The sequence below is a fragment of the Symphalangus syndactylus genome, chromosome 12 (genome assembly GCF_028878055.3).
Source record: "Symphalangus syndactylus isolate Jambi chromosome 12, NHGRI_mSymSyn1-v2.1_pri, whole genome shotgun sequence".
Taxonomy (NCBI): Eukaryota; Metazoa; Chordata; class Mammalia; order Primates; family Hylobatidae; genus Symphalangus; species Symphalangus syndactylus.
In genome coordinates, this window is record NC_072441.2 from 69086019 (window position 1) to 69146966 (window position 60948).

Consider the following 60948-nt stretch of genomic DNA (forward strand, 5'->3'; position numbering starts at 1 on the left):
CAGACAAACAATATCCAAGAGATAAAAGTGGAGCTATCCTGATTGAAGCCCAAGGCCCATGGTCTTTTGCCTCCCCTGAGGAACTGAGGACGAAGGGCAAAAACCATCCACCCAGGGCACTTGGCCGCTGGGCTGGAGAACAGCAAAACAAAAGTTAGAACTCAAGTCTCTACCTTAGCCCAGTGCCTAGGCAAAGAGATTGACTATAGGTTGTTCTCAGAACACTTGTGGGACAGGCTTCTCTGGTCAATGAGATTTATACAGCATCACGGGACATCTGTGAATTTCCTGTAGACAGATAGATCTACACCTCCTCCTACATGTTTCTTGTGTATGTTTCACTTTGTTATACACTGGATCTTCACACCTAGAGCCAGTCCCACTGGAGATATGAAATAAGCAGCTTACTACATGATGTGACTGTGTGACAACACAGTCATCATCTGACTCCAAATCCCTCCCCCAGCAGTCCGCCAAGATGCCTGACACTTTACCATTGGAGTCTCTAAGGTATTGCCTCCAAAAGGATCCCTTCAAAATTTAAATACGTTTCATTGATTGCAAGGCTCACACTGTATCATTTCTAAACATCTTTAAAATCAGGGCCTAACGAATCTCTGGATTCTTGCAGTTATAATTTTTTAATGGTACATAAATGAATGTAGCATCTTGCAATCAATGTCATTTTAGACTTGAAGAAATATGGTATGTGACTTGGGTGGATGAGAAATAAATTAACCTATTAGCACCTTTGAAGGCCGAAGCAGATCAGAGTCCTCAAAGAATGGAGATAGGAGTGTGTGTGTGCATGTGTGAGGGTGCATGTGTGCAAGGTAGAGTCTCCACACTAGGAAGGATCTGAGCAGAAAAGAACAAGCATGACAGGGAAGGGAGGGAGACGTGGGAAAGTTTTCTTGGGCTGTGTGGAGTTTATATTCTGACATAGAAATTGAATAAATTAAGATCCTCATTTGGAGACATGGGAAAAGGTTTTTTGGATTGTGTAAAGTTTATATTCTGACATAAGAATTTGAATAAATTAAGATCCTCATTTGTTCTTGGCAGCAAATGAGATTCCAAAATGATTGCTGGAGTTATGTTACAATGACATCCTTATTTCAGAATCTATAATCAAGCAAATCAAGTTAATCAAGTAAATATAAAATATATAGTTTTAAATGTAACTCATTCATTCTACCAAATGGACATACTCATCATTTCTCTGTACTGGCTAAAGATCACATGGTAGCTAACATGAGCCTTCAGGAGTAACAGCTGGTCAACTAGACTTTTGTTTGTCCTTCCAGTCCATTTGGCTAAATGAACTATTAATTCATTTCACCAGCATCTTCTGCCTTAATCAAAGGTCAGCAGCCCAAAGGTATTTGCCAATCCTAGGATGACATTTAAGATCTAAAAAATAAAATTATACTTTTGAAATACAGACATGCATTCATTAACTAATAATTATGATGAAGACAAGAGTTTATTATTTAAACAATTTTGTTTGAGAACAGAAGGAGAAACCAAAATTGCAATCCAGGGACTTGTTATTTCGTCTTCCCTGCTGCAAAAATTAGCTATCACTTGGTGTCCAGCCAAGGCCATGAAGTCCCACTTTGCTTGTCTTTCATTATAAATTTGGAGATGTGCTCCTCTGGAAAACAAATTGGCACTAACATATAATAAAATTCTCTGCAAAAGGACAACAGACCTTTACAAATCACACAGAGGAAAAACAAGTTTTCTGCTAAAAAATTCATCATGTCACCTCCTGCAATTCACCAATATGGGTGCAAGTGGTTGGAATATTTTTATGTTTGGCAGAAAAGATAAAGGTCTAAAGAAGAAATATCACTGATGGCTTAACTGAACAGAACATAATGAACTGAAAATCTCTCAATTTTAGCAGCACCCTCTTCAGCCCTTAGAGCACTCCCAGTAGTGGTGCAAACCCTGTACTTAGGTTATCTTGCAGAAGCTACTGGCATTTAGCAATGTGCTAGCTGATCTGAGGGAAGGTACAGGGAGATATAGAGAAGCAGAAGTTGACCACTGAATGCAGCCCTAAGTGAGTAAATGGACTGAGAGAGCTAAAAATCTTGCAAACAGGTACCATTTGTAAAATCAGTTCCCCTTGTTTCAAACTCATTAATGGTGAATTCCTGTATGCTGAGTTTCTGCAGAACATAGCCCATCTGGTTAGAAAAATGCCTACACCATAATTCAGCAGACATTTTCTGAAAACGTACCATGTGCAAAGCATTGAATGGGGCACCATGGAGGACACATATTGGTATTGTAGAGCATACCTGCCCCCAGGGAGCTCACCGTCCATGGGAGAGACAGAAATATCCACAATAGGAAGATGAGCACAGCGACAGTACTGTCACCCAGTCACAAAGGATAATGGGTGTGATGGGAGTCACAGAAGAGGGATAGATGCATCCTGATGCTGGATGGTGGGAGGAATGGAGATGGTGTTCGGTCCACATCTTAACAGAAGAGTAGAATTTTAACAGGCAATGATAAAGAAAGTTCATTTAGGGCAGAAAACATGGTATGAACAAAAGAGATGATTGCAGGAAAATGCAGGAGTGTTTAGAGCAAGGGTGAGTTACTTGGGGTGACAGCAGTGGATAAGAAAGAGGCTGGATTGTGCTGGTTTGCCCAAATGTTGTCTGGCAGGACTGAGGAAACTGGGAGGCTGTGGAGCAGGGGGGTATCCTATCAGGTCACACCATATGTCTTTGCCACCAATCCACCCTTCACGGGCTCAGAAGAGGGAGGAGTAAATGCCTATGATAGCCTGATTTTCTAGCAATTACAGGAATCACTGCCCTGCACATGGTCTGACCTCATGCCTTAGCCTTCATCTACAGAAACCGAGGCTTTATTGTAGTCTAGCAGCCACTGCAACAAGCCCACTTGGAATCAAGACACCCCCAGGGATACCAGCCAAAAGGAGCAATGAGGGCAGAGCCCAGCCAACTGAGTGATGCTCATCCACCCCTCAACCTGGAGTTGAATTCACAGAGGTAAGCCCCACACTACAGTTAGAACATTTTCAACACCCGAAAAAGAAATCCTATTCCTCTTAGCCCCTCGGTTCTATCTACCACCTCCTCAAACCTAGGCAACCACTAATCTACTTTCTGTCTACAAAAATCTATAGAGATTTGTCTATTCTGAGCATCCCATGTAAGTGGGATCGTGAAATAACACCTTTTGCATCTGGTTTGTTTCACTTAACAGAATGCTTTCAAGGTTTATCCATGCTGCAGCATCTATCAGTATTTTATTCCTTTTTTATGGCCAAATAATATTTCGCTATGGATACATTACATTTTATTAATCCATTCATCAGTTGATGGATATTTGGGTTGTTTTGCTTTTTGGCCATTATGAATAATTCTGCTATGAACAGTTGTGTATAAGGTTTGTGTGGACATATATTTTTAATTATCTTGGGTGCATATATATGAAAGTGGAATTGCTGGGTCTTTTCTTCTCCATTCCCATTTCTTCTAGCACTTAACATGCATATCTATTAAATGAATAAATATCTGTTGAATGAATGAATAAAAGGCATCTCATCGTTTTAGAAGATTTTTTGGCAGTTAACTACAAAACACACCAACATTAACAACTACAATTGGCAGTTAAACCTTGTCACACTTCACTTTGTGGCTTATTTAGGTTGAGGTAAGCCAGGGACTCCTCTCACCTGCCTGATCCTTCTTGTGAAGCTGAGGAAGCTGGGACAGGTGAGCAGAGTGAGCGTGGACCTCCCCAAATCACCCAGGAAGACAGAGGCTTGTCCCAACTCTGGCAGGTTCTCAGAGCAGCGAAGGCCCCAGAATCTGGCTGACTCACTCCAGAAGAGGGAGGTGCCAGGAGCCCAGTCAGCCGCAACGGGGCTTCACAAGGATGGCACCTCCATGCTGGGCTGTGGGATGAGGACAAGAAGGGACAGGGGCTGCATTCCCACTGACCCACCAATCTAAAGATGCTCAGGGCCTGGTGTGTGTGTATGTGGGGAGGTAGGGGTGGTGGCCTGGGGCACATGCACCTGTATGCACTTAGTATTCCTATGAATATGCTGCTGCCCACAACCCACGGCATATTATCAGTAATAAAGGGCCACATGGAGACTTGGAATTCTTATTCAGACAGTAGATGCCACGGTAAGGCCTCAGCCATACCTCGTGCACCCTCCACACTCCTGCCCAGCCTGCACCGGGCTGCTCAGCAGGACAGCACAAGCACCGGGCAAACTGCTTTGGCAGCTGTAACCCAGATTTATTCAGGGCAATGGGCGGCTAGGCAGGTTCCCTCCCAGCTGGTGCTGGGTAGCGCTGTGCCCTTCCACGGGCATCCCTATGGCATGCCAGGCTGGGTCAGGCTCCTCACAGATGGTCTGGCAACACGTGCTCTGACCCAGCACACAGCTTCTGGGATTCATTGGTCCAAGCAGAGCTACAACAAGCGGCTTGGATTTCTAGGGAAGGAGCAGAAGGAAACCCTCCTGCCACCCAGGCAGGGCTCTGCCGCCCCCTTTCCTCCCCCTATTGACTTTCCGTCTGCCCTTTGAGGCCCAGCTGCCCACACACAGCTCCTGCCTCTTGTCATTGTGGGGCCCACATGGACACCCCCTCCTTCCTGTGCTCTCTCATAGTTTGATGGGCTATTTTCTCTCCAGCAAGACTAAAATCCTTAAGGCAAATAATAGTTCTCCTTCCATAACAGCTTTTTTGAGACCTTCAGAACAGAGCCCCCAGTTCAGAAACCAGCAAAAACATTTTCTCAGCCTCATCAAGCCACTTTCATGTCTGATAGTCATACCCATTGACCTGGCCCTTACTCAGTGCCTCGATCGTTCATTTAGCATGTAGCCAATATTTCATGCCTAAATAATATTTCAGTCACTTTTTAAAATGTCAAAAGGAGCACTTGTTCAACGTAGAAAATACAAAAGCATTAAAAAAAAAAAAAACACTACCCATCGCCCCACAGGCAGAAGCAACTCCTATAAAATGTTGGTGTGTATGCTCCTGTTATTTTTCTATTTGTGTTTATTTATTACTTTTTCAAAATTGTGATTCAAATGTGCGTGTTGCTTTACAACAAACATTATGAATATATCATACTGCTATTTGATTGGATTTTTTTGCAATTTTAATGGCTATGTAATATTCTATCACATGGATGACATGTGTTTTACTTAATCAGTGTTTAATTGTCCTTATATTGATTGCTTTCCATTTCAAAATTTATAAATAATGCCATGATGAATAATCTTATACAGAAATAATTTTGCACACTTCTGAATATTCTTTTAGGATATTATGGGATCAAAAATTATAAACTTCTTTAAATTTTTTTTTATTTCCTTTAAAAGAGAGACAGGGTCTCATTATGTTACCCAGGCTGGTCTCAATCTCCTGGCCTCAAGCGATCCTCCCACCTCAGCCTCCCAAAGTTCTAGGACTATAGGCGTGAGCCACTGTACCTGGCCAAATATTTTTAAAGCTTCTTAAACTCATTGCCTAAATGCCCCTCAGATGAGTTATAGCAATCTACACTCTTACTGAATTTGCCTACAACAATTTGTAATAAGCATCTTCTGATTGGAATCCTCAAAATTAGGAGAGGACAAGGGCTAAGCAGGCCCAGTGGTATCAAAAGGTGGAGTAAGAAAAAGTAATACCCAGGCACAATGCTATGCAGAATGGAGAGCCATGTGTTCATAAAAATACCTATATTTGTCAAGAAAATGTTACACCATCCCACACACTCCCTACTCCCAGTGTCCTCTGCTGTAAGAGGCAGGCAAATATATAACACATTTTAGAAAGTGTTCCTTCCAAAGCCAGCACAAAAGCAAGCGTCCTTTCAGTGGCAGAGCGAGGAGGAATCTTGGTGTCAGGAATCCTGAGTCTCAAGGCCCAGCTGGTCTGCCATTCCCACAGAAACATACCCATTGGGTGGCTTCAGCCTGACCCTCAGTTTCCCCATCCAAAAGTTACAAAGACTATGAGAAGCTACACAGTGGGATTACGTGAGCATCAAACATGATCAAGTATGCCAAAATACTTTGTAAACAGTCAAACGCTGACCTTATTGCTAAGACTGGATGCTTGAAGGGGTAAGCACTGTTCACTTGAGAGAAAGATGTTCTTCCCAGGAGACACTGGAAGGACAGAGAGCTGCTGCAGTATTCCCACAGCACCTAAGAATACAGGAGCTGCTGTCAGCGACTCTTTTCCACATTGCAGAGACTGAATGAGAACTAGTTTCTGTAAGTCACAGGAGGAGAAAGCAAAGACCTTTGCCTATTTAAATTCCGGCCCACAAGGTTCTGCTCTAGACATGGCCAATTCAAGGCTTTTCTTCGTCCTTCATGTCATGGGGATTCAACTGCTCTACATTTGCAGGGAGCGTAATTGGCTCCGTTGCTCGAGGATCGGCTCCTACCATTTTCCTTTACATTCGTGGCAGGCCACAGAGGAAAAGCTGGAAATAATAATGTTCCAAGGTGAAATGAGGTGATGTGCTGGAAATCGCTTGGAAGTGTATAAAATACTAGGCAAAGGTAAGGTCTAATTGTCACCCCTGCTGGTGGAAGCACTAGCTATGCAGGAGATCCTGTGTAGCACAGTCAGGTGAATTCCAGTGTCAGATCCACGTCATGCTGAGTCCTGGCTCTGTCCCCTACAAAGTGCACGACATTGGGCACATTATTTTGCCCACAAACCCTTGTTTCCTCCTCTTTCCAGCACCTTCAGCTCCCTGAACTTGCCTTTGTTCATGTGTTTGCTGACTGCCTTCTTCCACAGAAGCAAGCTCCAGGAGGCAGGAAGATTTTCAGCCTTGCTGACTGGAAGATCCTAAGACAAGGAAGAGCACCTGCCTCCAAAATTAGTTGTCAAACAAATGAGTGCCTCTGGCACTCCCTTAGGACACTGTCTCCAGGAATTCTGTTTTGTCACTCCAACCACTTCAAGGACTCAGCTTGATGTCTGGAATAAGGGTGACAAGTTAGGGTTGTCGGTGGGTGACAAGAGGATGGGCAAGGAGGGGGTGCCACTGGAAAAATAATTAACCTACATGAGCTCAACAGCAACTTCCTTTAGGAAACTTGACCCATTCCTTTTTTCAAAAAATATAGCCACTAAAGGGATTGTGATTTTAGCATGGAATCTCTGTGGGCAATAATCATTCCTAAAAGGGAGTGTTAATTTTAGATTGAAAAACACTTCTTGCTTTTGAAGAACATATACTCAGTAAACATAATGTTTCCACTCAAAAAAAAAAAAAGATGAATAGACTGACTCCAAACCAGAAAAGCTTAATTCTTCAAGTGTATATGGCCCCATACAGGCCAAAGCAGTCTTTCTGCCAAGACAGCACTTCCCACTTCATGCCTCCCTCACTCTCTGCACCTCTGGAGAAAAGGCAGCCAGCTGCGGCGGGCAGGGTGCAAGGAAGCCAGCCTCTCCTAATAGAAATGGTGGGGCTACAAGCACTGAATCAGACCTGGGCTCTGCATCCGGGCCAGGACCTTACGCTCACCAGCAGCTGTCAGGCGTAGGGACCCGCTCAGGACCAGTTCTGCTCTGCATCTACATTTCTAGCAACATATGTTGAGTGAATGATGGAGGAGAAGTCAGCTTGAATTAATGAGTGAATGAATGAATGGATGCGTGTTGAGGATGTGTGTGATGTGCCAAGTACTGTAGCAGGCACTGTCACCTACTTCTTCATCATCTGCTCAGCAACTCTGTAAAGTGGATCGTCATGCCTATTCAAGGTCAGAGAACTCAGGCAGTTTGCCAAAGAACTAACCCAGTACTCAACCCATGGTTTGGACCTACCAGATAGCTGATAAAAGCTCAATTTTGGGCTTACTATGTGAGGAGTTCATAAGTACTTTAATCTCTTTTTCTTTCCCTTCCTTCCTTCCTTCCTTGTTTCCTTCCTTCCTTCCATCCTCTTTCTCTCTTTCTTTTTTCTTTCCTTCCTTCCTTCCTTCTTTCTTTCTCCTTCCTTCCTTCCTTCCTTCCTTCCTTCCTTCCTTCCTTCCTTCCTTCTTCCTCTTTCTTTTGAGATGGAGTCTTGCTCTGTCACCCAGGCTGGAGTGCACTGGTGTGATCATGGCTCACTGCAGCCTCGATCTTCCAGGCTCAGGCAGTCCTTCCACCTCAGCCTCCCAAGTAGCTAGAACTATAGGCGTGGTGTACACCACCACTCCCAACTAATTTGTTTTTTTGTAGAGACGGGGGTCTCACCATGCTGCCCAGCCTGGTCTCAAACTCCTGGGCTCAAGCAATCCTCCCACCCAGCCTCCCTGCTGGGATTACAGGCATGACCCACTGCACACAGCCTAATTTTTTTTTTTTTTTAAAAAAGGTGGTAGGAAAGGAAGAGTTTCAGCACTATTATCCGAACCTAGAGAGGGTCTCTTGGCACTGCGCATATGCTATGGGATCTACAGTGAAAAAACTTGAGAGAGATAGTTACTATATTAAACAAAAGAGTTGGGATCCAGAAGATCTTGAAGGTTTGAAGGAGGAGCTGGAATTAAAGTAATGCCCTACCCTCAATTTTTTCAATTACGAAAATCAAGCCAATTCACTTAAAGTCCTGTCAGAGTCATTAACCTAACTTTATATGGAGGGAGGAGGAGAGCTTGCAAGAATCAGTAGTGATTCTTGTCATTAATTGGCTATGTCATAGCACTTACCCTGTGGTAGCCTAATTATTAGAGGGAGGGGGCAGGGGCAGGAAAGGATTGGGTACAAGATGAAGATTAATGTAGCTGTAGGGCAGTCCTCAAGGCCAGTAGACCAAACTACAGCACTTGGTAGGTGCCTGAGGAAATTACAGGAGTTACATGGTCATTGCAGGTTCTATCTCGTTGTTCCCATCTTATAAAGATGTAGTGAGGATTAGGTGAAATAATATATTAAGAACTTAATGATGCCTGGTATATAATAAATACTTAACAAATATTAGTCATCGCTGTTTTTTCCAAGTCTTCCATGTTATAAATTTCTATGATGTATATTTTTATTTACATGAAGTATTTTCCTCTTCAGGTTTATTTTCTTTAGCTAAATTTTCAAAAGTGAGATACCTGAATGAAAGGGTACAAGCACCCTTAGATCTCATGATAGTTCACACATATTACCAAATTACTTTCCTAAATCATTATAATGATATATGCCATGACCAGCCACAAGGGAACCATCACTAGCACTGGTTTTTTTTTTTTTTTTTTTCTTTTTTGAGATAGAGTCTTGCTCTGTCGCCCAGGCTGGAGTGCAATGACTGCAACCCTCCACCCCCCGGGGTTCAAGCAATTCTCCTGCCTCAGTGCCCCGAGTAGCTGGGATTACAGGTGCACGCCACCACGCCCAGCAAATTTTTATATTTTTAGTAAAGACAGGGTTTCGCCATGTTAGCCAGGCTAGTCTCGAACTCCTGACCTCAGGTGATCCACCGAACTCAGCCTCCCAAAGTGCTAGGATTACAGGCATGAGCCATCATGCCCGGCCACACTGGGTATTATTATTAATTTTTATTTATAATAATTGGATTGATTTTTAGGGTTGATCCTTCTACAAATACCTATCCAGAGAAGCAGTGGGCTGGGTTTAGCTGGATACAGGGTAGGGCCAACCAACCCAACTAGAATGAAACCAAAGGCAGGAAAGGGCCTCTCAGGTCAGGGAAGACTGATAAGAAAACTAGCAAGGATATGACCATTCTCAGGTGCTCACAGCAGGAAGGAGTGGAGCCATAAGATGCACATTGACTCCCCATCAGGAATGCTGCAGATAAACCCAGATAGGATGAGAGACTTCTGAGGCCTGAATAGTTTGTTCAAGGAAGAAAGAAAGGACCAGTGGCAGGCAGGAAAAGCTCACAGAAGCCCAGGCCGTCTTGCCTGGCAGGAGAGGTGATAAAAGGAAGGGTCCCCAAATTATACCTTTCTGCAGAGGAATAAGAAGAAGAAACCTGTTGGGAAATTCAGGGACACGATACCTTATAAGGACTCCTGGTCACGAGAACTTGGTACTTTTCTGTTGTCTAAGCCACTCAGTTTGTGGAATTTTGGTAGGCAGCCCCAGCAGACAATGCAAAGGTCCTCCGGATCTAGCCTCCCTTCATTCCTCTCCTCAGCTCTCAGTATCGCCCCTTATTCACTCTCCCAGCACAGCCAACCTCCTCCTATTGCATGGAGACAGTAGGCACACCTCCACTTTGGGCACTTTGCAGGGCTGTTCCCTCTGCCTGGAACTTCCTTCTCCCCAAATCTGCCTGACTCCCTCCTACACCTCCTTCAGATCTTTACATCAATGTCACCTTCTTAATAAGGCTTTTCTTGACCACTTTGTTAAACATTGGACCTTCCCCTACTCCCACCTTCTGGTTCCTCTTACCCTGCTCTGTTCTTTTTCCTGACAGCCCCAGCCCCTCTGACATACTATACTATTATACTCTCCTTGTTTATCATGTTTATTGTTTCTTGTCTGTCTCCCTCATTGGAAGTTGCATGACATGATGCCAGGAATTTTTGTCTGTTTTGATCACTGATTCCTCTCAAGTGTCTTGCACAGTGTTTGACACGTAAAAGGCACTCAACTGATGAACAAATGAATGGTCTTGAGTGGCTGATGTGTGTGTGAGGTGCATGTGTGTGCGTATGTGTGTGTCTGTGTGTGTGTGTGATGTCAGTGCTTACTCTATATCTACCCCATGCTAAGCACTGCTTGAATGCCCATGGAAACCTCTTAACAACCCTATCGGGTAATAATGATTATCTTCATCGTACATAAACAAGGAAACCAAGATTCACAGAGACTAAGAATCTTGCCTATGCTTCTTCTGTAAGTCAGCACATCAGAGTCCATATTCACACTCCAGGCTTTCCGATCCCAACGCCACACTGGCTTCTTGCTGGGCATTGGCAAGGGCTCTTCAGGAGAACGCCCCATGTCCCGTTTCCTAGGGATCAGGGTAGTAGCCCAGGGCAGCGGCAGCCCAAGGCAAGTGTTTCTAGAGTGGCCCTGAGCCACAGCTGGCCACCACCCAGCTGGTGATGGCTCAGGCTTCCAGGCTTGGCTCACTGATGATCAGCAGGGTCCAGATCACCCTGGATCTGCCACTCACACGTGTGTCTGGGAGGGTTAGAGAAAGGGAAGATAAGAGAGGGCAGTAAATGAGGGCAGGGAGCAGCAGGCTATTGAAATTCTAGACTCACTAGGAGCCAAGTGGGCCGGGAGGCTGGTATTACTGGCTGTGCTCAGCGGGCACCCAGTGGGCAGAAATCCCATTGCCCAGTTCTCCTGGGGCGAGGGTTGAAGGGCAGACTGTAACTCTGTAGTTGTATTGTGATGGCGAAGGAGGAAACAAGAGCAGCTGATCCGGCCTGGATCAGGAGTGCCCACGTGCAAACAGACAGGCCTTTGTGTCCTGGGCCCAGACAACAGGCTGCATTCTTCCCCCACCTCGGTGACGTCCTTCACGAACATGTCCTCAGAGTGCGTTTTCAAAGGATTAATCAGCTAAGGATCAGATGACATGGCATTCCCTCTGTTACCCACTCTTTGCCGTAGCTTTGCCTTCACTTGTCTCTGAGCACAGAGTGGGGGGCCAGCCCCAGTCCTGCCCTTGGGGTGCTTACAGTGGGCCCCAGGTAGCTGCAGGCCTCAGAGATCTCAGCTGTCAGAATCTCAGAACATAGGTGCTGAAAGGGCCCAAGAGCAAGTCTGGCCCCCGCTTTTTATTGGAGAGGTGACGAAGTAAGCGATAGGGCCATCACTGGGACCCAGGGGTCCTGCCCCTGACAGCAGTGTCATCTGGTAGGAGCGTTAAGCTGCCCCAGAGTCTGGCAGTTACATCAGCCCCCACCAAAGGACCTAGATAACCTCCTGGAGAAGCCTGAGGGAGATGGGTTCTTGATGAAGGTAGACTTAATTCTCACTAGGCTTAATTCTGACTGGTTTCCAAAGCAAATGGCTTTCCTTGCCCAAGCCAAATGCAGGAGACAGGAAGCACCCAAGGATGTTTATTCCTGTCCTGCTTAACCACACTGTGGGACCTCTGAATGATCAGTTACCTTGTGAAATGCTTCTTTCTCTAGATGGACAAAAACATCCCTTGGATACTAAAACGGCCATCTTCCCTGGCTTTTTGAGATCATGCTCTCAGAAATTAGAAGACTTGGGTTCTGCTTCCAGGTATGGCAATTTCATACTACAAGATCATAGAAGAGAAGCTCTCCTAACCCCTAATAACCACTGATCTGTTCTCCATCTCCACAGTTTTATTTTTTTTCAAGAATGTCCCATAAATGGAATAATTCAGTATGTAATCTTTTTTTACCTTCAACTTTTAATTTTGAGATAAATGTAGGTTATGCAGTGGTAAAGAATAATACAGAGATTCTATGTGCACCTTACCCAATTTCCCTTAATGATAATATCTTGCAAAACTATAAGGTCGAGATACAGAATATTTCCAACAGCACAAGGATTCCTCATTGTCCTTTTATTCCCACACTCACTTCCTTTCCACCCCCACCGACTCCTTAATCCCTGGCAATCACTAATCTATTCTCCATTTCTAAAGTTTTGTCATTTCAAGAATGCCATATTTAAGGAATCATACTGTATGTAACCTTTTGTGATAGGATTTTTTCACTCAGCATAATTCTCTGGAAATGTATCTAGATTATTGTCTGTATTATCGGTCATTCCTTTTTCCTGCTAAGTATTATTGTACAGTGTGGATGTACCACAGTTTGTTTAACCATTCACCCATTGAAGGATATCTGGGTTGTTTCCAGGTTTTGGCTACTATGAATAAAGCTATTATAAACATTAGTCTACAGGATTTTGTATGAACATTTGTCTTCATTTCTCTGGGATAATTGCCCAGGAGTGTAATTGCTGGGTCATACGGTAGTTACATGTTTAGTTTTTAAAGAAACTGACAAATCATTTTCAGATTGGCTGTAACATTTTTTACTTTCCTGCCAGCAATATGTGAGTAGTCCAGTTTCTCTACATCATCAGCATTTAATGTTATCATGATTTGTTTTTAGCCATTCTGATAGGTGTGTGGTGATAAAATTGTGATCTTAATTTTATTTTCCCTAATGGCTGATGATGTTGGACAACTTTTGATGTGCTATTTACCATTTGTATATCTTCTTCAGTGAAATGTCTATTTATGTCTTTTGCCCATGATCTAATTGGATTATTTGCTTTTTTACTGTTGAGTTTTGAGAGTTCTTTATATATTCTAGATACTAATCCTTTGCTGCATATGTGATTTGCAAATATTTTCCTCCATTCTGTAGCTTGTCTTTTCATAGTTTTAACAGGAGTTTTATAGAACAAAAATTTTAAATTTTCATTAAGTCCAATTTATCATTTTTTCTTTCATGATTATGTTTTTGGTATTAAGTCTGAAAACTCTTTGCCTAGCTGTAGACCTTGAAGATTTTCTCCTAGTTTTGGGGTAAAAGTTTTATATTTTTGTGTTTTACATTTAAGTCCACGATCTATTTTGAGTTAACTTTTGCTTAAGGGTGTGAGATTTAGGCCAATATTGGTTATTTAGTTGGTTGGTTGGTTGATTGATTGATTATAGGTGCCTATAGGTGTCCATTGGTGCCAGCATCATTTGTTGAAAGGCCTTCCTTTCTCTATGCAGTTGCTCTTGACTCTTGTTAAAGTCAGTTGGGCATAAAATATCCAGAATAGGCACATTTATTGAGGCAGAAAATAGACTAGTGGTTGGTCTAGAGCTATAGGGGGAGTTGCAGAAAAGTATGGGTCACTGATAAAGGGTACAAAGTTCTTTGGGGGGTAATAAAAGTGGTCTAATATCGATTGTGGTGATGGTAGCATGACTCTGTGAATATATTAAAAACCACTGGGTTTTACATTTTAAGTAGGTGAGTTGTATGGTGTGTGAACTATATCCCAGTAAAGCTGTGACCAAAAGAAATCAGTTTGGCATATTTGTGTGGGTCTATTTCTGGGTTCTGTATTCCATTCAATTGGTCTATGTGTCTATTACTTTGCCAATACCACAAAGACTTGATCACTGTAGCAGTACAGTAAGTCTTAAAATGTGGCAGATGGTTTCCTTTCACTTTATTTATTTTTTCCAAAATATTTTAGCTAGTCTAGTTCCTTTGCCTTTTCACATAGATCTTAGAATGATTCTATCCATATCTGCAAAAATCTTATCAGGGTTTTGATAGGTACTGCCGGTCCTCTGTATCAATTGGTTTCACATCTGTAGATTCAACCAACCAAGGATCAAAATTTTTTTTAAAAAAATAAAAAATAATGAAACAATAAAAAATACAAATAAAAACAATACAACATATCAACTATTTACATACATTTAATTGTATTAGGTATTATAAGTAATCTAAAGATGATTTAAAGTATATAGGAGGCTATGCTTAGGTTTTATGCAAATACTATGCTTTTTTATTAAGGGAATTGAGCATCCAAGGATTCTGGTATGGAGGAGGGTGTCCTGGAGCCAATTCCCTGAAAATATTGAGAGATGATTATATTGCAATAAGTGTATATCAATTTGGGAGAAATTGACATCTTTGTTAAATTTTCCAATTCATGTTGTGCAGGAGATGGGTTTTATGAATATATATATATAGGAAATATATATATATTAGAAATATATATATAGGAAATATATATATATTAGAAATATATATATAGGAAATATATATATATTAGAAATATATATATAGGAAATATATATATATAGGAAATATATATATATTAGAAATATATATATAGGAAATATATATATTAGATATATATATAGGAAATATATATATATTAGATATATATATAGGAAATATATATATATTAGAAATATATATATATTAGATATATATATAGGAAATATATATATATTAGAAATATATATATAGGAAATATATATATATTAGAAATATATATATAGGAAATATATATATATTAGAAATATATATATAGGAAATATATATATATTAGAAATATATATAGAAATATATATATATTAGAAATATATATAGAAATATATATATATTAGAAATATATATAGAAATATATATATATTAGAAATATATATAGAAATATATATATATTAGAAATATATATAGAAATATATATATATTAGAAATATATATAGAAATATATATATATTAGAAATATATATAGGAAATATATATATTAGAAATATATATATAGGAAATATATATATTAGAAATATATATATAGGAAATATATATATTAGAAATATATATATAGGAAATATATATACTAGAAATATATATATAGGAAATATATATACTAGAAATATATATAGGAAATATATATATTAGAAATATATATAGGAAATATATATATTAGAAATATATATATAGGAAATATATATATATTAGAAATATATATATAGGAAATATATATATATTAGAAATATATATATAGGAAATATATATATTAGAAATATATATATAGGAAATATATATATTAGAAATATATATATAGGAAATATATATATATTAGAAATCTATATAGGAAATATATATATTAGAAATCTATATAGGAAATATATATATTAGAAATCTATATAGGAAATATATATATATTAGAAATATATATATTAGAAATATATAGGAAATATATATATTAGAAATATATATAGGAAATATATATATTAGAAATATATATATAGGAAATATATATATATTAGAAATATATATATATAGGAAATATATATATATTAGAAATATATATATATAGGAAATATATATATATTAGAAATATATATATATAGGAAATATATATATATTAGAAATATATATATATAGGAAATATATATATATTAGAAATATATATATATAGGAAATATATATATATTAGAAATATATATAGGAAATATATATATATTAGAAATATATATAGGAAATATATATATATTAGAAATATATATAGGAAATATATATATATTAGAAATATATATAGGAAATATATATATATTAGAAATATATAGGAAATATATATATATTAGAAATATATAGGAAATATATATATATTAGAAATCTATATAGGAAATATATATATATTAGAAATCTATATATAGGAAATATATATATTAGAAATCTATATATAGGAAATATATATATTAGAAATCTATATATAGGAAATATATATATTAGAAATCTATATATAGGAAATATATATATTAGAAATATATATAGGAAATATATATATTAGAAATATATATATAGGAAATATATATATTAGAAATATATATATAGGAAATATATATATTAGAAATATATATATAGGAAATATATATATTAGAAATATATATAGGAAATATATATATTAGAAATATATATATAGGAAATATATATATATTAGAAATATATATATAGGAAATATATATATATTAGAAATATATATATAGGAAATATATATATATTAGAAATATATATATAGGAAATATATATATATTAGAAATATATATATAGGAAATACATACACACACACATCTATATATATATATATATATATATATATATATATATATAAATTTCCAATTCATGAACATGGCATGTCTCTGCATTTATTTAGATTATTTCTTTCATCAACGTCATGTGATTTTCTGAATTTAAGTTTTGTACGTTTTGTTAGATTTACCTAAGTATTTCTTTTTTTAAGGCTAGTGTACCTGATATTGTATTTCTAATTGTAGTGTTCAAGTCTTCACTGCTAGTATATAGATGTATGACTGATTTTTGTGTGTTTCTCTCATACCCTATTACATTGCTGAATTAACTGATTAGTTTTGAATTTTCTGTGTGGATGCCATGGAATTTCTATGCAAATAAGCATTTCATCTGAAATAGAAACAGTTTTATTTATTCCTTTCTGATCTATATGCCTTTTATTTCCTTTTCTTGCCTGATTAAACTGGCCAGAACTTCCAGCACTATGTTGAATAAGAGTGGTGAGATCACGCATCCTTGTTTTGTTGCTGATATTAGGAACAAAGTATTCAGTCTTTACAATTAGGTATAATGTTAGCTGCAAGTTTTTCGTAGATGCTTTTTATCAAGTTGAAGTTTCTATTATTGTTTTTCAAAAAAACCTTTTATCATGAATAGGCATTTAATTTTGTTGAATGCTTTTTCTTTTACATCAGTTGATATGATCATCTAATTTTTCTGCTTCTTTTTTAGTCTGTTAACATAGTGAATTACATTGATTGCGCCAGCCTTGTGTCTCGGGAATGAACTCTAATTGGTGACTTTTTATATATTGCTAAATTCTATTTAGCAACAGAATAATTCTTTTTATATATTGCTAAGTTCTATTTCCTATTTTCTTAGAAACTTTTGCATCTGTATTCATGAAAGGTATTGTTCTGTAATATTCTTTTTTTGTACTGTCTTTGTCTGGTTTTGGTATGCAGGTAATACCAGCTTGATGAAATAAATTGGGATGGGTTCCTTCCTATTTTATTTTCTAGAAAATATTTTGTAGAATTGAAGTAAATTCTTCTTTATTCTTTTTTATTCTCCAAAGACACCATTTAGGCCTGAAGATTTCTTTGTTAGGCGTTTTTTCACTACCAATTAATTCCATTTATTTAGTAGCTTTGGGCTATGCAAATGATCTATTTCATATTGGGTGAGTTGTAGTAGTTTGTATTTTTGAATAGATTTGTCCATTGCATGTAACTTGTCAAATTTGTGTGTGTAGAGTTGTTCATACTATCTTTTTTTATTAACCATTTGATGCCTCCATGGTCTGTAGTGATATGCCCTGTTTCATACCTGATATTAATAATTTGTATCTTCACTCCTTTTTTGTCAGTCTTGCTAGAGAGGTTTGTTGATTTTATTGATCTTTCAAAGGATCAACTTTTTGTTTCATTGATTTCCTCTACTGTTTTTCTGTTTTAAATTTCATTATTTCTGTGGTTAATTTTATGATTTTCTTCCTTCTGCTTGCTTTGGGCTTATTTTTTTCTTCTTCTCTATGTTCCTGAGACGGGAGTTTAGATTACTGGTTTGATACTTTCCTCCTTTTCCAAGAGTATGCATTTAGTGCTATAAATTTTACTCTCAGCACTGCTTTAGCTGTGTCCCACAAAAATTTTGTTGCATTTTCATTTACATTTAGTTCAATGTACTTTTTAATTTCTCTGAGACTTTCTCTTTGATTTTGTACTATTTAGAATTGTGTTGTTCAGTTTCTAAGTGTTTGGTCATTTTTTCCATTTTCTTTCTGTTATTGATCACTAACTTGGGTTTATTGTGGTCAGGAGAACACATTCTGTATGATTTCTTTTAAATTTGTTGAAGTTTATTTTATGGCCCTGGATCTGATCTATTTTGGGATATGTTACACTGACAATTGAAAAAACGTATGTATATTCTGCTGTTGTTAGGCACAGTATTCTATAAATGCTGATTAGATCTTTGTGTTTTTGTTTTGTTTTGTTTTGTTTTTGTGTTTGTTTTTTAGATGGAGTCTTGCTTTGTCACCCAGGCTGGAGTACAGTAGCATGATCTCGGCTCACTGCAACCTCCACCTCTTGGGTTCAAGTGATTCTCCTGTCTTAGGCTCCTGAGTAGCTGGGATTACAGGCATCCACCACACCTGGCTGATTTTTGTATTTTTAATAAAGGCAAGGTTTCATCATGTTGGCCAGGCTGGTCTCAAACTCCTGACCTCAAGTGATCCACCCGCCTCGGCCTCCCAAAGTGCTGGGATTATAGGCATGAGGCACTGCACCCAGCCTGTATCTCCTCATATAGCTTTTTCAGTAGTTTCTTTTGGTATTGTGTTATATGTACATATCATAGTCTACTGCTGCCATCACTTTTTTAAAATTCTACTCCTGTGACAGACCATCATTTTATCAGTACACATGAAGTGTGGAAACTTTAGCCTTCCTTTATGCCCTTTAATCCTCTCCTTATTATAATTTTCTTAAATATTTCCTTTTCACATTTAGAACCACCTCAGACAGTATTATAATTTTTACTTCAATTATCAAACAAGATCTAAAATACTCAAGAGGAATCTTTACCCATATTTTTGATTACCATGTTTTTTTTGTTCTTCCTGCCATTCCAAGATTCTGTCTTTTATCATTTCCTTCTGTTAGAAAACTTTGTCTAGCCATTCTGTTAGAGTAGATCTGCTAGTGATAAATTTTCTTAGTTTGACTTTATGTTCACTGAGCATGTTTTCATTTCCCCTTCATTCCTGAGGATGTTTTCCTTGGATATAGGATTCTGAGTTAACATGTTTCAACACTTGAAAAATGTTGTGCCACTTCCTTTTGCCTCCACGGTTTCTGATAAGAAATCCACTGTTATTTGAATTATTTTCTCTTATGAGTAAAGTATTATTTTTCTCTTTGCATTGAAGACTTTTTTCTTTGTTTTTAATTTTCTGAAGTTTGCTCAACATATGTCTTGACATAAGTTTCTTTGGTTTTATCCTATTTGGATAAGACTTTTAGAATCTGCTTAAAAAATCTATAGGGATTTTTGGTATTTTGCCAATTTGGGGAAATTTTCAACTATTGTTTTTTCAGTGCTTTTTCAGCTCTGACCTTTATCTCCTCTTCACTCCAGTGACAAAATGTGTGTTTGTTTTTTTTTTTTTTTTTTTTGTTACGGCCCCAAAGTGCAGAGACTATTCATTTTTTTCTCAGTGTTTTTTCTGTTGTTCACATTGATAGTAATTTGGGTAATTGCTCTATCTTCAGATTTGATGATTTTTTCCTCTTTTTCCTTCATTTTCTTATTGAGCCCACTGAGCTTGTTACTTTCATTATTGTATTTTTTCATTCTAAAATTTTCATTTCGTTCTTCTTTATACTTTCTATTTCTTTATACTTTATACTTTCTGTTTATACTTTATTTCTTTATACTTTCTGTTTTCATTTGTTTTAAGAATGTTCATAATTGCTTTTTAATGATGGCTCCTTTAAAATCCTTGCTAGATAGTTCTAACATTTCTGTCATCTTGGTGTTGGCATCCGATGATCATTTTCTTTTTATTCAGTTTGAGATCTTCATGGTTCTTGGTAAGATAAATAATTTTCTATTGCAACCTGGACATTTGGGGTATTAAGTTATGAGATTCAGGATCTTACTTAAGTCTTCTATTTTAACGGACTTTCTCTGACACTGCTGGGGCAGGAAAATGGGAGAGAGACACTATTCTATTATAGTGAGGTGGAGATAGAAGACCAGGCTCTTCACTTGGCCTCCACTGACACCTGAGATTGGGGGTCCTTATCACTGCTGGGCCAGGATCAGAGTTCTAAGTCTCCACTGTGCCTCCACTGACAACCTCCTGGCTCAGTGAGTTAGGGTTGCTTCTTACTGATCTCCACATGGCCACCACAGGCACCATGGGAGTGAATGGCCTCTTTACTCTGTGTAATGATGAAAAGCCCTGACTCTCTGCGAGTCCTGATGCTACCCCAATGGGGAGCAGGACAGGCAACTTCTTACAGCCTGTTAAATGTTTAGGCTCCACATTTGATCATTGCTGGTATGCAGGTTACAAGTTTTTTGTTTTTTGGTTTTTTTTCACAATGGTTGTCAACAGTAAAGCAGTTAATTTCTAAAATGTTTCTATTTGGTCAAGATGCCCTTTCCTTAGTTGTCTGGCTAGAGAGAAAAGACATTTGTTGGAGCTTTTTTTTTGTCTGCATTCATCAGCATTTCCAGATTGCCAGTTTCTTGAGCACCCATTTTTGGATATATAAGGCAAATAACAACAACAACATAAAACAAAAAAATACCACAGGAAGTTCAACCCCTTGTTGTTCCTCAAATCCTAAGATCGCTAGCTGGTCTGCCTTCTTCTCTCAACCCCGATTTTCTTTTCTTTCTTTTTTCTTTTTTCTTAACTTTTGTTTTAGGTTTGGGGTTACATGTGAAGGTTTGTTACATAGGTGAACTAGTGTCAGATTACTTTATCATTGAGGTATTAAGCCCAATACCCAATAGTTATCATTTCTGCTCCTCCCACCTTCTACCCTCAAGTAGACCCCAGTGTTTGTTGTTCCCTTGTTTGCGTTCATGAGTTCTAATCATTTAGCTTTCACTTATAAATGAGACCATGTGGCATTTGGTTTTCTGTTTTTCTGTTCCTGCATTAGTTTGCTAAGGATAATGGCCTCCAACTCTATCCATGTTCCCACAAAAGACATAATCTTGTTCTTTTTTATGGCTGCACAGTACTCCATGGTGGATATGTATCACATTTACTTTATCCAATCTGTCATTGATGGGTATTTAGGTTGATTCCATTTCTTTGCTATTGTGAATATTACTGCAATGAACATTTGTGAGCGTGAGTTTTTTTTTGTTTTGTTTTGTTTTTTCTTTTTTGAGACAGAGTCTCGCTGTCGCCCAGGCTGGAGTGCAGTGGCGCGATTTCGGCTCACTGCAGGCTCTGCCCCCCAGGGTTCATGCCATTCTCCTGCCTCATCCTCCCGAGTAGCTGGGACTACAGGCGCCCGCCACCTCGCCCAGCTAATTTTTTATATTTTTAGTAGAGACGTGGTTTCACCATGTTAGCCAGGATGGTCTCGATCTCCTCACCCCGTGATCCGCCCACCTCGGCCTCCCAAAGTGCTGGGATTACAGGCGTGAGCCACCGCGCCCGGCCGCGAGCATGAGTTTTTACGGTAGAATGCTTTATATTTCTCTGGGTATATACCCAGTAATGGGATTGCTGGGTTGAATGGTAGTTCTGCTTTTATCTCTTTGAACCCCTCAATTTTCTTACGCTTGTTTTATATATGATTTCTAGGCTACTTATCTTGAGGAGCGGAGAAAAGCCTATCTTTATCTTCCTGGAAACAGAGTCACTATGCAGCCTTTGAGACTGGTTTCTTGCACTCAGCATAATGCCTTTGAGATTCATCTATGTTGTTGCATATATTAATAGTTTATTCCTTTTTACTGCTGAGTAGTCCACTGTATATTCCAGTTTGTTTATATGTGCATCTGTTGAAGGAAATTTTGGTTGTTTCCAGTTTGGGAGACTATGAATAGAACTGCTATAAATATTTTTGTACAGGTTTTTGCAGGAACACAAATTTTCATTTCTCTAAAGTAAATACCCAGCAGCAGAATTACTGAGTTGTACAATAAATTTATGCTTAAACTTTATAAGAAACTGCTACACTGTTTTCCAGAATGGCTACATCATTTTTCATTCCCACCAGCAGCATATGACATTTTCTGTTACTCCACATCCTTGCTCACATTTCATATTTTCAGTATTTTTATTTTATCCATATTAACAAATGTGTAATAGTATTTCATTGTGGTTTAATTTGCATTTCCCTAATAGCTAATTCTGTTTAACACCTTTTCATGTGCTTAATTGCCATCTATATGTCCTCTTTGGGGAAGTGTCCATTTGAGTCTTTTGCCTTTTTTTTTTTCTTTTCTTTCTTTTTTCTTTCCTTTTTTTTTTTTTTTTTTTTTTTTGAGACAGCGTTCTCACTCTGTTGCCCAGGCTGGAGTGCAGTGGAGGGATCTCACTGTAACCTCTGCCTCCTAGGTTCAAGGGATTCTCCTGCCTCAGCCTCCCCAGTAGCTGGGATTATAGGCGTGCATTACCACACCCGGTTAATTTTTGTATTTTTAGTAGAGACAGGGTTTCACCATGTTGACCAGGCTTGTCTCAAACTCCTGACCTCAAGTGATCTGCCCACCTTGGCCTCCCAAAGTGCTGGGATTACAGGCGTGAGCTACCACGCCCACCCAACTTTCTGATTCTTGATCCTCAAGGGATCTGCCCTCTTCAGTCTCCCAAAGTCCTGGGATTATAGGCATGAGCCATCACACCTGGCCCTGTTTGCTGTATTGTATCCATTTCTTCCACTTCTCTGCACTTAGAACCAGTTCTGTCTCTCTCCCTCTACTGCAGTATGCTCAAGGACCATGATCAGCTGACTCCTGGAGGTTTTCATTTATCAGATTGACGTACAACCCTGACAGGTAGCCAGGAGGAATGAAGTCCAGTATGAATTTGGCCCCCATCAGATGTGTAGAAGAGCCAGGAGATGAGGGTCAAGAGAGGGGACAACTGATGAATAAAAAAGCGTCCCAAGAAAATTCACATGCTTGGTAGTATTCCTTTTAGCACCAGCTTTTTCTGCTCCTGGCTCCTGGGGAGAAAAATGTCTCCTGCTAGTTCTGAGGCAAACCCAGTGCCACTGGACTCCCAGGGACACAGGAATGTCACCCATGCTCATGGGCTTTATTGTGTTTCAATGGCATTCATATTTCCCTGTCTCCAAAGGTACCTTCTGTTGTACTTGTGTTCCAGCTGGAGCTCTGCTTATGAGACTCCTGGAAGTGGATGTCCTGTTGCCAGCCACATCTCAGAGGTTACTTACTACAGCAGGCACACCATTCTCTGCCCATTTTCTTCCAAGCAAGGAAGCCCTGAGCCATTTAGCACTCATAATTGTCCTTTATACCTCAGTCCACCCATCCTTTTATTATTATTATTATTATTATTTTCTCTATTTAATTGCAAGGAGAAATAGACAAAAACAACTATTCTTTCTCTCAATCACTTCACTTATTTTTGTTATCAGTACTGAACAATTCTCAGCCATTATATTATTGATGTATCCCCCTGCCCATTCTCTTTCTTCTCTGTGAATTCTGGACAGTTTCTCGCATGCCACTAGAAGCCCATACACAAAGGCCCTCTGCTTTTCTCTGCGGAAGGCCACTCAGTGCACACAGGAGCAACCCGACAGTGCAGGTCGTGTGTGTCCTCAGGGTAGCCCTTTGCTTTTAAAAATGTGTAGAATGTCAGTGAATTATTTTTATTTTTTATGAGATACATGTAGAGTTCAATGTTTATTTTGTCATTTCTTTCTTGAGATGCACATCAGCATTGTGCATCTCAGAGTGAAAGCTCCCACAAGAGCTTCATCCACTGGTCCTATTTGTCCAATAACAAGATGGATGGAGAGTACAAAAAGGTGCCTTGTGCTTATAGTAACAATGATGATGATGAACTAGGAAACACATGAAGACCTTCCCCTGCCACTCACCTCCATGTGATGAAGTTGGGGACATAGTTGGACGTGGGTCCCCCGGAAGGACCAGGGGATGTGGAAGTCCAAGATGAGATTCAAACTGGGTTCCCCTACCACCTCCTCACACCTCAGTCCAGATAGAACAAGGGCAGCCTTGATCAGAAGAACCTGGGGCTTCTGCCAGAAAGTACTAGGAGGGAAGTGATGGAGCCAGAGGATGCAACTCATGTGGATGAGACCCATTTGGCCAACGCACAGCCTGAGAATGTGAGTGGAAGTTCATCCGTAGTGCGTAGGGGTACACAGTCAGCCACAGTCTTAGGCCCAGCCCAGCCCCAGCCCCAGCCCCACTGATGTCACTTTGGTGCTGGATTTGTGAGGACAAGGGAGACCAGATCCTGGCTGCCTTGCCTCTTTCTCCCTCCACTCTCCGTTGCCTCCCTGAGTCACTGCTCAGCAATAACCACTTCAAAGCGGAAGCTACAGCAGTCCCAACTCTGGGCTTGATGTCAGACTTGTCCAGTTCAGATGATGTAGACATTTGGACTGCCATCCTTTTGGCTTCAAGTCATTTGATTAGGCTTTTCTTCAGGACTTACACTCCCTTTACACATCCTAACTGCTCAGAGTGTGTTGAGAGAAATCCTTTTTTCAGGAGTCAGTTGAGATGAGGGTTGGAGAGCAAGAGGGGTCAGTGTGTCCTCTGTGACCTGCTGTGATGTGACCAGGAGGAGGCCTCACCCAGAAGCAGGCAGAGGCAAGAAAGGGCACCCTGGGAAGGGGCATGTGGGGCCATCATGCCCTCCTGTTCCTCTACAAGGTGGCCCCAGCCTTTGAGTTTGGACTAGGAGACCTGGCCCTTTTGGAAGCGGGATGCTGGCACTATGGTTATTAAAAGTTGCTATGTGTGCCTGCCATCCTACCTGACCTCAATCCCCTTGCTTTGGTTAATCCAGTCACTTGTCTCATCTTTAGTACATGCTCCAAAAACCCTGTAATAAGTTCCTTTGGGAAACCTTGTGTTCCAGATGCCCAAGTAATTCTTTCGTGTTCTGAGGGCCATAAAACGAGCAAACTGAGGGAGGGGCAGGCTAAAGATTCCTCTGAGTGTCAGGCGGATCTGGTTTTTTCTTTGACATCTCTTCTATCTCAAAGCACATCTTGCTTACCTTGCTGGCCACACATTGCTAAAGGAATCTGTGCTAGTTTTTTCTTACTCCATTTCTAGGTTTTTTTTCCCCAGACCAACTCAACACATGAGAAGATTAAGCCGGTATCCAAGGTCAAGGCTGCACCCCCAACAGCCTGATGTGTATGTGGGCAAAAGTTCTAGAAAGAACAGCCAGTCCTTCCCTGCCCTTTTGTGACCTGTAGAAGACTCTTCAGCAAAGCAATACCCCTAGCTGCACCTGACCCTGGGCGTGATCTCCAGCCCAATCCCAACAGGTACATATGGAGCCACAGGTCATAGTCAAAACATGCTGGGCTTCCTTCAGTGGCTGGCTGTGCATAGTCACAGAACAGAGCTGCAGAAAAAGGCCAATTTCTATCCATCTGAATTTTGACATTTGTTTGCTATTCAATCTTGGGTCCAAACTACTCACAGCCTCAGTTTCTTCATATGAAGATGAGGAAACTTATCTCTCTAAATTTTGGTTTGCAGTGAGACACATGATCCAGTTTGAATCTTATTAGTTAGTTGTGTGCCTGATTTTCACTTTTTATTTATCCTTAAGATTGCCCTTTCATTGTGGTTTTAATTTGCATTTCCCTGATAATTAGTGATGTTGAGCATTTTTCATATGTTTTTTGGCCATTTGTACATCTTCTTTTGAGAACTGTCTATTCACATCTTTTGCCCACTTTTTGATGGGATTATCTGTTTTTTTCTTGCTGATTTGTTTGAGTTCCTTGTAGATTCTGGATATTAGTCCTTTGTCAGATGCATAGTTTACAAATAATTTCTCCCACTCTGTGGGTTGTCTGTTTACTCTGCTGATGATTTCTTTTGTTGAGCAGAAGCTTTTTAGTTTAATTGGGTCCCATCTATTTATTTTTGTTTTTGTTGCATTTGCTTCTGGGTTCTTGGGCATAAACTTGGAGGAACTTTGGAAATCTCAAATTGCGGACAGTAGGTCCTGGGACCTGTAGGCCTTAACTGATGCCCAGGTGACTTCAATGGCCGGCCAGGTTTGGAAATCACAGGTTTCCAGGCTCACAGCCCAACTCCTTTACCTGGCATAGAAGGCTCTCTGTGATCTTGCTCCCCCTGCCTTCCTCTCCTATTTCATTTCATGCCTCTTTCCTAACAGTTTATGGAATTTCATGGCCCAACAGTGCTGAAAGCCAACAGTATTCACACACATGATGTTATTTCACCTCTCTGCTTTAAGATACAGTCATGCATCACATAATGATGTTTGGGTCAGTGATGGAACATATATACGATGGGGGTACCATAAGATTATAATAGATAGAAAAATTCCTATCCCCTAGCGATGTCATAGCCATGCTAAGTTCAATGCATTACTCCTGTTTGTGGTGATGCATGATGCATGACACAATATGCCATGTCATTGGATTCAAATGGTAAAAGTGAGTTTGGGGAGGCCATTGACAGCTAAGGGCCTTCAGCTCATCAAAGGGAAAAAACAAAAATTCCTAGTATCTAAGTCTTAACACAGGATATTTTGAGCTTCCCTTTGAGTTAACCTTTATAGGGTGTAAACAAGCATACCACATTGCCAGTTGTATAGAAGTATAGCACATATAACTACATATAGTGCGTACTACTTGATAATGATAAAAATGATTATGTTACTGGTTTATGTATTTACAATACTGTATGTTTTATTGTTAGAGTGTATTCCTTCTATTTATTTAAAAAAAAAAAAAAAAGAAGGTTAACTGTAAAACAGCCCCAAGCAGGTCCTTCAGGAAGGATTGCAGAAGAAGGCATTGCCTCATAGGAGATGATGGCTCCAGGCATGTTATTGCCCCTGAATACCTTCCAGTGGGACAAGATGTGGAGGTGGGAGAGAGTGATATTGATGATCCTGACCCTGTCTAGGCCTAGGCTAATGTGTGTGCTGTGTCTATACTTTTGATAAAAGGGTTTAAAAAGTTTAAAAAATTAATAGAAAAACGCTTATGCAATAAGAATATGAAGAAAGAAAATATTTTTATATAGCTGTACAATGTATTCCTGTTTTAAGACTAAGTGTTATTACAAAAGAGTAAAGGTTTTTTAAAAAAGTAAAAGTTTATAAAGTAAAACATAACAGTAAGCTAAGGTTAATTTATTATTGAAGAAAAAAATTTCTTAAATAAATGTAGTGGAGCCTAAGTGTACAGTGTTTATAAAGTCTAGAGTACTGTAATGTCCTAGGCCTTCACATTCACACACCATGCACTCATTGACCTGCCCAGGGCAACTTCCAGTCCTGCGGGCTCCATTCATGGTAAGTGCTCTATACAAGGGCACCATTTTTTATCTTTTATACCATATTCTTACTGTACATTTTCTATGTTTAGGTATGTTTAGCTACACAAATCCCATTGCATTACAATTGCCTACAGTATTCAGCATGGTAATGCTCACAGACTCAAGTTGTACCTTTCGGAATACTGTTGTGTTATGATACCAAATACCGTAGGCAATTGTAGCACAGTGGTTAAGTATTTGTGGGTAGCCTAGGTGTGTAGAAGGCTATACCGTCGAAGCTTGTCTAAGTATATTCTATGATGTTCACACAATGATAAAATCGCCTAATGATGTATTTCTCAGAATGTGTCCCATCATTAAGCAACATGTAACTGTACTTCCCCTTCTTCCCACAATGGCATCTTCTAACTTGTCCCCTGAAAAATTCCCATTTGTCCTTTCAGCTCCAGCTCAGACACCAAAGAGTTTTGCAGAATTATTCCACTTATATAAAGTTCAAAACAGGCAAAACTAACCTATGCTTTAGTAGTCAGGAGAGTGGTTACCCCTTGATGAGGGTGGCAGGTGCTAGTCATGTTTCTTGATCTGGGTGTTAGTTACACGGTTTTACTCCAGTTTGTGAAAATTGATCAACTGTGCACTCATGACATGTGCAGTTTTTGTACAACCAGTTCAGATGACTCTTCCTCCAGGAAGCCTTTGTGGATACCTCCCCTAGAGTTAATTCTGCCCCTTTCCTGTTGCTGCTCTGCCTAGTTCTATCTTCTTTTTGGGTATTTAAAACTCTTAATTACAATTCCTTTATTGACATGTCAGCCTCTCCATCTAAACTGGGAGCTATTTGAGGACAGGATCTGAGAATCCCCAGCACCTGCCAGCATTCTCCCACAGGCTCAATAGATGCAAAGGACTGAATGAAGGAGCAAAGAGAGGAAGAAAGCATGAGCTTGGGTGCAATGGCACTTGCTCCTTTTATCTTTCTTCTTATCAAGGATACACGATATGGTGCTATTGAGCTGTTTTTAACCAGCCAGGGCAAGAAATGTAAACAGTCTCCCTCACCGCCCCTCTTGTGCCTGAGAAGGATTGCCTGTGCCCCCACAGCTGGGGATCTGGCCTCTGCAGACCCTGGGGTGCTCTGCTGGGCTCTCAGTCCACCAAGCCAGTAGCCGCTCCTCTGATCTCATCTCTTGTGTAAACTCCACAGTCCAGAAGGCTTTCCATGGGATCACCAAGTTGGCATCTGCTCATTGTCTTCTATTATTGCTTAGCTGGAGAAAACATTTCACTGCTCCAGGCAAGTCATAACAATAACAAAAAAAATTTTTAAGGGCTTATAGGACTAGGAGGGGTTCCCGTGGCCACTTCTGAGCTAAAAGCAGACTCACCACTTGGCAACTGGAATGCCACTCCCTACCTGCATCCTCCTCTACCTTCAGTCCTCCCTGTGTCTCCTCAGGTCCCACTTCCTGCAGGTACCTCAGGCTTTTTCCCTCTCTTTCTACTAGCAAGACCAGCTGCTGGGACAATGGCCACCTATAACTCAGTGTACACAAATATGACTAAGTCTGAAGTAGCTCTGGTGTGGTGAAAAGAGCTCTGGGCTTGGAACCATAAACTCCAGGTCTCAGTTCTATCACTGTCACCTACTGCCTGGGAGCAAGTCACTCCAACTCTCTTGACCTTGCTCTCCTTTTATATAAACCAAGACATAAACAGGGTATATCGCCTATGGATTGCTAGGAGCATTCACAGTGAGATGAGGAAGCACAAATACTTCCATACTGCTGTAAACTTCCATGCAAATATGAATAGTATTACAGGTCACACGGATGGAAGGGCACCTTTTCAAGGGGCAGTTGCACTTTAAACCTCACATCCTGAAGGAATTTCCAACATCATTGACTGAGGTGGGGAGAAATTGTGGGTCAGATGACTTTCTGATAAGAGCACTCCAAGACAAAAGGAAATAGAAGTATGTGGAAGGTCACTCACCTCCTTTAGGGTGCTGTATTTCCACATCCTGAGCATCCTGTCTCACTGGTTTTCAACGAGCCTGTCCGTAAGGTCAGAGGAGCCCTTCACTATGTAGTGGCTATTCTCCAAGACATAGTTGAAGCTCCAGCCTCATTCAGTGGCCAACACTGATGGCCCACCCCTGCCTGCTGCTCCTCTAAAGGACTGCTAAAATTCCCTGCACACACCTCTCACAGATGCAGAAGCCAAACCAGATGGGCAGGAAAACACACCTTTGTCTGTCAACATGCCATGTCATTGGATTCAAATGGTAAAAGTGAGTTTGGGGAGGCCGTTGACAGCTAAGGGCCTTCAGCTCATCAAAGGGAAAAACAAAAATTCCTAGTATCTAATCTAAGTCTTAACACAGGATATTTTGAGCTTCCCTTTGAGTTAACCTTTAAGGGTGTATATGCCCAAGGAATCCCAGGTGAAATTGTAGTGCAATTGCCTAGGAATATCTGATGGAGTGAGGGCTGAGACACATTCCTGTGATGTTAGCAAGTTTGTTCCCAGAGCATCTAGAGGGGAAACAGAAGATATTCATCCTCAGATGCTCACAGCCACTGACAGAGCACCCAGAAACATGGTGGCAATGAGAATGGCATTGCTGTTTGATGGGCTTGGGATGGAATCCTGGCTCTGTCATTTATTCAGCATGGGACCTGGTGACCCTTGGAAAAGTTAGAGTCAGGTGCCACCAACTCAGTTTCCTCAATGATACAATAGTAATTAAAACGCCCACCTCATAGTGGTACTTCGTGAATTAAAGAAAGATGATGCATGCAGAGTGCTTACCAGTGACTGGCAGGTAAAAATTCACTAAATGGTAGCTGTTTTAATATTGTGCCTCAGAACTAATTTTCTAGCAAGTGGCCCTTTACATAAGGACCCAAACAAACATAAGCATAAGTTAAATTCCATTTTCATCCTCCAAATATCTGTTAGCAAAGGAAGCGGGGACACCTAGGCAAAAGGTGTATTAAAGAATACCGTTTCTTATCACTTCATTTAGGTCATGGTACAAGCTGAAGGTGAAAAGTATCTATGGGGGTGCTTTCTGATAGCCTGTCATTCTCACCTAAGCAAGTCAGATCCTCCCAAGTCGGGGAAGAACAGAACTTCCAAAGATGGTCCCAGTCTAAGCCACCCACACCAAGTAAAGAGATGTTCTAAAGTTGCAGCCAATCCTAAGAAATAGCCACATTGGCTATCTCTTATGGGGCCACCTTGTATCATCTTGATTCTTAATGAGAATGACCAGTCATTCAGGGACTGGGCTCCCCATGCATAAGTAACCCCCCAAACTTCTAAAAATATCTCGCTACAAGAGAACTGAACTCTTATATTTCAACCACAGCATAGGCATCTAATCCCACCTACCAAATTATAATCATTTTGCATCAGCCATTTCCATACTTGTGGCCTATAAGTTTCAATTACTTTAGGGGACAGTCAAGTAATAAAGGAGAGTTTCTTTATAAGAAGGCCTCCATTATGGAGCTTCTATCTCAGAAAAGCAGTCATCCTGCCAAGACCCTACCAGAGCATATAGTTCATAAATGCTTATTGAGCAATTGACTGATTCATTGATTTATTAATTTAGTTATTCAACAGATGCATACTGGGCACTTACTTCTGCAAGGCTCAAAGGCCAGAGATGATTAAGAGACAGTCCCTGATCTAAAGAAACTCAAAATCTAGTGGAAGAGTATAAAAAAGCTGACAATAATATTAGGAAGAACAAAATACACGCTCTAGATGAGCTGCAAGTGAATTGCTGTGAAAGCTCAGCGGGAGGAGCAGTTTCCCGGCATAGAGAAAACACTCAATAAGATGCCGGTAAATGAAGGCTGATGGAGCTGGTGAGTGCTTGGCTACTGGTGAAATACTGGCTCCCAGACATGCTCTGCAAAGCAGCCTCATCTTGGCCCACTCCACTTCTGCACTGCCTCTGCCCACAACAGACCCCCACCTGAGTCCCTGTGATGGGCTCTGCCCTTAGCAGAGCTGGCCTGATTCCTTGCAGCATTCTGAGCTCTTCCTCTCTCTATTGAATGCAGGCCAAGCATTGATCTTCCAGCATCATCAACAAGCCACATCACTTTGCAAAACCTGCATCTTACAGGCTAAGCTAACAACCCCCAAGGGATCTTAGGCAGGAGGCTCAGGTTGCAGAAAAATTGGTTCAGTTCTGAGCCCTGTTGTGACTAATCTTTTCTACCTTCTATTAAATGAGGATCTTATCAATCTGGGGGCTTCTTTTGCTCTGCGTAGGAAATTGAATAGAGAGAAGTACAAGACAGGCAAAAGGGGAAGGAGTGAAATACATAGCAGCATCGGGAATTTTGTCAAGAGACATAGAAGTGCCCAGCAGTTGACAGTTTCTCTGTTGTACAAATAGAAGCAGCCTGTTGACTTAATACAATAAAATCCCAGGGGCACTCTGTGATGTTTCATAATCATGTCTGGGACTTGTAGTTTTGAGATTCCCAAAGCTTTATTCTAATGGCAAAGTGGAACCAAAGCAGACCCTTTGAAAGAGGTGATCTCAGCAGCCCTGTGGGTCAGAGGAGCAGGGTGTGGCCCAGGGGACAGTGGGAAGGGTCCCCTCAAGGCATTGGCACAGGACAGAGGAAGGGTCAGGGTCTGTAGGGGAAGGTCTGGACTTGGGTCCTGGCTCTCTACAAACCAGACGTAAAAGCTTAGATAAATCACTTCACCTTTGTGAACCTCAGCCTTCTCAATGCAATGGTATTGATATTTACAACTAATTGATCACAAGCAGTTACAGATTTCTTTGTTCCTTCTCCACTCCCACTCCTTCACTTGACTATCCTTGGAAACAAAGTGGGAGTAGGCCGGACGCGGTGGCTCATACCTGTAATCCCAGCACTTTGGGAGGCCGAGGCGGGTGGATCCCTTGAGGTCAGGAGCTCAAGACCAGCCTGGCCAACATGGTGAAACCCCGTCTCCACTAAAAATATTTAAAAATTAACCAGGTGTGGTGGTGGGGCCTGTAATCCTAGCTACTAGGGAGGCTGAGGCAGGAGAATCGCTTGAACTGGGGAGGGGGAGGTTCAGTGAGCCGAGATCATGCCACTGCACTCCAGCTTGGGCAACAAAGCGAGACGCCATCTTAAAAGAAAAAAAAAATAGGAGCAATAAGATCTCTGACAGGATGGTTCAGAGATGTAAACACTGTGAAGTCATTTTCCGGAAGACAGAAATCAGCACAATGAGGATTTAAACACAGTGAATTTATAGGCCAAAACCACAGATCTAGATAGGGTTAGCAAACATGAAGAAACCAGTTTTTCTTTTCTTCATTTTTTGAAAATTGACTATTTGTCATCTCTTGAGACTTCAAGTTCCTAAAATGGCAATTAAGTGTAATTATAATGACCATTTATTGAGTGCATGCTCTGTGCCCCACAAGCCCTGTGTTAACTTCTCCATAGGTATTAACTCATGTAATCCTCACAACATTCTTATAAGATAGGAATTTCACAGATAAATAAAGAGTTAGAGAGGTAAGTAATTTTCCCAAAGTTACACAATTAGAGGCAGAGGCCAGATTTGGACCCAGAGCTAAATCTTCTTCAGGGCTAGTTTTGATTTTAAAAACAGAGGCAAGAAGATGGCCCATTCTGAAACAGGGTCACTTTCCTAGGCCATAAAAAATAGAATCCTAAAATCTCTCATTTCCTTACCCTCTTCCTGGGACTTTTGCCAGAGTAAGAATGGACAAAAACCAAAGCTTGAAGCTTACGGGTTCCAGCCCTTCACTGATGCCATTGCCCGCTGCTACCCTGGCAGCAGGCAATAATAGTAATTGTCATTCCAGGAGCCACATTTATTGAGCAGTTGCTAGCTATGCTCAGCATTCAACCCTCATCTCATTTAACCTGTTTGTCCTGCTCTAGAACTTCCCCTACTTTACAAGTGAGTAAACAGATCAGGTCAAGGGAGATTGAAATTCCATGCTCTGAGTCTTATAATGTAAAGTGACATGGCCCCTCTTGTTTCTGCTGTATTCACCTGAGACTCAGAGCCCATTGATTCTGTAAATGTTGCTTATGCAGCCCACTCGATGCCAATGCTAACAGCCAGTGGAAGAAAGCTGGTTTCTAGAAACTCACCACAGGCAGCCTGCATCTGTCTTTCCAAATTGCCTTGAGATGAGCTGAATTCAGACCCCGAATTCAGACCCCTCCCCCTGGTGTGGTTATGGTAGTGGGAGATCGGAATGGAAGAGAAGGAAGGCTGAACAGTTTCCTCCCACCTAGGAGTCGGGTGAACCACGGCGGTGCAGACTGAGGAGCCCCACGCAGTGCTTTCAGGCCAGAGCAGGCTCTCTTCCCTCAGGACAGACTCACTCCGCAGCAGATTCCTGAGATTCCACATGGCTCTATGGTGAGGCCTTATCCTGCTGACCTCTCAGCCCAGGCTGCCCAGGGGCAACCACCCACCACTCCCAGAAGGAGCCCTGTCTCAGTCAAGGTCTCTGAGCTCACTCTGCTTGGCCGCTTGCTGGGGCTAAAGCCTCAGTGTGGTCAGTGTAATAGATACGGAGGGTGAGGGAGGGAGAAAAGAAGAAGAAAGGGAAAGAGGGAAGGAGAGGACTTTGGAAAGGGTGCAGAAGGGAAGGGAGGTCAGGCAGAAAAAACAGAAGCCACATGTCGATGTCCAGTCTCCCTGGCCAGACTGGGCAAGAGAACAGGCCCCCGCCATGTATCTCTGAGGCCCAAGCTGGACATGAGAACACGTAGGCCTGGTCTTGGGGTGGAAACTCATGCAGTTCCAGAGGGGTGAGATGTTAATACAGTCAGAACTGAAACTAGAAGGCCTGGACCAAAGCACCAGTTGTAGACAGGGAAGGACATGAGGCTCAAACCAAGATTCAAGGCAGTGGGTAGGGGGATGAGATGCAGGAGCCTGGGTGAGGGGAAGGTGGAGAGGCAGAAGGAGGTTGAGACAGAAGCTTTCCCTGAGAGACTCCTCCAGTGGAACCTGGGGCTGGGCAGGGCTGTGTCCTGAGTGGGATGGAGCAAGTTGTCTCACTGTTCCTTCCTGTTCCTGCCCCCTTCCCTCCTCAGAGCAGTCCACCTGGGCCAGCTCAAAAGCAGAGTCACAAGTGGGCACCTGATTCCTGGGCAACACAGTGAGTAAGACCCTGACTCTATTTTAAAAAAATTATTTTAAAAAAATAAAAAAAGGAGTAGGATTAAAAAGTGAAAATGTGGTGGTGCTGATCTATCATCAACATATGTGATTTCATGCATTCATTCAACAAATTTTTAGGGGGCACCTCCTGCAAGTGAGGCACAATTGAAGGTGTCTAAAGAAGAAATCTTATCTAAATTGCAATGCCTCTAAGAAAAATTTTACAAAATTTACTAGGGGCTTATCTTAGGGCCTTGAAAAAGATCTATATGAGTAAGGGGCTCTGAAGCTTAGACTATCACTTTCACAGTCAGTTTGCCTCTACCCTGTTCACTCCCTCCCTCATTGGTAATCCTTAAATTTTATGATTTATGCTTTCATCAAAAACAAGCAAATATATGTATTTATATCCCCTTTTTCTTAAATAAAAATAAAATACTATACTTGTTTTCCAACTTGAGTTAATATAACCTCTAGATAGCTTATAGCAGTATATATCATTATTCCTCATTTCTTTTTGTAGCTGCATAATATTCCATTATGTGGATATACCATTGTTTATTCAACTATTTCCCTGTTGATGAACATTTCATTACTTTCTAATCTTTTACTGCTAAACAATAATCCAATGAATGACTTGGAGTGTCATCTTCTTAGTATTTGTGCCAACAAATCTTTTGGATGGATTACTAGCTGTGGGACTGCCAAAGGGTCAATACATATGTAATTTTGTTAGATATTGCCAAATTCCCTTCCATGGGGGTTGTAGCTGAGGCCTCTCTTAATACCAGCCTCTCCCGCCACCTGCTGCTGCTTCATGCACTGCCCATGAAGTGTGGCCCACAAACACCTCCAGAGTAGCCAGTATCTAGGGAACACTCTGAGAAGGGGGAGAATCACAGAATCACACAGTGGCAGGTTGGGAAGGGCCCTGAGGTGGAGACCCCCAGATTACAGGGGCATTGCTAAACTACCGCTGTCCAAGGCTGCCTGGAGTCAACAGGCTTTGAGGATCTATCTCTGAGTTGGGAGATGATTAGTAACAATGTAACATCAATAATGATCTGAAAGATAATTATTATCAGCTTAATAATAATCTGAAAGATCAGATGGAACAGAGGAGGACTGGGAAGGCAGGTAGCTGTGCTCAATGTGCCTCACGCCCACTGGGGCCTCCAGACCGCAGGGCCAGAAGAAAAGGGCCTCAGCTCTTCAGGGAGAGATCCTGTCCACCCTCTCAGTGTGTGTTCACACTCAAAACTATAAGGTCAGTAAGCTGAACAGCAGCTGCCCAGGACTTAGCTTATTTATAGCACAAACTATAAATATGCCCCCCTCCCCACCCCGCCCCTCCCTTGTGAAAATGGTGTAAAGAGAACAATGCAGCAGGATGGGCCCTGTTGCCATCTGTGACTCCGTTCCTACAACAAATGCTTCACAGCTGCACGTCACCTGCCAGCTCCATCAGCGCGCTGGTGCACTTGAGCTGATGGCATTCAGGGTGCAGCTGGGGCAGGGCCAGTGGAATCCCAACCCTCTGTTAGGAAGGAAACCTCATCCCTTCTCAGGAATAGCTTGACAACAGGACAGCCCTCAGAGGTCACCCCAAATGCTCCTGAGAGAATAAAGAACCATTCCATGACCAAAGAGACTGTACCATGAGGCAGTGCAGGCAACGCTGGGCATCCCCAGCAGGTACCTCAGTCCTTCCAGAGTCTGCAGCAACGTAAGGCTCTTTTTAAAGCTTTTAGACCACACAGTACAGCTGGGAGCAACAAATTCCCACTCCAGCACAGAGGCATGTGAAACAGACCCATCAGAAACTGAGAGCAAGTACATTTCAAAATTTGCCTCTCCGCTTGGAAAACTTGGAGGACAAATTTTATATCCACATTTTGTCACCGATTCTATTATTTCCAAGTCAATACTATTGTTTTTAAATGATTAGGGTCACACTCATTTCTTTTTTCTTTCTTTTTTTTTTTTTTTACTTTAAGTTCTAGGGTACATGCGCACAACATGCAGGTTTGTTACATATGTATCCATGTGCCATGTTGGTGTACTGCACCCATTAACTCGTCATTTGCATTAGGTCTATCTCCTAATGCTATCCCTCCCCCATTCCCCCACCCCAAACACTCATTTCTTTATAATTGTTCCAGGCCGTCAGGGGCTTTGTTCTTCTCTGCCCTTCTTAACTTAGCAGCCAGCCGTCTCTCCCTGCACTCGAGCATTTGCAATCTGTCTGCAGCTCGAAAGAAAAGCCAATGGGCCCTCACCTCTGGCTGCTCCTACTCCTCCTGATTCCAGATTCATTGCAGGGTTGCTTGGGTTGCTTTGCTCGAAGCTTAAGGAGAAACAATTAGGGAGGACTTCAGCTTGTCCTGGACAGGAAAGGATTTGAAGAAACCATCCCTGCATCTGGAACATGGCATAACAGTGGTAGAGCCTCTTCCAAATGTGACTGTGGCTACAGCCTAGGAAGAAGAGGGTGCTTTTAAATCTCCCACTCCTTATCTGTACACCCACATTCATAGCAGAATTATTCACAATAGCTAAAAGATGAAAGCAAGCTGTGTCCATCAACAGATGAATGGATAAACAAAATATGGTCTATACATACAATGGCATATTATTCAGCCTTAAAAAGGAAGGAAATTCTGCTACATGTTACAACATAGATGAAACTGGAGTGAAATAAGCCAGACGCAAAAAGATAAAAACTGTATGATTCTACGTACATGAAGTACCTAGAGTAGTAAAATTCAAAGAGATAAAAGTAGAATGGTGGTTGTTAGGGCTGGGAGAGGAGAAAACGGTGAGTTTTTTTTAACAGGTACGGAGTTTTGGATTGGGAAGGTGAAAAAGTAATGGAAATAGATGATGGTGATGGTTGCACAACAATATGAATGTACTTAATGCCACTTAAAATTGTTAAAGTGATAAATTTTATGTTATGTATATTTATACAATTAAAAAATAATTTTTTTTTTTTTTTTTTTTGGAGATGGAGTCTTGCTCTGTCACCCAGGCTGCAGTGCAGTGGCATGATCTCAGCTCACTGCAACCTCTGCCTCCTGAGTTCAAGCGATTCTCCTGCCTTAGGCTCCTGAGTAGCTGGGACTACTGGCATGCACCACCATGCCTGGCTAATTTTTGAATTTTTTACTAGAGACGGGGTTTCACCATATTGGCCAGGCTGGTCTTGAACTCCTGACCTCAAGTGATCCACCCTCCTCGGCTTCCCAAAGTGGTGGGATTACAGGCATGAGCCACCACACCCGGCCACAAAAAATAAAATTTAAAAAAATAAATTTTTTAAAAAAGGTTTATGCCAACGGTCATTTAAAAGGAACACTTGCTTTGAGGATTAATGCAACAATGAGTTTAAAATAAGTGTGATTTATCAAAAAAGAGGGTGAGTCTGCAAAGAGATCATAAGACAAAAGTGAAGGAAACCACGACAGACGAGGGCCCCAGGACAGGGCCTAACAGTAAGGAGAAACTCGAGGGAAGTAGGGTTAACTCTAAGGTATGACCACATTTGAAGTAGCCTGGAGAAGTCAGTGAAAAAAATCCTCATTCCTTCAGGCACTCTTGTGACTTTAGGGGACCCAGACCTGTCTTGAGGGTTCTAGTAGCTACAGTTGAGATCTAAAGCTCAGATACATCATTTCCTTTCAATGGCTTGGCCATGTGGATAGAAGAGCGAAGCATGGGAGCTGATGTGTTGATCTCAGGAGATTGATTGCTGGCTTTCTGTGTCCTTAAGCTCTTCATGGAGAGCTCAGCTGCCCAACCCGGGAGCCATTCCAGTCTAGAAGAGCAAACCCTCTTTTGACTGTCAATCCACTTGGTGTTTGCTTTTCTCTCCCGGTTCTCAGATTCTTGCTTCTGTACCCAGGATCCTTTATCTGCATCTGCCTCCTTTGACTTGGAAAATCCCCAAATTCTAGGCTTTGGGGCTTCTTAAATGATCTTAGCTCAACCCACAAAACTCCTTGCTTTATTCTCTAGCAGTGAAGGACATCATCTCCACTCCTACAGGCAACTCCCCCTTATGCTCATCCCAGAAGAGGCAGAAAGAGCCTGCCCTCCAGGTCTTTTTGAGAAGACACCCGTGCACTGAGATGTTGAATGCTAGGTCCCCACCCTACAAGGTAGAGGGAGAGCACTGGCCCCTGCAGAAACCAAGCCTGGAGAAATGGGCTTCCTGACCTCTGCACTGAGCAGAGTCCTGGACCTTCAGACCCAGAGGCTTTAAGATCAGGGGCCAATCTGGAATCATCTCTGCAGTGAAACACCTGGGTATCAGTGATGGCAGCGGCTCCCTGCCTCTGTCATCACACCTGCCAGACTGCTTTCAGGGCAAGGGGCTCCCTTTGGCCTCCTAGTTCCTCAGCATTCACCTTCCCGCCCTGACTGTGTCTCTCTGTCTGTTCCACATTAGAAATGGTTGCATTTCGGAGACTCAGAGACATCTAGCCTCAAACAGACCCAGGGAATCTGACCTATGAACTTCTGGGTGACTGCCCTGGCCCAGGTTCTGCTGATTGCCCTCAATGAATAAATACAATTTAGCCAAGTCTGATACAGTTGCTAAAGATCACTTACTCCACTGAAGATCTAACTTGGCTTGTGGGTCTCTATGATTACCATCTGCTTGGGGAAAGAGGAGAAAGTAATGCAGAGTTGCTAAGAGCCCCTGCAAGAGAGATGTCCTGTTAAGTCTCTCCTGCCTTTTCTCTAGAGGCAACCCACCCAAAGAGTCTCACCCTTGACAGCTGAACTGGCTGTGAACCAGAAACCAAACACATAAATTTTCACACACACATGTATGTACACACACATACATGTATGTGACTATATACACACACATATACATTCAAATACACATACATAGCAATGTAAATAAATATAAATATAAGTATGGGTGTATATTTGAATGTATATGTGTGTGTATATACACTTATTATATATATGAGATATATATATATACATGAAATCCAGACACTTAGTGCTTACTACATACCAGACTCTGATTTACACACTTCACAAATACTAGCTCCTTTAATCCTCGTAATGACCCTGTGAGGTAGACACTATTCATGTCCTTATTTTACAGATGAGGACATTGAGTCACAGAGAGATGAAGTAAATTTTCTGGGGTCATTCAGCTAGGGAGTGGTAGAGCCAGGATTCAAACCCGGGATGCTCAGCCCTAACCACAATGCAAAATCTGATGTAAAGCACTTGGTATGCAACAGGTACTGGGCAATGGTAGTAGGATTAGCATACTATTTTACCACAGCTTCAACTCACCTACCTTTTCACTGTGTAACACTGGAAAAATGACTGGGAACAAGCTTCTTTGGTAAATGGCTGGTTCTAGTCAAGTCAGGGATACAGGATGATACAAAGTGATTCCACATACATGATCTTTTACACTCCTGCATTTAATATTAGTTGGTTTGTCTAAAGACCTATAACTGATCATGATTTCTAATTTTCCAGAGGCATAAATCTGAGTCATGTGCTGGATTCAGAATCTGGTTTCTGAGCACTGATCTTTTTGTCAGAGAATGGGCCGAGCCAGCTGTGACGCATCTGCATCATGTCACAGCTTTATTACCGTCTGTTTGCTGCTTTTCATGTAGAAACTTGTGAATGACAAAAACTTGTGTTTCTTTATGGAAAATAGATGCCACAAGAATGATAACTGCTGGTGCTGATGATGGAAGCAAAGAGATATTTAAAAAATGGTCATTCATTCTTCAAAATAGGTGTCTTAAGTTGAAGAAGAGTGGAACATGGCATTGGCAGTGACCCAGATCTGTGCCATGATCACGTCTACCATAAGTTCTGTGCGAAACCTCAGAATAAGCAGTTTGTGAATTTCTACAGATATTTGTCTGGAAAACTGTGTGAAATCTGAAAGGATGGGACCTTGAGGTATGAGAGAACATGTAAAGAGAAGAGGAGACCTCACCGAGATGATATGCTATAGATGTCTTTACCATTTTAAGAATTTCCCCAGGTCTGATGGAAGCTTCATGAATGCAATGGATTTGCTCTACCTAAGTACACAGCTTGGTAGGGGATTGGATATAGAAATCCCTTTCTCTTTTTATTGAGGGAAGAAAGCAAATGGGAACATCTGGGATCATGAGGGTATCATGTTGGAATGAGCTGGGCTAAGACTCCTCATGACCCATCCCTGACCACAGCCAAAGGGCCGGCTCGAGACTCCTCCCCAGCCTCTCCATTCCCAAGGCAGCACAGATTCCTGCTTCACGATTGGCAGGTTCAAGTATGATCGCTCTACCCTTGGCCTCATTTCCTCAATGCCCTGCCCTCCTTTATTCCTCTGCTTTCCTGGCTTCAGTGTTTCTACCAGCATTTTCAATATAGAAGGAGACTCATCAGATCAGCTTCTACCAGGGCTGATATTTAACTTGCTGGGGAGCCAACAGTTGTGACATTAAGAAAGAACAGTAAGAGCAAAGGCATCACTGAAAACAAAGATAACTAGTGGGCTATTTTATGCACAAATGGTCCTTTGCCATTCCCATCAAGCTGAAAACAAATATCCTGAAACTATTGATCAGCAGCCAGTTAAATTAAATATCTAATTAAAAGAGAACTAGAACTGTTTTAAAATCAGACACTTCAAACACTTGCCAGTCAGAACATGATGAAACTGGGGGTTTTAACTGAGTAGCAGCAGCAAATAAAATATTTACAGATCTAAGCCGAAATAAATGCATAGATTCTCATTTTTAAGGAAAATGCTCATAGGGCTATTTCAAACACATCCTGGTGAATACTTGATGCCTCTGATTTAGAGAATGTGCGGGGAGCACCATTTGTCAGGAAATCGGATAGAACCATCCAATGTTTTCAAGTGTGATCATTTCTAATGGAACAGGGAGAACTCTGCAAATGGAATTCAGGTAGGATTGCCAGATGAAATATAGAAGAGTGAATTGTCTTTTGAATATATGTCCCAAATATTGCATGGGACATACTTATACTAAAATTTTATCTGTTTACCCGAAATTCAAATTTAACCAGGCATACTGTATTTTTATTTGCTAAATCTGGCAACCCTAAATCCAAGATTGTAAGTAACCCCAGTGACCTGGGAGAATAGTTGGGTGACCAGCAGAAGACAATCCTGGAGTGGCTCAAGTGCTGCAAGGACGTCGTGTGAGAATTCGAGCCTCCATCTCTCCATTTGTACAGGGGAGAATGATACTGTGCAGAGCTGCTGCTGTAAGGATTATCTGTGAAGTCATAAATCACATAAATGTCTGTCACATTTCCTGTATGCAGGAAATAGTAGTCACTATTGGTATGTAGAGGGCCTATAGCCAGTGAACGGCAAACAATAAGCCCTTAATATAAGTTGGTTCTTATCTCTAAAAGAAAGAGAGCTGTTAGGTAAGAGTGGCCACCATTTATGAGCACTTATCATATATATCAAGCACTTTCCACATTGTCTTTTTTTTTTTTTTTTTTTTTTTTTTTTGAGATAGAGTCTCACTTTGTTGCCCAGGCTGGAGTGCAGTGGCATGATCATGGCTCATTGCAACCTCAACCTCCCCAACTCAAGAGATCCTCACACCTCAGCCTCCTGAGTAGCTGAGACTACAGGTGCATGCCACCATGCCTGGCTAATTTTTTGTATTTTTTGTGGAGATGGGGTTTCGCCATGTTGCCCAGGCTGGTCTTGAACTCTTGGGCTCAAGCAATCTGCCTGCCTCAGCCTCCCAAACTGCTGGAATTACAGGTGTGAGGCACTGTGCCCAGCAACATTGTCTCATTTAAGCCTCATTGAAGATCCTACAAAAATAGATATGATCATTATCTTTTCATGGGAATATAAACTGAAGCTCAGAGTTTAGTTGACCTAATATTATACGTGTTAGAGGCAGAGCTAGGATCCAAACCTGCTTAACTCCAAATCCTGTGATATTTTAACCATATCACCCTATTCCTCACCATTTGACTCTACACAGGTTAAGAATCTTGCAAGAATAATAGATTACTATGTTTGCCACAGAACTGACCTCAACTTAACCTCTTCTTGTGATAAATTTTTATTTCCAGTAATTGGGAGATTTTTTTTTCCCTGTAAGAACTCACCTGCAGTCTCATGATGAAGTCAGTGAAGAAATGGATTTTGCATTTTAGAAACTCACTTTATTGTCTAACTGGCTGATGTGCCTATTTTGCCTAAAATAACAGATAATTGTAAAATTTTAAAATAAAAATATGTAATCCTTTTGGAAAACTGGCAGGAAGTTAGATGGTAACTACAGATTATTTACAAGCTTCTTTCTTGTCCCAGTCATCCTCACTGTGCCACCTCATTTGTTTAAACTGAACCCCAAAAGCCTGCTGCTCTTTCCCCCGTGGGCTTCACTGGTTAGAATAGGAAATAAAATGGTGGGCAGCGAGGCTGCCATGCTGGAAAAAGAGAGCTTTCGGAGGAAGGACAACCCTGAAAAGTCAATGCCTCTTTTTATAGCAATACAAAGGCTCTTAGTTGGGGCATCACCCAGGAAGGAAGAATTCCTCCTTTGAAGGAAACTGTGTTGTGGGAAGAACATGACTCAGTGTCATTTCTTGCGGGATTTAATGCATGGGAGACTCTTGGGGAAGACACAGGAGCCAGTGTCGTGCCAACCATGCCTGGAAGGGGAGGTCAAGACATAAAGCCAAAACAATCCATAGAAAAGAGAGATTTTGCCAATCCATATTGAAAACACTTTCTTCCCTAATGCCTTGGATAGTTGTCTAAAATGTCAGAATGGGGAGACACAGCCAAGTGCTTTCAGTATGCATGCTCTCAGTAAGACTTTACCTTCCATTTCTTTTATTTATAAGAATATCCCAGTACTTTGGGATTGTCACCTAATCCTAGTTAGTTTTTTTTTCCTACTTTTTTATTGTGATAAAATACACATAACATGAACTTTACCATCTTCACCATTTCTAAATGTACAGTTCAGCAGTATTAACATCGATGACATTGTGCAACGCTACTTCATTTTGCATTGTGATTTTGGACAGGGCAGGCAAAAAAGAAATTCACCCCTTGCCCCTTATAACAAGTTTCTTGAAAAATACTTATGTAGCTCCCTCCTGAACCTTGCCTGTTCGTTCCTTCCTTCTGCCTCCCTCTCCAATCATCCCTTTCCCTTTCGCTCTCCTTTTACTTTGTCAGCAACACTTGTGTTTCCTGGAGCAATCACTGCCCTTGTATTGATTATCCATTTCTTTCCAGGTCCTGTGGGAGCTGATTTCACACCTGTTGGCTCATTTGCCTCCCCACTTTCATATGGCTTGCCCTTCCGCCCACTGACCAATCATTTTAGGACCCCTTCTCTGGGCGCCCCATTCCTCCAGTCCAGACCCTCTCTGGACTCATGGGTCTGAAATTAGTGTTTTAAATCCCGAGTTTGTGTCTGAAGGTCAGCTGGAGAGCTGTTTATACGTCTGTAAGCCCCAGAGGGCTTATTTGCACAGTGTACTTACCTAAGCAGGGCTGGTTACAAGCCCCAGAGGCCCCAAGAGGGCTTCCCAGGCCTCGCCAGCAAGAGCACAAATAGGGAGCCATGGAGGACTGTTGTTGCCGAAGTAAGTTTTCAGCTTCCAAAAACAGGTCTTCAGATTTGCTACCAAGCCTTTCGCCTTGTTTATGCCATCAGGCTCCTGAGTCTCAGCTTTCCCCGTGGGGCTAAAGTCTTCACTGCAGAACTATATTTGTCATGTGTTTTTGTTTGAGGCAGATTGTGAGCCGCCCTCTTAGACGCTGTCTCTGAGTTCTGCACAGGCCAGAAAGGGAGAGATGCAAATTGGCACCAGGATGTCTGGGGTTTATCAGATGCTTCTTTCTTTCAACCTAATGACTGTGTTGCTTCAGGGGCTGCCACAGGGGTGTATGAAGAAAGCTGAGCTTCCTTTATATCTGTTTATTATCTGCTTTCTTTTTAAAGGAGTTTTGAAGTCTTAATAATTTGGTACATGGTTGTTTTTTGCTAAGATTGTGGTGAGGAATTATGGCTCAGTTTTGTTTTTATGTTGGCATAATTGGTCTAGTTCATGCTCCACAAAGTGTGGCTGGTGTTAAAGAAAAAACTGTCTAGCACAGAGTATTATTTGGGGGTCTTTGGGATGGAAGTGGTGGTGAGTAGTATTCATGAGCAATATCAAATACAGAAAACTCAATTTTTCTCCATAAATCAATGATGGTGATGGTGGTAGTAGTGGTAGCAGTCATGATGGTAAGATGGTGGCAATGATGGTGGTGATGGTGATGCCAGTAATGATAGCAGTTGTTGGATAAATCAAAGACGCCATCTTAGGCATCGGTTCCGGGTTCTTCCCCCTCCACTTGGTGCCACCTAAACCCGCCAAGCACAGCCCTCCAAATAAGCACCCAATCAAAAGGAAACACCTTCTGCCAGCCCCTAGGTCCTGCCCTCCGACCAAACACCAATCACCACATCACCCTAAAGGACATAAATACTCAGCCCCAGCAGCTCTCTCTCTCTCTCCCCTTCTCTTCGTCTTCTCGTACACTGAGCCTCCAATAAAGATCTCTTGGCTGCCACTGGTGTCATCTCTGACTAGCCTGTCGCCCTTCAGTAGTACTGATGATAATGGTGATGACAGTGACAATGGACAGTGGTTGTGATGATAGAGGTGGTGTTGAGATGATGGGGATAAGATTGTTGATGGAGGAAGAAGAGGAAGACGATGGTGAAGAGAAAAGGAGGGAGGAGTGGTAATGGGGAGGACATATTTCCATTATTATGCTCCTAGGTCTGTGACCTCCTCTCAGCCTGGAAGATTGCCCAAAGTGGATTCCCTTCCATAGGCCACCCCATTAACTCTGTCCTTGCTAGCATTCAAACACATCAAGTTTTTGTAGACAATAGCAGGATCCAAAATGAGGAAAACAGTAATTTCTCACAGAGCTTCCCAGTATGAAGATTGCTTGGAGGTTGATCATGTGTATGAGTCATTACTTGTTAGCTCACCTTGGCAATCTTTAGATACAGAAAGAAGATACCAGTGGTGACTGCAGTGCTTTGTACCCAGTACTTGCTTGAGGAGAAAAAGCAGGGATTTTGGTGTTGTACAGATGAGGGTTCAAATTTCAGGCTTTTCATTTCCTACTAAATTGTACTCTTTAAGCCTGACTTTCCTCATCCATGAAATGGAAATGACATCTACTTGACAAGGCTGGGCAAATTAAATGAGACCGAGCGTGGCACATAGTTCTGAATGAATGTCACACTCTTCCCAGAAGGGGAGGTAATGATGCTCCAGGCAGTTTTATGCTTACTTTCTGCTTCTCCTAAACCTAGATCTTAGCTAGGACTAGCAGGCACTTCCTACCCAAAACATTTTTCATGAGTCACCTATTTAATTATTAAGTAAAAATTAGATTGCTATGACTTAGGATCAGAAAGCTTCAAAAATCAAAACAATAGTTTAAAAGAGAGAGAGAGAGAGAGAATTTAACCACTCAATTGGTTGTTTTTTCAACTGCTGCCCAGCTGGTTTTTTCCACTAAATGGACTAATATTTTGGTTAACTTGACCATTTGAAATGATTCTATAACTTTTTTTTTTTTTTATGCTGTCAGGATGTTTTCCTTGATATCTGGCCCCAGTTCTCTTTGCTTATGTCATTTCATCATTACTCCTACTTATGCCGTCTGGTACCTGAATTAAAACATTTATATTCTATCATTTGAATTCGTGCCTTTCAAATATTTATAAACCATAATCATGACTTCATACAGTCAATCCTATACATATTTAATTTTTTTACGAAGAAGCCCTTTTTCCCTGAATTATTTATTTCCTCTCTGAAATCTTTCCAAAGCTGTTTCAGCCGTAAGATGAAGAGATGCCCCCAAGTGGATTGTTATCAGACAGACTCTAAAAAGTAGTTGTTGTGAAACCTGGGGTATATATTAAAAGTTCGGACTTCTAGCCCTCATCACCAGTGATTCTGATTCATGGTTCTGGGGTGTGGGGCCCAGGAATGTGCATCTTAACAACACCCTCCTTCCCCTCTCCCCAATATACAATATCCTCTACCCAATATACAGGTAATTTTGGTGTGAGTTCCCTGTAGAACACACTTGAGGCACAGTGCCACCTCACAGTTGACTTGGGAAAGCAAAACAGAAGACATTGGTTCCTGCTTTCTAATGGGCATCACATTCAGGCCTGTTTGCTTACGATTATAGCAAAATTACCTTGACAGAGTTTTGAGTGTTTCCAAGCCTTCAGTCAAATAGTTACACTGTCTTGGTTTACTGCTGCAGATGGCTAAGCGAAGTTTCTAGAAGGCTATCAATTTTCCCAGCTCTTTAGTCTTTAGGTCTGGGTTGGTGGAAGAAGAAGGGTTGCAAAAGGGCACTTTATCTACCACTCCATGTCTCTAGAAATCTAGCAATTTTGAATCCTGTAGGATTACTATTCATATTTCTTTTTTGTAAGAATATGATCCAGCAAATAACTAATAATAATTCTTCATACTAGTATAGTACTTTGTGGTTCATAAAATATCTTGACTTTCATTGCGTCATCTGATCTCCAGAATAGCTCTGGTTAAGGTAAGTAGGTGAGGTATTACTGTTTCCATTTTACAAATGAAGAAATGCTCAGAGAGAATAAGTAACTTGCCCAGGGATTTATAAAAGGTAAATGGAAGTCCTAGGATTTTACAATTATGGATTCTTTCATCATCTCTGCCTTAAGGTTGCACTTCTCTAGACTGTGGTATTATCAACCCTATAGTCTGAATGTTGCAAACTAATAAATAATAAATTTACTTCATTAAAATATCTATTACTTAGCCGCTTGGAATGGGTAGAAAATATTGAAGTAGAGAATTTTTAACCTACCCTTTAATTACTGCATTGATGTTATCCATGATTGTCTAATATTGTTCTTAATTCCTTTAAGTTTTATTTTGAAAGCTAAACATAAAAGACAATGGCGGTTTGTCATGTTGAGAAGAATATAATTATTAACCTCATAGGTTCATCCCACAAGTAATGATTGTCATATGGACCCTGTTGGCAGGAGAGGGAAGATGAGAGGTCTCCCAGCTCTTAGATAAGGCCTAGGCCATGGGTCTGCTGTTCCCAGTCAATGGATCATAATTCATTAAAATTGTGTATTGGACACTGGCTATATCCAGAGTCTACACATTAGATAATATTAAAAGAACATAAAAGGAATATAAATGAATCTAAGTGCTAAGTGACTTGGGAGTCCTTGAACTTGTTGCTTTCACCTCCATTTATTTATTTATTTATTTACTTATTCATTCATTCATTCATTGAACGCATGTTTTATCGAGCACTTACTGGAACGGCACAGTGTGCTGGGCACTGGTATTACAACAGTAGGCAAGACAGAATCATCTCTACATCATGAGCTAATAGTCCAATGGGGACACTGACAAGGATGCTGGCAGCCACAGGCAGTGGGATAAATGCTGTGGGAAAGGCAGGGTGCTGCACATACACTCACAAGGGGCATCCAGCCAGCCAGCATATTAGGCCTAGTATTTTTAAATGGATGTAGATTTATTGGGAGTGGCCTGTAGGGGGTGTGCTGAGGGCATGGCCCCTGGCCACTTTATCCCTTGGCACCCTGAGGGTACTAGGAAGTCATTGCCCTACACATTTAGTTGCCTTTGTCTGAAATATTTTCTTCCTCTCCTCCCTTAGCTAAGTTCTAGTGCCCACACATCCCTACAGGCTAGGGAGCCCTCTATGTATCGTTATATATTCAACCCCTGTGCACTGCAACATCCTGTGAAAATCCTTGAACATCATCCTCATGACCCTCACTGTCCTTCAAGTATCTCCCCCATCAGTTTTTGGGCACTCCTAGATCAGGGCGATCAGGGCCTGTGTCATTTACCTCTATATTCCCTGCACCAAGCAAATGCTTGGCACATAGTAGAGGCTTAATAAATGTTTGCTGAATGCACAAATGAATGAATGCCCCTAACCTTTAATATCTGGTTGATGAGGAGGCAGGAAACTGAACGTATACAAATAAAACCATTTGCAAACAATTAGCTGCAAGTCAATATTTCAATGCATCAAATCATGTAGCATCCTTTTTCCGATATTTAAAGTGCACCTTTTTTACCCAGCATGCATATTCCTGGGGGCCATGGACTGCCCCCAACAGGGATAAAATGGGTGTAAATGTTATGTATACTTAATTTCTTTAACAAGAAAAGTATCAGAGGATTACTTGGAGTCACTAATGGTACTACCCCAGTAAAGAGTAAATCATTTTGAAGTTACTATATGCTATGGTTTGAATGTGTCCTCCAAAATTCATGTGTTGGAAATTTAATCTCCAATGCAACAGTGTTGAGATGTAGAACTTTTGAGAGGTGATTAGGTCATTAGGGCTCTGCCCTCATGAATGGACTAATGCTGTTATTGGGGGAGTGGATGAGTTATTGCAGGAATGGGTTCCTCATTAAAGGATGAGTTCCGCCCCCTTCCTCTCCTTCTCTCACACCCTCTTGCTCTTCCACTGTCTGCCATGGGATGACGCAGCAAGAAGGCCCTCACAAGATGCCAGCACCTTGAGAGTGGACTTTCCAGCCTCCAGAATTGTGAGAAATAAATTTCTTTTTTTTTTAAATAAATTACCCACTCTGTGCTCTTCTGTTCTAGCAACACAAAATGGACTAAGACACCATGGGTAGGGTCTCTGAGAAATATGAGTTGAATAGGAAAGTTTTCATCAAAAAGGTCTGCTCAGTTGCTAAGGTAAAAGCCAACAGGGCTCGGATTAGGGCGAGATGAGTGAGACCATGTCATACAAGTTGCAGGATCACATTCTGTATTTAACTTTTTAAGTGCATCATGATTTATTGCATTAATTTTTACTTATTAAAATATCAATTATTTTGATTGCTGAGTTTTTTCACCCGGCCCCCACAGCTCCCAGCCCTGGGGGCCCCCACCCCATGAGCTCTGCCTTCCTGATACACAGATTACAGGGGAAACCCAGACTCCCTCTGCAGGAGCTGGATGTCAGCTATCACCAGGGCTCAGCTGCGTATAATGAGGGCTCACTCTGTTTGCCTGATTCACCTCTCTTTCCAGTTTTGCCTTCCCCTCTTCCTCTAGCAGTCTGAGCATTCTGCACCTCCCCCTCCCTGTGCTTCAATGCCATCTCACCCAACATCCACACTAGGGCTGCATGTTCTCCAGAGCCTGCTCCGTCTCCCTCCTCCCTTCCCTTCTACCCACAACTGACTTGCTTTATAATGGAAGAAGCTTTTTAATGCCTGCCATGAAGTCCTGTCATCTGGGCAGGGAGGGCAAGCTCCCTGACCGAATCATCAAGAGGAGAGCACCTGCCTGGAATAAGGCTCTGAATCTTCTACAGCTCTCTTTTCTGTTTCCCTTCCTCAGAAGTATCCCCTGGGCCCCGCAGAGGCTGTAGAACCAATACTGCCTGCACTAGCCAACTACGGGAGCAGTGGCTTCCCACCCCCTGTGTGCTGCAAACATACTCAAATCTATGGCCTGTAATAATTTCTGCACATCCCTGTGTTGCTCCCATAGGACAGATAGAGAAACAGAGGCCCTGGCTGATAAGTCACATCAACTGATCACATAACCACTCATGGACAAAACAGAGATTAAACCTACATTTTTGACCCCCCATTGCCCCCCATCCTGTGTCCATTTCATTATTCCATAAACATTCTCCTCTACCACATCCTACTTCCCCCTCACCTGCCTACTCCTGCAAAGTCACTTGATCTCTTGGTGAATTAGCATGAGCCAACATTGATGTTTTAAAATAGCAAACTTTCAGGCTTAAAAAAGTCAAGATCATCTTTAAGTCCCCAAGGACATATGCAACCAGTGATAGAAAAATCCTCTCCCACTTTTCCCCCTCCAGTCTGAATTGACTTAGCAACTTTTCTTCAGCTCCTCAGCAGAGCCTTTCACAAATTCCCACTTGCAGCACTGCTGAAGGATAGACATCCTGATGTGCTCTCAGCTGGACTGCTGCTGTGGACTTCAAAAACACAGATGCAGCAGCAGTGAGTGTGTGCCTGTATTATATTTCTCAACTGAACATCTTCAGAAGCTGGGCACATGTGTTTTCTAGCCCAGCATGTAGGATCTGTGGCCGCTGAGCCTGTGGGAGGGCAAAGTCCTGTAGAGAAGCTATTGTTTTCCTTGCCTTTGCTGATAGCATGAGATCAGCTAAATGATGGTGGCAGGTGTCCAAGACCAAGAAAAAGAGTAAGTAGGGGTACAGTAATGGGAAGCAGTAAATCGTAGGACATATTTGTAACCTAACCAACAAAAATCAAGCATTTTCTGGGAAATGCATGGAGCACTGAATGCTTGAGTGCCTAATGGGTTTTGAAGCCCCAGTAAGTTTCTGTGGATGGGTGCCAACAGCAAACAAATCACTGCAGCCACAAGCCGCCTCACTCCATATCCGAGATGCACACTGAGAATGACTGGACAGGCTACTGGGTATGGGAACCCTAAAGCAATTTGGATGGGGAGGCCCCCGGGGAAATGTTATCCTTAGGGCTCTCCAGGAAGCATCATTTACAACTTCACCATTGGCCAAACACTAATATATGTGCTTTACATATATCATCTCATGGAAGCCTCATTATAACACTAATGGGTTAGGTGTTGTTACACCCCTATTTTAAAGATGAAGGAAGTCAGACTCAGTTAAGATCATACATCTATTAAGAGGTAGGGCAAAATCCAAACTCAGTCTTTTCTGATTCCAAAGCACATGCTCTTAACTGCCCCACTTTATTGCCCTCAGAGCTCTTTGGTACCAATTACACCAGGCATTCCTAGCTACAAGGCATTGTTGATTCATTCATCCATTCATTCAACATCCAGCAATATCTCTTGAGCATCTGCATTGTGCCAGGTCCTTTGCCAGGCCCTGGGACCTCGCTGATGAAGGAGACATGGACCCTGTCCTCATGGAACTTGGAATCTAATGAGTGAGTGCCAGGGTCTGGAATGGGAGTTAAGGTCTCACTTAAGATTGGACAGGTTGTACCTTGCACAAAGGCTCTGCACTAAGGGGGCAAGTGGGTACTGAAACCCAGCTTATATTCCACTAAGCTATGTGCCCACAGAGCGACATCTTCCAGAGGAAGCAATTTAAAAACTTTTTTCCCAAAGAGTAATATGGGCTATTCTGGAAGTACCTGCCTCCCTTAACTTTTCTTTCTTTCTTTTTTGTTTTCTTTTCTTTTCTTTTCTTTTTTTTTTTTTTTTTTTTGAGACAAGTCTCGCTCTGTCATCCAGGTTGGAGTGCAGTGGCGCGATCTCAGCTCACTGCAACCTCCACTTCCTGAGTTCAAGCGATTCTCATGCCTCAGCCTCCCAAGTAGCTGGGATTACAAGTGCAGGCTCCCACACCCATAGAAATGGGATTTCACCATGTTGGCCAGGCTGGTCTAGAACTCCTGGCCTCAAGGGATCTGCCTGCCTCGGCCTCTCAAAGTGCTGGGATTACAGGCGTGAGCCACTGCACCTGGCTGCCTCCCTTAACTTTTCAAGCCAGTGTCACCCTGAAAGACATCCTCACTCACAACCTGCAGTGTGCAGGGAACATGAACGCACCAGGTAGACTCTGGACAGTAAGGAGGTCAGCAGCAAGTCCAAGTAAGTGTACTCAGGCCTGTTTGGCCCCAGTCAATGAGGTCCATATTCACCTTCAGGAAATCCTAGCCAGTCAACAATGATTTAAACCAATCCCTTCACCACCCCCAGGCAAAGTCCCTGTGTAAGTAAAACTTCCAGTGATTCCCAAAGATAGTACCCCCACCTCAGCAGACGGTGGGGGCCCCTGCTCGGCCCTGGACCTGCAGGCCTTCTGCCCACAACTGTCAGACCCCACAGGAACGGAAAGGAAGGCTTCTAGAGACACGTACTGGAGAGAACAAGGGGACAAAAAAGGCAAGCTGACATCAAGCCCAAACCCCAATAATTCGGAGGAGAGTATCCCTGATAACAGAAACAGAGACAGAAGGAGGTCTGCAGGAAGAAAGATGAGTTCTTTGTGTATGCCATTTTTCACGTGTTAAACATGTCATGCCTTCTATCCATGGAACCTTCACACACAAGGCACTATGTGTGATATTTACAAAAGCCCTAACCCGATTCCCTTTTTATAGATGAAGAAATTGATATGCAGAGAAACAAAATAACTTGGCTTAGGTCACATAGCTAGGAAGTGGCAGAACTAGAAAGTGGCAGAGGTGGGCCCTCTCGATTCAAAAGACACTCAATCAATGTGTAGTCTAGCTTAGAAGTCCTCGGCCTGAAGATAAAGATGAAGGAAGTGAGATAAAGGGAATGAGGCCAAGAAACAGTGAGGCAGATGGAGAGAAGGGAAAGAAAGGTACAAAGGTAGTAGAGGATGCACCCTAATAACTCCTCACAGATAAAGCAATACAGCTACTGCGACCAGCTATCAATGCAGTTCATAAATGCAGAGATCATCAGAGCAGGAAAGGACCTCTGTGCTCCCAGCCTCCCTGTGTTACAGCTGAGGAGTAGACGGCCAAGGCATCTAGTGGCTTCCCCAAGGTTCTCCAGGCTGCTGTGGAGGCAGAGCCATGGCCAGGGCCCTGGCCTCCTGGCACTCAGGCCTAACAGCTTCCATCACACTGTACCACTGAGATTATTATCATCAGTGACGATGGTGCCACTAACAGCCATGGCCACCACTATCTGGTTTTTTAGCACCAGCCACCCTGGCAGCCATCTTCATTTTGTGACTTGAAGAAAGCACTGCCCTGGTCATGTGAGCACAAGAGGAGTGGAAAATTCCAGGTCAGGGAACAACACACCCTCCAGGCATCCTTCTTCACCAGCCCTGCCTTCAGAGGCACCCGGCCCTTTTGTCCCACCACCAGTTAATATTTCACTTGGGTGAGACTTTAGGGAACAAAGAACACAAAGCTGGCCTTGAGGGGCCAAAGGTAGGCAGCCCATAGTTCCCGATTCGGCTCATAAATAAGAACAGGGCAAATGTACTTTGGATAAGGACGCGCTCAGCCTCCCGCAGAACAGCTGGGGAAGCTATTCATAGGAAAGCGTGCTATTTGCGTCTGCCTGGCATTTGAATGAGGCTCACCTAACTGCGCCTGCCCTCCCCACAGATGTGAGTCACGCTCCCCACTCACGAGTGAGGAGTGGCCAGGGGCAAAGGAGAATTGCTTCTTGGCTCAGCTGAGAGAACTGTGGGGGCCAGGAGCGGCACTGCCAAGGATATCTCCCTCCCCCAGGCAGGGAGGGCCTCCAACTGAGGACGCTTATTCTGTAGTGATAGAGCCTGATTACCCTCCATGTGAGAGAGGTGCCTCCTCGGACCCTGCTACTTTGCCCGTTGGCCCTTGGTCAAGCACAGGGGACAATTTGCAGCCCCCAACCCCTTGTTGGTGGCTTTGGCTGTCTTCTCACATCTCGAGTACTCGGGGAAAGCCAGTCAGAGCAGCGTGGGAGGCCAGTTCCAGTGTCACGCTGCCATCCTCCGAGTTCTACTGGTTCCTGGTCTCCAATTGCAAAGCTTACATGCTGTGGAGGCGAAGTGGGGGCGATTCCTCCCCCTTAAGCAGCACTGCCCACTTCTGAAGGTCATCCACCAATGCTCTTGCCTCCTGCAGCATCCAGTGCAGTTCTGGCCTGGTTCTGAGCCGAGGGTGTGCCGGAAGCAGGGCTCGCTATGGTCCAAAATAACCTTGGGAGGTCAAGCCCAGGCCTGGGCATCCGTCCTCCAAGGAGCCCTGATTGGGGGTGGGGGTCTCTCAGGGCCTAGCTGAAGAGTTAGTTCCGCTCCATAGCAGCACTGATGGTTCAGGTCAGTCTCAGGCCCGTGAGAAAAACTCCAGTTCTGCACCAAAACACAGTGGCCTTTGGAGTCCATCAGACTCCAAGCATTAGGAACGGCCAAGCCCTTCTCCCATTGGTAGTTCTCACACAACTGTGGGTCCAGAGAGGGGCCAGCCACCATGATCCTGGGACCTGTGGTCTAAGGGGTCTCTGTATACCTGGTACATATTCAGCTGCGGTTTGGGTTTTTTATTAGTGAATGGCTTAGCTCCTCAGCTGGACCATAAACTTCTCAAGGGAACATGCTGTGCCCTTATCTTTGTGTGCCTACATGACAGCACACAGCCAGCATGCAAACCATGACCTCATATGCACTTAACACTTGACTATATCTCTTTGGCTACTAGACTCTGCTCCTTGTGGACAGGGACTTCTTAATTCTGTATTTCTGAATGGCCTAGTGCTGGCTGTGACACCGAATAGGTATATAATTGATGGTGTTGATTTAAATTGTCCAGCTTGAATAAAGAATTTTCTAAATGAGTTGACATTATGACACAATGGACATAGATGAGACCATTAATGCATTTGAAATTTACACTGGTGGACACATGGTGGTAGATGCTATAGATACATGAACCCATGCAAATTCCAACTTCGAGAAACTAGTAACCTATTTAGAAATTATATTTTCTCCTGTTCTTCATGGACAAAGATGATGCAAGCATGGAGGACATGACATTTAAGCCCTCTTCCCAGTGGAAGGGATGTGCCTCCAGCTAAATTTTTCTCTCAGTCAACATTTATGGGCACCTACTGTGTGTTAGGCACTGTAGTACGGGCTGAGTATTCAAAGAAAAACAAGGCACAGGTGAATCGTGAATGGAGAGCTATGGGTCTAGTGGGGCTGAAGGCACTTTCTCAAGGAACTCATGGCACTGAAATAGCTGCTTGAGAAGTATGGCCTAAGCTCCATGGGAGTGAGAAGGGATGAATTTCTCCTGGGACCAGGAAGGGAAGATGAAATCAGGAAAGGCCTCCCAGAGGAGCAGATGTTTGAAGGATGGACAAATCCAGATGGACAATAGAGTATGTATTCTAGGCTGGAGGGTATTAACCAAAGCATCGAACGCCCTCAGTTCTTTGGGAGTAGAACAGTCTCTTCTGCTCTCACTGTGGCTGGTGGCCTGATTGCTGACCAAGGTCAGGGTGACACCTTTGGCCAAAGAATGGGGCATTTGCTTCTAAGTCAGCCAAGGGCTCTTTCTGTCTGAAAATAGCTGCCTGAATTCATTTCCCCAATTAGTCCCAGAGGCCAAAGATAGGAGCAGGCTTTCTCCACACGCAGGGCAGAAACTGCAGCTAGAAAGCCGGCCCCGCAGCATGAGGAACCCCTGGGGAGCTGGCAGGAGGCCATGACTGGCCACACCTTGAGGTCTGACCAGCTACGTTTGGACGGACCCTTTCTAGCTCTTTCCCCGTCATGTGACTGAAAACCTCATCATAATGAAAGCTGTAAAAATGCCAAACTTTAACCTTATTAAAGTCACACTGTTCTGGTCTTGGCAACCCTAATAGGATTTTACAACTCAACCTCTCTGACTAGAGTCCTTGAATAGCGCAGGGTCTGTCAGGGTCCGTGATGGGTGACTTAATGCCTTCAGGGACTGATGCTCACCCACATTCCCACCCTCCCTGTGTCCGTCCACCATCCGTGCTCACCGTGGCCTTCCATTGGCTTCCTGTTTTGTTACTCATAGAAACGGAGAAATTTCCACTACCACGGACACCGGGAAAAACGTATGAGCATACCCTACAGCACTTACCAGCTGACATGGTATTTTTCTCCGGATTAATGAAGCACAGTGGAATTTTAGCTGTTGCTGTAATGATTAATATGTCAAATCCATATTGCAGGAGAGGCAAACAGGAAAGCGATGTGAGAACCTAGGAGGAGGGAGGAAAAACAATGGGAAGGGAAGAGAGGCAGCAAAGCCAAAGAAGGACAGGGAAGGAAGAGAAGAACAAGGGAAGGACAGGGCAAAGTGGGGAGAGAGGAACACGGACTCCCACAGGGGTTGGATCAAACAGGCTCGAGCACATTTAGGGACTTCCTCCTGCCCACGGCCACATTGGTAGGAAGGTGGGTCAAGTCAGTTCCTGAGGAGAGGTCTCCCAGGAGCAGTCATTAGCATAAGGTTCTACATATCGGGAGGTCATGGACCTTGAAGATTTGAGAAAAGGTATGGGGTTTATCCCTAGAAAAAAAAAAAAATACACATAAAGGGGTTTACTTAGGGGTTTACTAAGCACCTAAACCTCCACAAAAAACACAAAAGTGAAAAACCCCTGGATTCAGCTGATGGTGTTTCTGGAGCTGGGACTGTCATGCCTGTCAGCATCCCCTCTCCATGTGATGCCTTTCGGAAACAAGTTTGGAAAGGTGACAATGGCATCAACCACAATACACATTCTCTTTGCTGAGCCTCTGCCTTGCCCTGTGAGCGCCCACCCTCTCCTCCCCACCTGCAGGCCCACCACCATGCAGTTCCCAGGATGAGGTCATGCTTACTCACAGGGTCCCTTCCTCCAACTCTAGGCAGTCCAGTGCCCCTACATGAAGTGGTGTCTATGCTGTACGTGAATATGCTCCGCAGTCTTGAGACCATTACACAGCTGGACAGAGGAATGCCTGGCCAAGCCACCAATGGGAAATACTTTGCAATGCAGATGAGTCCTCCAAAGCCAAGCATTCCCCTCTCCTGCTAATTACTTTTACCTGGTTGCATTAGAAATCCTGGCCAACATGGTGAAACCCCGTCTCTACTAAAAGTACAAAAATTAGTCAGGCATAGTGGCACATGCCTGTAGTCCCAGCTACTCATGAGGCTGAGGCAGGGGAATCACTTGAACCCAGGAGGCAGAGGTTGCAGTGAGCCAAGATCGCGCCATTGCACTCCAGCCTGGTGACAGAGTGAGATTCTGTCTCAAAAAAAAAAAAAAAAAAAAAAAGAATGGCTTCATATTCTGTATAGTCAGGAGCTGGCTCAATGTTAATGTCATTGTCTGTCCTGAAATCATCTGTCAGTGCAAGAGGGCTCTGAATTTCCTTTCTTATTTCTTGATCTAAGCATGTACATAGTGTCATGGGCCAGGTTAATTAAAGCTCACTGAACATCACATACTATCTTCTGAACAATCATACATGTTGCTTCTTTAAAAGCAGAAAAGTAAAAGGCCAGGCACGGTGGCTCACGCTTGTAATCCTAGCACTTTGGGAGGCTGAGGCGGGCGGATCACCAGGTCAGGAGAGCGAGACCACAGTGAAACCCCGTTTCTACTAAAAATACAAAAAATTAGCCGGGCGTGGTGGCGGGCGCCTATAGTCCCAGCTACTTGGAGAGGCTGAGGCAGAATGGCGTGAGTGAACCCGGGAGGCGGAGCTTGCAATGAGCCATGAGCCGAGATCGCGCCACTGCACTCCAGCCTGGGTGACAGAGCAAGACTCCGTCTCAAAAAAAAAAAAAGAAAAGAAAAGAAAAGAAAAAATCAGGTTCTATAAGGCCTACCAAGCTTAAATCGTCTCTGTGATGGGAACTGTACAAAAGTCAACAGGTCAACAACAAACCCTAGTTTACGTACTCAGTAGGTGAAAGAGTGAGTCAATTCATAGATTTCATTTCTGATTGTATTTTTTAACATTTTATTTTGAAAGAATTATAAATCCACAGAAGGTTGCTAAAAGGTGGAAACAACTGAAATGTCCACCGATGGATAAATGGATAAATGTGGTACAGTGGTCCCCCCTTATCCTGGGGGGATACATTCCAGGATCCCCCGGTGGATACCTGAAACTGTAGATAGTACCGAACGCAATTGCTGTCAGTGGGAACACGTTTCTGTTCACATATTCCACCTACAATTTAACGCCTTTTCCAGCTTAACTAAACACTTACCAGTATTGTGGTCGTAACTTGTGATTTGAGGTGTGACAGCAAAACTAGCACGAATTTCTTTTTTCCCCTTCACAATTTCACAGATAGAAGATTCATTCCTAACTATAGATCTTAGCAGCCTCAGCATATCATTTTTTTTCTTTCCTAAAGCCGAGAATTTTCACCTTTTCACTTAAAGAAAGCACTTTATGGTTTCTCTTTGGTAAATTTGAGTTGCCAGCATCACTACACTTGTGCTTTGGGGCCACTATGAAGTAAAATAAGAGTTACTTGAACACAAGCACTGCGATACTGGGGCAGACAACCTGACAACCAAGATGGCTATTAAGTCACTACTGGGTGGAGAGTGTAGACAGAGTGGACACGCTGGGCAAAGGGAGGGTTCATGCCCTTAGCAGGATTCAGCAAGGTTTTATTATACTGCTCAGAACTACTCACAGTTCAAAAGGTATCAATTGTTTATTTCTGGAATTTTTCATTTAATATTTTTGTATTGCTGTTGACTGTGGGTAATTGAAACTAAGGAAAGTGAAATTGTGGATAAGGGGGAGTGGGCTACTATACATACAGATAATGAAATAGTACTCAGCCTTAAAAAGGAAGGAAATTCTGATATGTTTCTATGACATGGATGAACCCTGAAGACACTATGCTAAGAGAAATAAGCCAGTCACACAAAGACAAAAACTCCGTGATTCCACTTAGATGAGGCACTTATACGAGTAGTCAAATTCAAAGAGATGGAAATTTGAATGGTGTCTGTCAGGGGCTGGGAGGTAAGGGGAATGAGGAGTTGTTTAATTGGTATGAACTTTCAGTTTGGGAAGATATAAAAAGTCCTCTGGAGATGGATGGTGGTGTTTGTTGCATAATAATGTGAATGTATTTAAAGCCACCAAACTGTGCCTGTGAAAATAGTTACAATGGTACATTTTATGTTATGTATATTTTACCACAATCAAAAATTGACAAGGAAGTCCCACAGACACTTCACTAGGCCAATCCAGTGTAACAGCTTGCATGACTATAATACATTATCAAAACCAGGGAGCTGACATTGGTACAACCCAGACTCATTCAGACTTCACAAGTACTCGTGTGTGTGTGTGTGTGTGTGTGTGTGTGTGTGTGTAGCTCTATGCAATTTTATCACCCGCGTGGTGCTGTTTCATCACAAGCCACTCTTGGTGCTGTCCTCTGTGGCCACACTTGCTCCTTCCTGACAACTAACCTGTGCCTCATCTCTAGAATTTTTTCACTTGAAAAATGTTACAAAATGAAGTCATACAGTATGTAACCTTTTGAGATAGGCTTTGTTCACCACATAACTGCTTTGAGATCCACCCAAGTTGTTGCATATATCAATAGTTTGTTACTTTTTATTGTTGGATAGGACTCAATGATATGGATAGAAGTGTTTGATTATATTTTTACATCTACAATTAATAAATTCAATTTTCTGTCCACATTAAGACCATCGGTGAATGGACTTGATTCCAATGTGGCCACTGTAGGAATGGCGTCCAAGGGGCTCACCAGAGCATCCTAGCCTCCACCCACCCATGCAGGGGCTTTTGTCTGGGCCACAGGCTGTTTCATTGAAGAAACGGGTCCTACCGGGCCAGCTGTTCTGCCTACCGACTTTCAGCTATCGGGACCGCAGTGAATAGGCAGTAAGATAGACAGGAACACCTTCAGTAAACAGAGAAGGTACAATCTCAACCGCCCACCTGCCCAACCTCAGGGCTGAGACTCCAGCAGTGGCATCACAGGAACAGGCAGCTGGGGTTCCTTTAAGAAGAAGGGTAAACTCCAAGAACAGTTGTTTAAAAATATGATGCTTTCCAATTCTCAGAGGGGAGCTTTTATATTTCCACCACTCACTGTGGTCCAAACTTCACTGTGCTGGAATTTAGCTGTTCCCTTGACTGTTGACCCCAATACAGCATCAACTCCCAGCCCCGAGACTCACAAAGTGCCTGGCCCCCGTGAGCACACAATAAATGTTGCCACAGGAGTTGGTGTTATTGAAGGAGAGAGGCGAGTCAAAGGGGCCTACAGAGGATGACCAACTCTAACAAGCGAGAGCTGCTTTCATTTCATTTTTAAAACCTGCTACCTCAGCTCTGGCAGGAGCCAGAGTACGAGAGAGGAGCCATAAAACCATCCCTTTCTTCCTCTCACTTCCAGCCCTGACTGCCCACCCCTCATCCCTTCACACCCCAGATCTTCCTCCCAGACTCCGGGGAGAACTTTGTGTTCTGGGGAGGGTGGGACTTCTCACTGAAGGGCAGGTGTCA

General features: G+C 42.1%; 1 protein-coding gene across 1 annotated transcript; it reads right to left on the reverse strand.

Annotated features, from left to right (window-relative positions):
* Positions 1-1467: 1467 nt before the first annotated feature.
* Positions 1468-57361, reverse strand: LOC134734845 (uncharacterized). The gene is made up of 4 exons (XM_063628218.1): positions 57269-57361; positions 56519-56639; positions 6120-6232; positions 1468-1657 (listed from the first exon to the last, which is right to left on the reverse strand). Exons 1-4 carry the CDS (start codon positions 57359-57361, stop codon positions 1634-1636), a joined length of 351 nt encoding a protein of 116 aa, XP_063484288.1. The 3' UTR covers positions 1468-1633.
* Positions 57362-60948: the final 3587 nt, after the last annotated feature.

Coding starts and splice junctions, on each gene's coding strand:
- LOC134734845 (XM_063628218.1), bottom strand. CDS start 57,361: ATGGTCTCAAGACTGCGGAGCATATTCACGTACAGCATAGACACCACT. Junction 56,640..57,268: donor GAGTTGGAGGAAGGGACCCT/GTGAGTAAGCAT, acceptor CCCTCCTCCTAG/GTTCTCACATCGCTTTCCTG. Junction 6,233..56,518: donor GAAAAATACCATGTCAGCTG/GTAAGTGCTGTA, acceptor CTGTATTCTTAG/GTGCTGTGGGAATACTGCAG.